The sequence below is a fragment of the Zingiber officinale genome, chromosome 2B (genome assembly GCF_018446385.1).
Source record: "Zingiber officinale cultivar Zhangliang chromosome 2B, Zo_v1.1, whole genome shotgun sequence".
Taxonomy (NCBI): Eukaryota; Viridiplantae; Streptophyta; class Magnoliopsida; order Zingiberales; family Zingiberaceae; genus Zingiber; species Zingiber officinale.
The window spans coordinates 84735203-84806188 of record NC_055989.1 but is presented as its reverse complement, the minus strand read 5'-3'; the positions used below and the strand labels follow the sequence as shown (position 1 = coordinate 84806188).

At 40.6% G+C, this 70986-nt stretch overlaps 5 protein-coding genes and 2 non-coding genes across 9 annotated transcripts; 6 read left to right on the top strand and 1 right to left on the bottom strand.

Moving 5' to 3' along the window:
* The first annotated feature begins 22570 nt into the window (after window positions 1-22570).
* Window positions 22571-32988, top strand: LOC122046149 (flocculation protein FLO11-like). 3 transcript variants are annotated; one of them, XM_042606694.1, is made up of 10 exons: window positions 22571-22988; window positions 23875-23918; window positions 25498-25607; window positions 26466-26640; window positions 26776-27069; window positions 27156-27242; window positions 29970-30102; window positions 30175-30398; window positions 31866-31945; window positions 32025-32988. In XM_042606694.1, the coding sequence occupies exons 1-10, from the start codon at window positions 22742-22744 to the stop codon at window positions 32428-32430; spliced, it is 1800 nt and encodes a 599-aa protein (XP_042462628.1). In that variant the 5' UTR covers window positions 22571-22741; the 3' UTR covers window positions 32431-32988. The 3 variants fall into 3 exon arrangements, with proteins under 3 accessions (XP_042462628.1, XP_042462627.1, XP_042462626.1); XM_042606693.1 differs by having other exon boundaries at window positions 29970-30398; window positions 32025-32474; window positions 32591-32988; XM_042606692.1 differs by having other exon boundaries at window positions 29970-30398.
* A 1526-nt stretch (window positions 32989-34514) lies between these two features.
* LOC122046146 (aldehyde oxidase GLOX-like) lies at window positions 34515-36294 on the top strand. The gene has a single exon (XM_042606688.1). The coding sequence runs from the start codon at window positions 34539-34541 to the stop codon at window positions 36186-36188; it is 1650 nt and encodes a 549-aa protein (XP_042462622.1). The 5' UTR covers window positions 34515-34538; the 3' UTR covers window positions 36189-36294.
* Window positions 36295-36401: 107 nt separating this feature from the next.
* Window positions 36402-38624, top strand: LOC122046148 (GTPase activating protein 1-like). The gene is made up of 3 exons (XM_042606691.1): window positions 36402-36636; window positions 37814-37909; window positions 38056-38624. Exons 1-3 carry the CDS (start codon window positions 36535-36537, stop codon window positions 38344-38346), a joined length of 489 nt encoding a protein of 162 aa, XP_042462625.1. The 5' UTR covers window positions 36402-36534; the 3' UTR covers window positions 38347-38624.
* Window positions 38625-38796: 172 nt separating this feature from the next.
* Window positions 38797-44276, bottom strand: LOC122046147 (protein PTST, chloroplastic-like). Its single transcript, XM_042606690.1, has 9 exons — window positions 44181-44276; window positions 43668-43735; window positions 42736-43051; window positions 42151-42240; window positions 40684-40752; window positions 40305-40410; window positions 39421-39509; window positions 39094-39206; window positions 38797-39012 (listed from the first exon to the last, which is right to left on the bottom strand). The coding sequence occupies exons 2-9, from the start codon at window positions 43694-43696 to the stop codon at window positions 38901-38903; spliced, it is 924 nt and encodes a 307-aa protein (XP_042462624.1). The 5' UTR covers window positions 43697-43735; window positions 44181-44276; the 3' UTR covers window positions 38797-38900.
* A 1416-nt stretch (window positions 44277-45692) lies between these two features.
* Window positions 45693-46399, top strand: LOC122049248 (transcription factor MafA-like). The gene is made up of 2 exons (XM_042610660.1): window positions 45693-45954; window positions 46033-46399. The coding sequence occupies exons 1-2, from the start codon at window positions 45792-45794 to the stop codon at window positions 46266-46268; spliced, it is 399 nt and encodes a 132-aa protein (XP_042466594.1). The 5' UTR covers window positions 45693-45791; the 3' UTR covers window positions 46269-46399.
* A 318-nt stretch (window positions 46400-46717) lies between these two features.
* TRNAF-GAA lies at window positions 46718-46790 on the top strand. Its single transcript has one exon. It is a non-coding gene; the product is annotated as a tRNA-Phe (tRNA).
* Window positions 46791-46887: 97 nt separating this feature from the next.
* Window positions 46888-46960, top strand: TRNAF-GAA. The gene has a single exon. It is a non-coding gene; the product is annotated as a tRNA-Phe (tRNA).
* Window positions 46961-70986: the final 24026 nt, after the last annotated feature.

Here is a 70986-nt window from a genome sequence, read left to right as displayed (position 1 = left end):
TTGATGGCCTGTTGCTTCCGGGCAGTGGCCGACATTATCTTCTTATTGAAGGTGGCAACTTATTTTTTGTACTGAGCCAGCATCACCTCCTGGTCGACAAACTTTTTTTGCTCAACCTCCAGAAGCTTGTTATTTTTCTCCAGGTCGGCCTTCAGCTTCTCAACCTCGGAGATAGATGACTCCTGGGAGGAAGAAGCACCGCTCGAGACCTTGAGTTTCCTAAACTCGTCCTCCATATGGGTCAGCTTGTGGTATATGGTCAGACTCTCCACCCAGTACTACAGGTAAACAAAACAATGTCAGGGTCGAACGGAGGTAAGTCATGAATTTACAATAAAGAAATTACCCCGGTGGCCATTTGGGTATAACTGTTGGCCAAGGCGCCTGGGGGAAGCATTGCCGCACGAGCCCGAGCGTCCTCCCAGACTTTGGCAAGCTGCCCTGGATGAGGATCTGGTGCTCGGGGGTCCAGGACTGGGCGCTCGGCTCGCTGTATTCCTCCGTTGGCAGATGGAGGATAGTCGTGACAAATCGTCGGTCGCTCGGAGCCGAGTGGGAGGAGGTTGCTGGACTAGAAGTCGGTAAGATCCTGGATTGTTGGACTGCTACAGGCTTTGGTGGTAGCATGAAGGCCACGGGTGATGTGTCCATAGCTCCTTGCTGCAGCTCGACCAAGGAGGGTATCCGTTCGGACGATGAGGCCTCCACAGTCGCTGGAAGCGAAGCCAGAATTGAAGTCTCGACCCTCTCGACCGATTGCACGCCAGATGCACATAGCGGAGAGCAAAGACGGTTCCGCTCGACGTCTCTTGCGCATGGTCAGTAGCACATCAGAGGAGGCCGAGCTCGAGGGCTCTTCGACAGGAATAACGGGGCGCTGCTCCATCCGAGCTGGGAGCTTGGGGTGGCCCCACCACTCAGCGCATGGTTGGCCGCTCCTTCACCCGCTTCAACGAGCGTCTCCTCGCTAGCCCCGAGCGGGTCTTCCTAGGTGTCGACCGACGGCAGACCGCGGCTCGCCAATTCCTCGGTAGTAGTCGCCTCAATCGCGCTATCCGAGAGCTTCGCCTTGCCGGACATCCGCGTACGCATCATGATATTGGCTGTAGAATAAAAGGGAAAATTAGTTAGCATTAAAGGAGAACATAAAGAAGTATCTTTCCTAGGCTGGTAGGCAGTCAGATGTGGATCAGACTCAGACCGAAGATGTAAAGAACACCCTCAACCAGTAACTTGTGGATGTTGTACTTCTGACCGGCCAGCATTGCCGCAACATCCAGGTAGTCCGATCGCCTCTTGTAACTCTTCAGTGGAGGTTGGCTGTTGTTATATCCAGGAAGCCCAAGGAGACCGTCCCCACAATGAAGAAGAGCAAGGAGCACATTATGTGCTTCTTGTGCAAGCAAAAAGAACATTATCGAAGTAAATGTCCTAAGGGGAAGAAATCGGTCAAGCCTAAGGGAGGAAGCACAATCGAGGGGGAGCTTCCAAGGTAAAATCCAATGTATCATTTATTGAGCCTATCCCTTTAAATTATGGTGATCCGGCGGTAAGAATAGGGGACCCCCGTTCCGGGGAGTCAACGCCACATGGAAGTCAAAGGGTCAAGTGGTCGATCGGACAAGGGTGGACCGATCGGACGACCGAAAAAGGTTGGACCGACCGACCGGCCGACCGACCGGTGTCTAACTGAAAGCAAAAGGCACCCCGGCGGGAGTCGGGGTTCCGGCGCTCATGTTGAACAGGATCGTATGGCCGAGCGGAAAGCATGCTCGGTCGAAGGCATAAAATAGCAATACTGCTAAGTCTCCACAGAGCACACTACCAGAAATCTCCTAAGTGGACCAGCACATGTGACCGGCCGGACGTGAGGGGATTGCCGACCGGCTAGACACTCGGCAGGAAATAAGAAGAGAAAAGGACAAAGAAACATCTTCTGACAGCGGGTATGTTCGATGAGCAAGCCATACGCAGGATCTTATGACAGAGAGTTCCGCTGTCCCATCAGAGATGTGCTCGGACTGTAGCAGTATGGTGTCAGGTAAGCCTTTCTGACAAGCCCCTACTGAGGTATGGGTTGAGGACACGTAGTCGCCTCGGTATGTGTGCGTGAGCCCCTTCCTAGCTCTATATAAGGAGCCTCACACTTCGCCGGAGGTACGCATTCTTGCATATTCGGAGCCACTTCTTTGCTGCCCACTTGCCTAACTTGAGCGTCGGAGGGTCGTCACCGGGAACCACTTCGCGGCCTGACTTCTTTACAGGTTCGCCGGAGTTCTATACGACCGGCCGGAGATCTACGTCAGCAACTAGGAGAGCGCCACGTGCCCAGCGTCCGTTGATTCAGTGATTCGGACAGGATCAATTTGGCGCCGTATGTGGGAACGCTCCTGCATCCGATCGGAAGCAATGGACGAAGCTGGACGACCGCATATAGTGATGCTCTCCACGGAGGAGCTCGACGCTCTGATCGAGTCAAGGGCAGCTAAGCTTGTGGAACAAAAACAGAAGGCACAAGCCGAGCGGATTGAGCAGCAAGCGACATCAGTATCAGGGGACCGAGCGGAAGCACCTCAGGCCACGGTTCCATTTCATCGGGTCCTATTCCGCACGCCTCCGGAAGCCACAGCAGTTAATCGGGATCGAGGATCTTCATCAGATGAAGTACCAATACGAGACAACAGAAAAGGCAAGGCCCCCCGAGCAGACACATCGCCCGAGCGGATCAACCGACAATTCTCAGAGACCATTCTGCGAGACCCTCTGCCAAAGCACTATGTGCCCCCGGCGATCGGTGAATACAATGGAACCACTGACCCGGACAATCATTTGGGTAAGTTTGACAACACAGCTACCCTTCATCAATACACAGATGGAGTGAAGTGTCGGATTTTCCTCACCACCCTCTCGGGATCGGCTCAACGGTGGTTTCGGAGGTTGCTGGACGGATCCATCACAAGTTTCAAAGACTTCCGCACGGCCTTCCTCCACCACTTTGCAAGCAGTCGGCGCTATCAGAAGACTAGTGTCAGTCTGTTTGCCATCAAACAAGAAGCCCGCGAATCGCTCCGAGCCTATATCCAGCGGTTCAACAGGGTGGCTATGGATATTCCAACGGCCACCTCGGAAACCATGATGAATGCCTTCACCCAAGGCTTGGTGGATGGCGACTTCTTCCGATCGCTCATTCGGAAGCCGCCTCGAGACTACAATCATATGTTGCACCGGGCCAACGAATACATCAATGTGGAGAAAACCCAGGCGGCTCGAAGGAAAGAAGTCCCAACTGTCGAGCGGAAGCCTATCACTCGTCGGGAGCCGCCCAGAGGGCCGCGGGCCGAAGCAATCAGCTCTCACCATGCGAGGTCCCATGTACAAGAGGTAGTTGCCGAGCGGCCCAGACCAAAGAAAAAGGTACGGACCCCTATGTTTTGCTCATTCCACCGGACGGACACGCACAGCACAAGAGATTGCAGGAGTCTTCCCTTGATCGCTCATCCCGTTCCCCGAAGTGGCGGCCGTCGATCGCCATCATCTGACAGGCAACAGAGACCTCACGAAGCCGACCGGACGATATCCGACCGCCGATAAAGACAGACTCTCGAGCAGCATCATACTCCGAGGCGTGAGAATCCCCGGATGTCTAGGGAGCGGCCTAGACCGTCCGCTCGGGAAGAAGAAAATAGAAACAATACTTCCCGAGGCGAAATCAACATTATATCTGGCGGGCCGACCGGAGGTGACTCTAACCGAGCAACGAAAGCGAGCGAAAGGCAGCTCCAGATCCATGCGGTCGGCTGCAGCCAAGACCGGGCGAGCGGACCCGAAATCAGTTTCGGGCCCAAGAACTTGGAGGGAGTCGAAGTGCCGCATGACGACGCTCTCCTCATTAAAGCGGTAATAGCTAACTGCACTATTCACCGCATTTTCATTGATACAGGAAGCTCGGTCAATATTATATTCAAAAAAGTCTCCGACCAACTGTAAATTGATCGAGCCGAGCTGCTGCCCATGACAACCCCCCTTTATGGGTTTACGGGCAACGAAGTTCTGCCGGTCGGACAGATCCGGCTGGCCATTTCGCTGGGAGAGGAGCCGCTCAGAAGGACGCGGACTGCAAACTTCGTCGTGGTAGACTCTCCGTTGGCATACAACGTCATCTTGGGACGACCGGTTCTCAGTGAGTTTCGAGCGGCCGTCTCCACCTTCCACCAGAAAATCAAGTTCCCCGTGGAAGATAAAGTGGGAGAAGTACGAGGAGACCAGCTGGCGGCTCGGCGATGCTACGTCGAGATGGTCCGTGCTGAAACTAATGCCGCTCGGAAGACGCCACAGATCGAGGTGAACGCTATAACCGAAAAACCTCCCTCTTTAGTGTATGAAGAAAAAGAGGAAGTGCAGATTCACCTGACCCGATCGAAGGCCACCACATTCATTGCGGCCGATCTGGAGGCAAGCCAGAAAGAGGAAGTGATCAAATGGCTCCAGAGAAACTGTGATGTCTTCGTCTGGTCGACGCATGAGCTGCCCGGAATTTCGCCGAGTATAGCACAGCACGAGCTCCACATCCGACCGGACGCTCGGCCGGTGAAGCAGAGAAAGAGGGACTTCAGCGCCGAACAAAATGCAATCATCCGAGCGGAGGTCGAGAAGCTCCTGGAGGCCGGTCACATACGCGAAGTCCAATTCCCGAGTTGGCTGGCGAACGTGGTACTAGTCTCCAAGCCGGGCAACAAGTGGAGAGTGTGCATCGATTTCCGGGATCTTAACAAAGCATGTCCGAAGGATTTTTATCCTCTGCCCCGGATCGATCAACTGGTGGATTCCACAGCCGGCTGCGAATTGATATGTATGCTCAACGCTTATCAGGGCTACCATCAAGTGCCGCTCGCCCGAGAGGATCAAGAGAAAGTTAGCTTCGTTACAGCCGATGACACTTACTGCTACAATGTGATGCCGTTCGGACTGAAGAACGCGGGAGCAACTTACCAGCGCTTGATGAACAAAGTGTTCAAGGAGCAGATCGAGCGAAATCTGGAAGTATACGTGGATGATATCCTCATCAAGTCCGTCCGAGCGGCTGATCTCTTTGAAGACATGGAGGAGACTTTCCGAACGCTGCGGAAATATGGAGTTAAGCTAAACCCTCAGAAGTGCCTGTTCGGAGCAAAAGGCGGGCGTTTCTTGGGCTACATAGTGACCGAGCAGGGCATCGAGGCAAATCCTAGCAAGGTGAAAGCATTACAAGATATGTCGCCTCCCAAAAATCTGAGGGAAGTATAGCGCTTGACCGGTCGGATAACAGCATTGTCCAGATTCATCTCGAAGACAGCCGACCGGAGCCTCCCATTTTTCAAAATCTTGCGTAAGGCTACCAAGTTCCATTGGGATGAAGAGTGCGATCGGGCGTTCGAAGAGCTGAAGGCGTACTTGAACCCTCTGTCTGTGCTAGCCAAGCCAGCTGTGGGTGAGCCTATCTGTATTTACTTATCTTCGACCGAGCAAGCAGTAGGCTCGGCATTAGTGAGGGCGAGCGGAGAAGAACCCGTGTATTTCTTAAGTCATATTTTAAAGGACGCAGAATCTCGCTACACCGGGCTCGAGAAGATGGCTTTTGCTCTGGTCCTCGCCGCTCGGAGACTTCGCCCCTATTTCTTGGCGCATACTATCATCGTCCGGACAAATAGCCCTTTAGGAAGAGTGTTGTTAAACCCAGAAGTGTCCGGACGGCTCATCAAATGGACTACAGAGTTGAGCGAATTCGACATTCAGTATCAACCCCGATCGACGATAAAGGCGCAGTCCTTGGCAGATTTTGTCACAGAAGTGCAAAAGCCAGAGCCCGAAGCTATGTGGAAAATATTTGTGGATGGATCGTCCACTCGGTTCGGGAGCGGGATTGGTGTAGTATTGCTATCTCCACAAGAAGAACGGATGTATCTATCCGTTCGGCTGGACTACAGAACCACAAATAACGAAGCGGAGTACGAAGCCCTCATAGCCGGCCTGTAGGCAGCCCGGCGTGTAGGAGCCGGTCGGGTGACAATTCATTCGGACTCCCAGTTGGCCGCTCAGCAACTCTCAGGCACTTTTGAGATTAACAACGCTCGGCTCAAGCTCTACGCTAAAGCCTTTGAAAAGCTCAAGGCCAACTTTAGAGAGGTTATTATCCAAAAGATATCCCGAGCGGAGAATCAGGCAGCAGATGAGTTAGCCAAACTCGCAAGTTCAATATCCCCAGTCGTCATCCAGCAGCCAATTGAACAAGTATCTTTGGTGGCGCACGTCGATCGGATGGAGGACCTCTTGTTTCCGAGCGATTGGAAGACATCCATCATGGAGTTTCTCCGCTTGGGTGCTACACCGTCCGATCGGGATGAAGCTCAGCTTCTGAGGAGGAGAGCCGGTCAGTTCACACTCATTGGAGATCAACTCTACAAGAAGGCTTTCTCCCGCCCGCTTTTGAAATGCGTGAGCTCGGAAGACGCGGCGTACATCCTCCTTGAAGTGCATCAAGGATCGTGCGGAGGGCATCCGGGCGGATGATCGCTGGCTAAGAAGATCCTGCTGGCCGAATACTTTTGGCCGACCCTGCAAGCAGACGCCGCTCGGACCGTCGCGACGTGCCTTTCCTGCCAGAAGTATCATAACTTCTCCCACCGACCGGCGGAGGAAATGAAAGCAGCTACCGTGTCCTGTCCGTTCAACCAATGGAGAATGGATATTGTGGTTCGTTTCCTATGGCGACCGGGCAGCGGAAATTTCTACTAGTGACGGTCGACTATTTTTCCAAATGGGTGGAGGCCGAGCCGCTAGCCAAGATCACCGAGCAGATGGTCAAGAAGTTTATCTGGCAACACATAATCTGTCGGTTCGGCATCCCTCGCCGGCTCGTATCTGATAACGGACGACAGTTTGTAGGGAAGCAGCTCGAAGAATGGTGCGAAAGTTATGACATTGAGCAACACTTTACTTCCGTGGCGTATCGACAAAGCAACGGCCAAGCGGAGGTAGCCAATCGGGAGATTCTTCGGGCTCGGCTCGACCACATGGGAGGAAGCTGGGTGGACGAGCTGTCGGGCGTCTTATGGGCTATCCGCACGACCCCAAAGGAAGGAACGAGCGTCACTCCATTCCATTTGGTGTATGGCGGCGAAGCGGTGATCCCGGTTGAAGTTGGTGTCGAGTCCGTCCGGATCCAGAATTATGATGATGATAACGCCGAGCGGAGGAACATGGAGCTGGATTTGGTCGACGAGGAGCGAGCCAAGGCGTCCGTCCGACTGATGGCGTACCGGCAAAGAATGAAGCAGAACTACAACCGGCGCGTGATCCCTAGAGCATTTCAAGTTGGCGACTTTGTCCGGAAGAAAGTAAAGTTGGTCGGCGACGTCGGCAAACTGGAGGCTCCTTGGGTGGGCCCCTTCAAAGTCATCGAAAGGCTCCGCTCGGGTGCTTATTATTTGGAGGATGAAGACGGACGGCGGCTAGATCGACCATGGAGCGCGAATCATCTCCAGCCGTACCGAGCTGGGTGAGAGGTGCGCTGATGTAATTTTACATATGTTTTGGTCGCCTATGTCCCTGTAATGCAGGAAGCAGAAATGATAAAAGGATGGCAAATAGCTTCGCCGAACAACAGTGTTAAAATTAGCCTCAAAGGTCGTCGAGCTCCGACGTTAAAAATCGAGAGACGAACCGGCGTCTATAAACCCTCCGGCCGGAAGACCGTCGAGCTCCGACGTTAAAAATCGAGAGACGAACCAGCGTCTATAAACCCTCCGGCCGGAAGACCGTCGAGCTCCGACGTTAAAAATCGAGAGACGAACCGGCGTCTATAAACCCTCCGGCCGGAAGACCGTCGAGCTCCGACGTTAAAAATCGAGACTCGACGTCTATAAACCCTCCGGACGGACGTCGAGCTCGACGTTAAAAATCGAGAGACGAACGGTGTCTATAAACCCTTCTGGCGGAAGACCGTCGAGCTCAAGCGTTAAAAATCGAGAGAGACGGCGTCTATAAACCCTCGGCGGAAGACCGTCGAGCTCAGGAAAATCGAGAGGCGAGCCGGCGTTTATAAACCCTCCGGGAAGACCGTCGAGCTCCGACGTTAAAATTGAGAGGCAGATCGGCGTCTATAAACCCTCCGGAAGACCGTCGAGCTCAGCGTTAAAAATCGAGAGGCGAGCCGGCGTCTATAAACTGCCGGGCGGAAGACCGCCGAGCTCCGACGTTAAAATCGAGAGACGAACCGGCGTCTATAAACTGCCGAGCGGAAGACCGTCGAGCTCGGCGTTAAAATCGAGAGACGAGCCGGCGTCTATAAACCTGCCGGCCGGAATACCGTCGAGCTCCGACGTTAAAAATCGAGAGACGAACCGGCGTCTATAAACCTGCCGGCCGGAAGACCGTCGAGCTCCGACGTTAAAAATCGAGAGACGAACCGGCGTCTATAAACCCTCCGGCCGGAAGACCGTCGAGCTCCGACGTTAAAAATCGAGAGACGAACCGGCGTCTATAAATCCTCCGGCCGGACGAATTCAATAAAGAGGTTCGCGCGGGAGTCGTTTAGTCGATCGGCCAAGTACCCGAAAGTACGTCAACATCCAGCGAGCAACCTCTTCTGTCGAAGCAGGACATATCCGGCCGAGCAGAAAAGTTACGCAAAACACTTCGTAAAAATCCCTTTCGAACACACGAGAGGTGTGATAAGGGGCGAGCAGACGACATGCGTATTGATTAGCAAAAGAAAAAGCAAGAAAGGATAGCATTAAGCAAAGTAAGGCCGAGCGGCCGAATTACAAAAGGTGATAATTTTTTGCCGAGCGGCTAGATTACATTTAAGCTCCTATTCTAAATAATCGTAAAGATCCTTCGGGATGTTGTCGAGGAGCGCCACTTGATCTGCGGCCGGGATGAGAGCAGAGTCGGCCAGAAGACCCTTGGACTTCAAGTATGTTATGGTGGCGGTCATAGCAAGGTCAAAGGTCGTGTACATCCGCTCGCAAACTTTTTCCGAAAATTCAGGCGAGCGGATGTAATTCTGTCGCAGGGCGGCTATCCAGCTCGGCTCGGCCTCTTGATATTCTTTAAAGGCCGTCTAGGAGGCAGCGAGAGACTCCTGCAAAGTTTTAAGCTCCTCCTTCTGCTTATCCGCCTCTGCCGAGCGGGCCACCTTCTCGCCGGCCAGTTGATCCGTCAGCTTTTTAACTTTCTGCTCTAAGCCCCGAGCCTCGACATTCTTTTTCTCCAGATCGGAGATAGCCGTGTTCTTTCGCTCAGTCGCCAGACTTATCTTACGATCTAGAGATTTGTTCACTCGCTCGAGCTTGGCCAGATTGTGAGCCTGGTCGGCCGTCTTCTTCTGCTCGGCCGCCAACAAACCTTGTGTCTTCTTCAGCTCCCTCTGTAGATCGGTGTACGAAGGGCCTTGGGAGCCGGACGGACCGCCTGCAGCCTTCAGTAGTCTTAATTCTTCGTCCACCATCGTCAGGCGGTTGGAGACAGCTATCTCCTCTACCCATCTTTGCAGTTGACGAAATCATTAATAAGCCGATCGAAAATATCGCATGAAAGATCTAAAAGAAAATACACTTACCCCGGTGGCCTCTTGCATATGGCTGTTGGCCAGGTTCCTGAGCGGAATTAGAGCAACGCGGGCCCGGGCGTCGACCCACATTTCAGCTAAGGGCCCCTTCAGGGTGATTGTGTACTCAGGAGCTGATGGCCGCTCGGACTCGGGTAAAATCTCCTCGGTGGGGAGATGCAGGGTGACCCTCACAGTGCGGCCGTGACCGGGGGGCGTCCGAGCGGAGGATGGAAGAGGATCGGAGGCAGGCGCCGAAAATTGAGATAAAATGGTTGAACGCTGGACTCGGCGGGAGGCGGGTGGAAGGGCGCTGACGGGAACGGCCTCAAGAGGGTCCGCCGGGGCGTCCAATTGAGATGGGGTCCGGTCGGACGAAATAGCCTCGACCTCCGGAGCCTTGCCGCGAGCGCTTGCAGTGGCCCGGGCGGACGGCTGAACCGCGGACGCGGCTGATCGGAGGGGAGTCTCCACTCGGCGCCTCTTTTGTTGGGGAAGCCGCTCTTCTTTCGGAGCGGAGCCTTCATCCAGAGCGGAAGGCTCTTGGCTAGTAGTTGCGCCAGCCGCTGGCTCTGGGAGAGAAGCCTGAGCGGCCGATTCCCCAGCATTTGTCCCGCTCTCTTCTTCATTAGAGCCGACCGCCTGGATGCCGAGCGTCTCCATTTCTCTGGCAGCCGCGGCCTCGAGCGCCGCCGCCTTCTTCTTCAAGATGCCAGCCATCACCGACTCCATGACAATATTCGCTGCAAAGGAAAAGGGAAAAAATCAGTTAGCAAGCAAGGTAAATGTACAAGTAAAATTCTTACCGAAGCCGCTCGGCAGGGGTGTTCTGATCGGACTCAGCCCGAATATGTACATGACCCCCTCTGGAAGGAATTTGTTGATGTCAATCCGCAGACCGACAAGCATGTTGGCGGCGTGAAGATAATCCGGCGGGGTCTTGAATTTTTTGAGTTCTGGGGAGAGAGGATTTCCGACCTGCCATTGGGTTCGGAAGAGAGCCCGCTCGGGAAGGCGAATGTAAAAATAAAATTCCTTCCAATGCTTATTGGAAGAAAGAAGTTTATTGAAGAAAACCAAGCCGGGCCGAGCCTAGAACATGTAAGTGCCCGGCTCGGACTGTTTAGGGTAATAGAAGTAATAGAAGACCTCCGGTCGGAGGGGAATGTTATGGATTTTAAATAGGACGACTACACCGCATAGAAGGCGGAAAGTGTTGGGAACTAGGCTTCCAAGCGGAACGCCGAAAAATTTGCCGACGTCAATGATGAAGGGATGGATCGGAAATCGCAGACCGGCGGTGAACTGGTCGCGGAAAACACAAAATGCTCCGCGCGGCGATTTGTTTGGCCGAGCGGAGTCTGTTGGTAGGATGATTTCAAGGTCAGAGGGGATATCGAAACTATTAATCAGAACATCAGCGTTGCGCCGATCGAAGCGCGACTCCATGGTAGTGTACCATGGGCCGAGGGTTTGGTCTTCGGGTTGAGAAGATTGGGCCATTGTCTGGGCGGACGAAACCAAAAAACACGAAAGGCAGAGGATGAAAGCAAGAAGACGGCAACGAAACAGTATTCCGAGGACGAAAACTTGGGAAAGGAATGCAAAGAAAACCAGAGATAGAAAAGAAAGAGGGCCTTACAGAGAAGAATAGAGATTGAAGAAGAACAAGGAATCGCTGGAAGAGCAGCAACAGGATCGCCGGAGCACCGAAACACCAAAGGCAGTTGTTGAACTCGCGCAGATGCAATTGCGGCGAGGAGGGGAGAAAGCGAAGGTTTTATAGGGCGGAGCCCGAGCGACCTTCACCGTTGGATCCAGGTCGCGAGAATCGGAGCATTCATTGCGCCGTTCATTTCGAACCGCCTCGATCTCATCACCCGCAGCGCCGCCGCTGTACGCTGACGGCAGGAAGGCCACGTGGCATTCCGCCACAGGAGAGCATTTAATAAGCGTTTTATCGAGGCGCAGAGCGCGTTCTTGGCCTTAATGATAGAGATTGGTGCAGCTTCCAAGGAGATCCGGGGGATAGTGGTGTTGACTGAGGCTGTAGTTACCGCCATATCTGCTGAGCGGAGGATGGTTTCTTGGAAGAGCCGCTCGGCGAAACAATCGTCCAGTCAGTCGGACTAATCGCCTCCTTCGACTAGACTTGAAGGGGAGGCAAGTGATTCGGCGGTAAGAATAGGGGACCCCCGTTCCGGGGAGTCAACGCCACGTGGAAGTCAAAGGGTCAAGTGGTCGACCGGACAAGGGTGGACCGACCGGACGACCGAAAAATGTTGGACCGACCGACCGGCCGGCCGACCAGTGTCTAACTGAAAGCAAAAGGCACCCCGGCGGGAGTCGGGATTCCGGCGCTCATGTTGAACAGGATCATATGGCCGAGCGGATAACACGCTCGGCCGAAGGCATAAAGTAGTAATACTGCTAAGTCTCCACAGAGCACACTACCGGAAATCTCCTAAGTGGACCAGCACATGTGACCGGCCGGACGTGAGGGGATTGCCGACCGGCCAGACACTCGGCAGGAAGTAAGAAGAGAAAAGGACAAAGAAACATCTTCTGACAGCGGGTATGTTCGATGAGCAAGACATACGCAGGATCTTATGACAGAGAGTTCCGCTGTCCCATTAGAGATGTGCTCGGACTGTAGCAGTATGGTGTCAGATAAGCCTTTCTGACAAGCCCCTACTGAGGTATGGGTTGAGGACACGTAGTCGCCTCGGTATGTGTGCGTGAGCCCCTTCCTAGCTCTATATAAGGAGCCTCACACTTCGCCGGAGGTACGCATTCTTGCATATTCGGAGCCACTTCTTTGCTGTCCACTTGCCTGACTTGAGCGTCGGAGGATCGTCGCCAAGAACCCCTTCTCAGCCCGACTTCTTTGCAGGTTCACCGGAGCTCCATATGACCGGCCGGAGATCTACGTCAGCGACTAAGAGAGCGCCACGTGCCTAGCGTCCGTTGATTCAGCGATTCGGACAGGATCATATGGTAAAAAGCATGCTAGTTCTAACTTATATCATTTTAATGCTATTTATCATAAACATAGGAGGCATGATAGAATTAATGAAAATCATGTGACTCTTCATGCTAAGACTACCACACCTAGGATTATAAAGGTAGATAAAAATTTAGGAAATAACTTTAAGGACTGTAGTTATAGGCCTAGAAATAAAAATGCTCAAGGACAAAATGAAAAATCAAAATATAGGGATTTATGGAAAGAAAATCAAGTCTTGAGGTCAAGGCTTGATAAAATGAAAATGATCCTAAAAAGGATGGAATATATCCTAAAAGAGTAAAATGAGCATAACCTAGGTCTATGAGTACAAAAGTCATCCAATGGCCATAGAAGTTTGGGATACAAACCTAATGCTAAGAAGGATGTGACTTCTTACCATAGGATTCCATATAGCTATGAAATCAACTCTAGGATTAAGGGTCAAGTCAAGGATACAAGGGAAGTTATCCCTAAGAGTATTTTTGCAACGACAAATATGACTAAAACTTCTAAGAAGTCTAAGAAAATCACTAAGAAGGTCACAAGGGAAGCAATCCCTATAGTTGATATAGAGGAGGTGACCAAGGCTTCTAAGAAGCCTAGGAAGGTCATTACGAAGGTAACTAGGGAGGTTATCCCTAGTGAGTACCTAGAGCATCCAATGAGCATCAATAGGTTTTGAGTTTCTAGGAGCATTCTCTCTACCCCTTAGATGAGTTAGAGAGTGTCAACTCTAATTGAGAGGGTAGTTAATTCAACCTTGATGAAGTTGATACTCGGAGAGCATTTTCAAGGTTATTATTAATCTTTGAAAATGAATTGGACTATTTATTTACTCTTTATAAGAGTAAAATGTGCCATAATTTGAGATATTTGATGTAATTTTAATTGACACAATAAATTAAGAGTAAAAGAAATGTCAAGTTGGGATTTTGGTATTTTTTTAAGAATTTAAAGGTAAAATTTAGGCCTTAATTTAAAATGATTACTCTTTGAAAGAGTAAAGTTTGTCAAACCTTGAGAATTATACTTGATTTAAATTGACACAAATTAAGAAAAATAAAAGAAATGTCAAAATTGAGAGTTTGACATTTTCTTAAGAAAAAGTGGGCAATCTAGGACTTAATGTTAAGTTAGCTAAAGTTAAGGATACTTAGATAGATAATCTAGGTATATTTTATTTATGCTAATTTGCCATGATTACTTGCTCATCATATGTCATGACATCATATTTTACATTCATGTTTATTATGAAAAACACAAAAACATCATGTCATGTCATACATACATCATATAGTTATAGTAAATTTTCCTTTGAAAATTATTTATTTTTATGTATGTCATAACTCATCATCCATTATTTTTAATTCCTTGCAATTAATGATAATAACATTTACCAACAAGTAACATCCTAGGTGGATGTTCATAATTCAAAATGCCTAGATAGATATGTATAATCCCTAGTTTAGGGTAAAATTAAACTTTACATCTCACAAATAACTATAAGGTGATTTATATGTGTTTTAGTACACATTAGATACAAGTGGAATTTTAGGATGATGAACAAAACTCAAGATGTTGATTTAGTGCATTCTTTTTTAGTTTTAGGTTCATCAAAACACATAGTTATATATTTTCCAATCATTGGGAAAGCTAATGTACAAGTCATGTGCATTGAGCCCAAAGAATATGGTTGGATATTGGTTTTGAAAATGATTTTAAATATACTTTGGAAAACCTTTGTGAAGATTATCTTTTGATAGTAATCATTATTGAAAAGTTAGACACAAATTAAAAGAAAACATTAAAGTTTTTAAGTTTTCAAGTTTGTATCAATTTTTGAAAATATGAAGTATTTTCATAGAAAATTATTTTTCCATGATAATATACACCATAAGTAATGTCTACATGAAATTTCATGATTTTTAAAATTTTATAGAATTTCTAGGGCATTTCTGAATTTCGCTGAAATTGGATTTCAAAATTTCATAAACTCAATCGATCAGTCGATCGATTAGGAAGCCTCAATCGATCAGCCGATCCATTGAGCTGCGAGTCTTCGCAAGCAGAGCCTCGCTGGATTGATCAGCTGATCAATTCAACCTGCCTGGATCAATCAGTGGATCGATTCAGAGGCATTTTCCGTGAATAGAAGCTCGCGGAATCGATCAGGCGATCGATTGAAATGGTTTCAATCGATTGAGACCAACTTTAATTGATTGAGAATGTTGATTTTGGATGGGAAACCCTGATTTCAATATTTTAAACCATTTTGAGTCTAGGTAACCATTCCTACCCCCTTGAAACATATTTATATACATTTAGGGAGAGTTTTCATGATGAAAACAAGGATGAATTGGTTAAGGACAACTACATAGAAGTTTAGGTTGAGTTTTAGCTTCAATGTTGGATTTTTGAACCTCCAAACTTCTAAATTTGGATTTCCTAAATATTTGGGGATTCCAAGTCATTATTGGTGCAATAACAGAAGTTACGAGCATGTCTTTAGGGGGAGTTACTCTTTAAGGACATGAAAATTAATTTTTCATACACTTTGGAAGGTGGTTAACCTTTCTTAACATAAATACTCAAGGTTGAGCATTTAAACACAATGGAGAGTTGATCTCTTCATTGTTTAGTTGTGTATGCTCAAGGGTGACCATTGAAGATAATGAAGGGTACGAGACCTTCATTGTTTGATTGGTTAATGCTTAAGGGTGAGCATTGGAGATAATGAAGGGTATGAGACATTCATCGTGGTGTTGTAAACAACAAGTGTAGTTGTGAACAATGATGAGTAACTCTTCAGGAGGAGAGTTTTTTATGTATGCTAATAGGGGGAGAATGTAGGGTTTAAGTTATGCCTTCATTACCTAAAGAGGAAGTTTGCCCTCTAGGAAAGGGGGAGAATAAAGGAAATCTTCATTCATGTTTTGGCATGAGGAAGAAGTTGAGGCTATGGATTAGCCTAACTTAAAGGTATTGTCAAACATCAAAAAGAGGGGGGGATTGTTGGTGCAATATCCCCTGGGGTCAAGGTTGACCAGGTTGATTAGGCTTGAGTTGGTTCTGTAGGAGATCGGTGACCGACTAGAAGGGGGGTTGGATAGCTAGGTCACCCCCAACTTCGATTCTTCTCTACAAGGTTAGTTACACAAGCATAATATGAAAACTAAAGCAATGAAAATAAACAAGTAAGAGTACAAACGCTAACACGATTCCTTTACTTGGTTCGGAGATTGCTTGCTCCTACTCCATGGCGTGTCCTTGAGGTGGACGAACTCTTGATCCTTCGGTGGATCAATCTCTGACAATCTCCGGCTAGAACTTACTCCTTCTCAGTGGAGTACAACCTCTAATAAGGTTCTCTTCCTCTTACAAGATGAACTTAGGTTTAGGAGGAAGAGAGTAGGCTTGGAAGCTTTGGACAATGACAAGGAGTGATTCAACAATAATCAGTAACCTCCTTCAAGCCCCAAAGCTTCCCTTAAATAAGAGGAAAGAGTTGATCATCATATCAACTCATTCCGGCACCAGTCGACTGGCAAAACCATCAGTCGACTGGTGCTATAGTGTTGGAGGTAGCCAACGGCTACTTTGCAGCACCAACAGTCATTTACCAGTCGAGCACATGTTTTATCAGTCGATTGGTCGCTACCGATTGAGCGAACAGAATGCTTCTGTTCGCTGCCAGTCGACTGCGCAGTCGACTGGTGCAGTCGACTGCTAAAAGTTACAACCGACTGGACTGCACCTTATTACCCACTCACACTTTTCTTCTCCGGAGTCACCCTTGAAGTCCTCTTCCTCGGCCTTCGTCCCTCAGATGCACCCGAGCCCGCGGCTCCTCTCCATGCCATCCTTCACATTGCCTTGAAGTCCGCTTCCCTCGGCTCCACTCCGTTGCTCCTCGTCCGGTGGTCCCTCGGATGTTTTCCATACCATCCTTCACCGACTCAAGGATCCGAGCCCTAGGATGAGCTTACCAAGCTTAACTGCACCAAGATCCTCATGTGTGTTTCACCAAGTCCTGCAAGACTCAAACACGCATATCAAACACATATGAAAGCCTAACTTAAACTCTTTGACACACACATCAAAACAATGATCGTACCGATCAAACCTAGGTCGATTGCATCAACAATCTCTCCCTTTTTGATGTGTGACAATATGTTTAAGTTAGACATTAATAACAACATGAAAATTAGAAGCAATATGTAAACATGAAGCATAATTCCCAAGCTCTCCCTTAACATATGCTCTCAACCTTAATTTTCAAGTTTGCACACAAATAGGTTTCTAACTTAATTTCTCCCCCTTTGACACCATCAAAAATTGTACCAAACATGTACACATACCAAGGTATCAATGTGAGCTTAAAATTAACCAAAACCAGCTCTTGAAGGCGCTGAAAAAGAGCCACCAGTCGACTGCTATCTGTCGCAGTCGACTGGCACAAACCCAAATTGATTTTCAACATTCTAAGGCCAACTTCAGAAATGTATAAAATATTCCAGAAAATTCAAAAAATCATGAAATTTTGAATACATATTTATTATAATATTCTTTAACAAGGAAAAAATATGTTTTCATTAAAATTCATCATATTTTTGAAGTTTTGATAAAAACTCAAACACTTTGAAAAACACTCAAGTTTGTATCAAATTAAACCCTAGTTTTGAATTCATATGTTTTAAAATAACTATCCACTATAAATAAAACATAGAATTATTTTCAAAATATTTGAAATGTCCAACTATGGGAAAGATGTTCATTAATTAAACATTTTCTTTCCCCATAGTTGACCTATGATCACTAAAAATTGATACATTTCATAACTCATCAAAATACCATAAGCATAAGTGAATTATTTGTATCATCCTATCATCTCACATTTATGGTTAGAAAATAGAAAATAATGAAAATCATTGTGAGATAAAGATAACCTCTACTTAGCCCTTTTTATCATGAATTTCTATCAAGGCTAAGTGCTCCCCCTTAAGATCTCAAGTCAACAATTTTTCAAGGATTTGAATTATGATTTCTATGGTTGACTTGACCTGAAATCCTCTAACCCTTGAAGATTGATTTTGGCACCCAATAGAAATTCTTCCTAATTGGGTTAACCAAATATTCCTTGGGGATCCATTTTCTATCTGTGGTCTTGGTTTTTGATTGCCCCATAGCAAGTAGACAATGGTAGGTCTTTTCATTGTTGGGTTCATTGTATCCTAACTCATTTTTCTTAAAACTTGCCCTTTGGCTCCCAATGATCATATTTAGGGTTTTAGAGCTAATTTCAAATTTCCTAAGGGTATTGGTAAGGTATTCTACCTTTTCCCTTAATTTCTTATTTTCTTCTTCTAAACATGAATCATTTGAAGAATTAGAAGAAGCATGCATATTGTTGTCCTTAGAGCACATGGATTCTAATTTTTCTCAAGCATGCTAATATCATATTTCAAAGACTTGTTTTTCCTTTTAGCCTTGAACAAATCATCATTTGTACTTGAAATAATTTTAATTAAAATATGGGGAGGAAGGTTATGTACCTCACTTACCGAGAAGTCCGAATCCGAAGTTTGACCTCCCCCTTCACTTGAGCTCCCCTCTTCATCTTCACTTGAGCTCCTTCCTTCTTCTTGTTCGGATGAGGTGGAGGCTACATCATCAATTCCCATTAGAGCAAAATTGACTACATGGTGCTCTTTTTCCTCCGATGATGATGCATCATCCCATGTAGCCTTTAGATTTTTTTACTTTCTTCCCCTTTTATTTTGTCTTTTTTTCTTCCTTCTTCTTTCCTTCCTTCTTTTTCAAGAGAGGACAATCATCTCTTATGTGTCATTCTCCTTGACAATTGTAGCAAATGATCCTCCTTGTTTTACTTTTGCTTCTTGAGCTTTTTCTAGCATGAGATTTGTTAGTTGAAAACTTTTTAAATGCTCTTCTCATTTTTCTTACCATATACGTCTCTTGGTCGCTATCCATTGAAGCGCTTGATTCTTCGAAATCGGAAGATGATGGAGATGGAGCTTTCTTCTTCTTCCCCTTTCCCTTGTTTGCCACAAGGGCTACTCCTTTTGATCTTTCTCCATCTAGCCCTTCAACTCTTGTTTCGTGAAGCTCCATTGTTGAGAAGAGTTCATCTAGAAAGGATTTCTCTAGGTCCTTTGATATGTAGTATGAATCTACAATGGAGCTCCAAGTTGTGGTTCTTGGGAAAGCATTTAGGGCTTTCATCATCATGTCTCGATTTGAAAGTGTCTCACCTACACTTGTTAGTCCATTAATAATTTCCTTAATTCTAGAATGTAAAATTGATACCTTTTATCCTTTCTCAAGTTTGATATTGTTGAGTTGAGTTCGAATGAGGTCTCTTCTTGCCAATTTTGCTTCCGATGCCCCTTCATGAAGTTCCACTAGCTTTTCCCATAATTTCTTGGCGCTTGAGTAGGTTCCAACCCTTGTTAATTCTTGTTGGGGAAGAACATTGTGTAGATGATGTATGACTTTAGAATTCGCTAAATGTTCTTCCCTTTGCTTCTTGCTCCTCGTTTTTTCAAGTATCTTATTGTCTTGATCCCTAGGCACTTCAAAACCATTTTCCATGATTAGCATTATGTCAAAATCGGTTTCAAAAAATACCTCCATTCTCTTCTTCCACCAAGAGAAGTCTCCTTCGAATTTGGGTGGATAAATGTTTGAGCCGGCCATTTTGATGAAGTGTTCTTCTCGGCGATTAGTCCGTTGAAAGGCGTCCTCGCTCTGATACCACTTGTAGGAGATCGGTGGCCGGCTAGAAGGGGGGTTGGATAGCTAGGTCACCCCCAACTTCGATTCTTCTCTACAAGGTTAGTTACACAAGCGGAATACGAAAACTAAAGCAATGAAAATAAATAAGTAAGAGCACAAACGTTAACACGATTCCTTTACGTGGTTCGGAGATTGCTTGCTCCTACTCCACGGCGTGTCCTTGAGGTGGACGAACTCTTGATCCTTCGGTGGATCAATCCCCGGCAATCTCCGGCTAGAGCTTACTCCTTCTCAGTGGAGTACAACCTCTAACAAGGTTCTCTTCCTCTTACAAGATGAACTTAGGTTTAGGAGGAAGAGAGTAGGCTTGGAAGCTTTGGGCAATGACAAGGAGTGATTCAACAATAATCAGTAACCTCCTTCAAGCCCCAAAGCTTCCCTTAAATAAGAGGAGAGAGTTGATCATCATATCAACTCATTCCGGCACCAGTCGACTGGCAAAACCATCAGTCGACTGGAGCTATAGTGTTGGAGGTAGCCAACGGCTACTTTGCAGCACCAACGGTCTGTCAACGGTCATTTACCAGTCGACTGCATGTTTTATCAGTCAACTGGTTGCTACCGACTAAGCGAACAGAATGCTTCTGTTCACTGCCAGTCGACTGCGCAGTCGACTGGTGCAGTCGACTGCTAAAAGTTACAACCGACTGGACTGCACCTTGTTACCCACTCACACTTTTCCTCTCCGGAGTCACCCTTAAAGTCCTCTTCCTCGGCCTTCGTCCCTCAGATGCACCCGAGCTCGCGGCTCCTCTCCGTGCCATCCTTCACATTGCCTTGAAGTCCGCTTCCCTCGGCTCCACTCCGTTGCTCCTCGTCCGGCGGTCCCTCGGATGTTTTCCACACCATCATTCACCGACTCAAGGATCCGAGCCCTAGGATGAGCTTCCTAAGCTTAACTGCACCAAGCTCCTCATGTGTGTTTCACGAAGTTCTGCAAGACTCAAACACACATATCAAACACATATGAAAGCCTAACTTAAACTCTTTGACACACACATCAAAACAATGATCGTACCGATCAAACCTAGGTCGATTGCATCAACAGGTTCAAGCCTGAGTCTTGATGTTTGAGTTTCGATGTTTGACAATATGTGAAGATTGCAAGTGCAATCGTCCGATTGGGGAGATTGCTGGTGCAATTCCCCTCTGGTCAGGGTTTGACCAGTTTGGTGTGAAAAAGAATCAAGTAGGTCAAAGCTGACCAAATACTTGACTGGAAAAGTCCTAACTGGAGGTTAGGCAGTTGGAAATCCTGGTGAGTGAATGCAGGTGAAAGACCTAGTGAGTAGTGAGTAAAGCTAGATAGTTGGAAAATCCTAGTGGATGAAGCTAGGTGAAAGTCTTGGTAAGTGAAACCAGGCAGTTGAAAGTCCCGGTGAGTGAAGCTGGACAGTGAGGAAAATCCTGGTGAGTGAAGTCAGGTGAAAACCCTAGTGAGTGAAGTTAGGTGAAAGTTCTGGTGAGTGAAGTCAGACAGATGGGAAGTCCTAGTGAGTGAAGCTAGACAGATGAAAGTTTTGGTGAGTGAAGCCAGACACGTGGAAGTCCAGGTGGGTCAAGGTTGACCGGACACCTGTATTGGAAAGTCCAAGTAGGTCAAAGGGTTGACCAGATACTTGGCACAAGAAAATCTAGATGAGTTAAGGGTGAACGGACATCTGGTGGAAGTCCAAGTGGGTAATGGAGGACCGAACACTTGGCACGAGACGGTAAGTCCAAGTAAGTCAAGGTTGACCGGACACTTGGCACGAGGAGAAAAGTCCAAGTGGGTCAAAATGATTGTCCGGTCACTTGGTGAAGGAGTCCTAGCAGGTCAAAGTTGACCGGATGCTAGGTATGAGGTTTCAACAGGTCACGGTTGACCGGATGTTGGGTTTGGGAACTTTGGACTTGATTTAGGCAAGTCAAAGGTGGATCAATCAATCAACCGATTGATTGAACCGTAGTCCAATCGATTAGTTGATCGATTGGATGTGTGCCGCGAAGAAGATTTGGCCCAATCGATCGATTGGGAGCAAATATCACGAGCACAGAACCTCTCCCAATCGATCAACCAATCGATTGGGAGCTGGATTTCTCGCACACAGACGCGAGAAAGGCTGGATCGATTGGTCGATCGATTCAACGATTTCCATAGAGCACAGAGGCGATTTGAATCGATTGACCGATCGATTCAAAGCCTCCCCAACCGATCAATTCTAGAGAGCACAGAGGAGTGTTGTTGCACTTCTAAGTAAGTCAAGAGGTGTATTCAAGCAAGAAGAAAAGCAAGCTAGGGTTTCTGCCGTGTAAATCTTGTAAGATTTGATATTGTATTAACTTGTATTTTGTTGTTCTTATATATCTTTGTGTGTGAGCTTGTACAAGGTTTCTCCGCATTCGGTAGTTATCGTAAAGGAGTATTTTCATAGTGAATGAGTGAGTGAGAGCTGGATCCTTGGATTAGTCACCTCTTCTTGAGGTGGATACCAAGTAAATCCCAGTGTTAACGTTGTGGGTGTGTTTCTTGTTATTTATTCGGCTGCACATCATCAAGAAGCAAACAATCAAGGGTAACGAGCCATTCACCCCCTCCTCCAACACACTTCGACCCTAACATCCATGAGAACCAAAACTCAGCAGGCAAAATTCAGATGAATAAATCGAGACTAAGGTGTGAAAATTGTATTTGACTTTGTTTGACTCAAGAAGTTAAGTCAGTAGAAAGTATTGATATTTGACTTTGAATGTTAGTCCAATGTTTATTTGACATATTTGAATAATACTTTTTTTAAGAAAAGATATTTTATATATATTTAAGAAATAATATGGAGAGATTTTTTTTTAAAAAAAATTAGAAATAAATATATAAAGTGATGGAGTCCATAAAAATGAAAATGACAGACTAGAAGTTTATATATTTATCTCTCGGATTTTTTTTTCCTTTGTAGATTATTATTACTTTTTAAAAAAATAAAAATATTATTATAAAAATTGAAAATCAAAAGGTCATAAAAAAAAAATCAATTAATTTTCATTTAATAAAATATGGGTGTTGGTTGAAATATGAATACATTAAACTGGGGCAATGTTTCGGATCGGGCTGGTGGGCTGAGATGGTGATCCTTAATTCCGGCCCGTTAAGGCTTTGCCTCTCGCCCTAGGTGCGAAATGTGCGCTTTCTTGGTTCTGCTGCCTGCTGCTGGTTGGTCGCGAGGGCAGAGCGTCGAGCGGCGGTCGGAGGGAGGCCGGCGAGGACGAGGGCTTCTTCCTCTGACATTCCATCCCGTTTAATCAAGGGAGGGAAGGGAGGGAGAAGGGCGTCGTCGTAGGGTTCGATCACGGACTCAATGAAGAGGAAGGCAGTAGACGAGGATGATTGCTATGCGGGGACTGGAGGGAAGCTAACACAGAGAGAGATCCGGCCAAGGATTGCGGCCACGCCGTATGATCGCCCCGCGCTTACGAAGCGGAGCAAAGGGTACGATTGGATATCTGCTCGGCCCACTCCCGCGGTATTCTCTGCCAAATTCGCAGCCGCTTCCACCTCCGCCTCTATTCATGATCCTCAGCCTTCGACTTCTGAAGCGCTTCCCCGTATGCTCTCTCTATCTCTATCTATTCCCTCTATCTCTGTCGCTTTGTTAGACTTCCCACATACATCTCGTAGCGCTGCGTGATGCATGTACTTTGGCGTTGTCTTCTTGCAAAAAGTGTATTGACATCGGTTTCTTAGAGTAAAAATGATACTTTTGTCCGCGGTTGGCATGACACTGTTGTTTTAATTAATTTACTTTGTTTTGCAAATTTGATGTATTTATTATGTTATTGACTGTTAAAGAACAACAAATCAAATTTGAATGGACCAGGAAAGACACAAATAACACTGGTTCAGGTAGTTCATTCAAAGAGAATATCAAAATTTCCACTTTATCTGTATACATTAGAATTAGAAGAGATCAAGTCTCCTATTTTTTCTACAAAGCTAATCAAAGAGAGAATAAAATAAACAAAAGAATTCAATATATGAATTTTTCCTCTTGGTCCAAAGTATGGGGTAGCAGTAGACAAGGTGAGATTTTTTCCCCCTCCAATTGGTATATCTGTACTGATTTAAACTCAAAAAATCGAAACAACATGAGTTGGACGCTGCAGAAGCCTAAGAACTAAGAAGCCTAGGTTGTCAATGTGCTCTTAGAATGTTGAAGGCGATTTGTGAAATAGTTGGCATGGTTAAAAATTGCATAGAATGAGCCACAATCATCACGAGGCATGATTGCAGAACAAGGATTAGATATTCAGTGTTTCTTCCAACCTAAGATGGCCATTAAGTGGATTTTGCTTGTTAACCCTGTAAATTTATACAAATCAACTTGCATGGAGAGATGACAAAGAAAATGTATTATAAAAAAGATTCTATGTTTTCATGTTAATTGTTAATCTTTTCAATTGTCTGATCCTTTTATTTTTAAATGTTTTACAGAATCAAGGCAAGAAGATTGTGATAGGCCCTCCTCTTCTCGTGATGTAAGGAGGACTACCACTCTCATTCTCCTTCTATATTGGCTGGCCTTTATACATTCTAGTTGGTTGCTTACTATTTCGATTTGTACTCGTGTTAGCCAGTTGTTGATCATTCAAGCTTTTGAAAAACTGATAGTATTCGTGCAGGAGATGGATACAGAACTTGAACTTGCAAGAGATGTGATTTGTTTATGGGCAAAACTTTGTAGACTATATACATATTTATGTTTAGATATAATGTTTTTAAATAGAAATTGCAAACAGTAAGTTTTTAGAAAAAAAGTTCCTTTCACAGTAAATTGTATTTTTCTCTTAGAATTTTGTTACATAAGCTAGGCTTCTCCCTTGAGTTTCACATGACGTGGGAATCACTTTCCATTTTTCAAAATTTTCTCTAGTTGTGATGGTTCAGTGATTATACATCACAAATATCACTCTTACATGTGGATTATGAGCCACATGAATGGTGGTTAGGCTTGTGCTAGAAATTATTGCAATCAATAAAACATAATGCAAATTTTCACTTTTTCTTCATAGCTTGGGGTTATCATTGCTTGTGTTATTGCTTGTTAATATTATAGAATATGCGCACATATCTTTTTGTTAGAAGAAAGATCCATGTAACCGATCCAATATAGTACAGTTGTTGTACGTCTTGTATAATAGAGCACATTGGACTGCAAAAATGGTCTATTCAGTTTATTGTACCACCATGGTTCGAAATCTTTGTACCATGTCAGGTGAAACGGTGGAAACATATTGTTCTGGTAAATCAATGAAACTCGATACAACTCGGCACCAAGGTTCAAAATCTCAAATTGGGTCGTAGTTTCAGTCTTTTACTAGAAAGATATTGTTCTAGTATCGTATTGATGCACTCTCCGATGCATGGTGTCAATGAGGAGATGAAGCAAATGAAGGAGACATTGTATGTGCTCAATCGTATTGAGTTTCAATAATTTATTGGAATGATATGTTTCGACTGTGTCTTAGGCATCATACAAGATTTAAAACCATGCTCGGCATTGACAATGTCTCTTTCATATGTTTCATCTCCTTTCTTCAACTCCAATCCATTACCAACATCATGCATCGAAACATTGGTACGATACCCAAATATCGTTCAGTCAAAGACTAAAACTTTGGCACACTTTGAGATTTTGAACCTTGTGTATCATAATGTTCAAATTGCAATGTGTCTACTCTTTAGATACGGCCCTGTACAAATCTTATTGGTTGAAAAAAGATCCATGTAACTGATCCAACTTAGTTGAACTTATGGCTGTTGTAGGTCTTGCATAAGAGAATGCAATGGACTGCAAGAATGGTCAATTCAAATATTCAAACAATTCTGTTCCATTTTATTGGGGTCCTCTGTATATTATAATGATATGTTGCAAACTCTGATGGTTGAAATCCCTTGCTGAAATTTGATTTTGAAACATCTTCCAACAAATGTGTGGCTTGGTTTTGTAAATTGTGGCATACCATTTCACCTTGTCCACACACACAACTTTTGGCAAAACTTTCAATCTTAAATATGCATGTGACTAATTGATATTTTTTGGCTGAAAAATACCAGGCTTTTGTTGATCCTTCTAATGATCAGTCCTTTGGTGAAGCAACTAATATGTGTGACAACAGTGGGATTGCTGAAGTCGAACTGTGGCTCAAGCAAAGGACATTTTCTAGGCAAGTATATACTGTTTAAATAAAATCTGACTTTTCTTTCTTTGCTATTCCATTATTTGTTAGTTTTGGAAATGAACCTTTCAAACCAACTGTCATATAATATTTATGTTCCATGAATTAAACATTGATCACAGGGTAGTTAATCATGCTCATGAATCATGATCTATCTGTTTTGTCAATTAACCAAATTACATATCTAAATTCATCCTCTATTTTGATTTTGAGATCATCATACCTGGCATGCCTCTCATAGTGGTCATGGCATTTCCTCTCATAATTGCCAATTAAGAGTATTAACAACAACAAAAGAAAGTTGCAGGAGTACAGAATATGATATATATATATATATATATTTTCTTCTTTTGGGACTAAAGTAAGGTAGATTCTTTTGATTAATATAAGTTGTTGTTTCTTTATGTAAAGAATTGGTTAAATGCTAAATTAAACTAGCCAACAAAATTAAGTTCACTGGGTTATTGAATCAATGCAAGCAAGTTATCTATTGAAGTTGCTAAGCCTCTTAATCTCAACCAATTGTGGGAAGTTTGCACTTTACAAGTTGCAACCAGATCCTCTCTCTCTTAAAATTTTTATCTGCAATTGTATTTGTACTGTCATATACTTGTGAGTTTCTATTGAAGTTGCTATGCTTTTCAATCGATTGTGGGAAGTTTGCACTTTATAGGTTTCAACCAAGTCTCCTCTCTCTCTTACAATTTTTATCTGCAAATGTATTTGTATTGTTATGTCCTTGTAGCTTCTGAGAGAGGGTTGTGGAACAACAAAGACAACCACTAACAATGCTGGTAAACCATTGTTAATCAGGGTGAATTTGCTAATTGTTGTCTTCCTGTCCAGAGAACAGTCCAAGCATTTGAAAGAGTTATTGCAGTCAAGGACAAGAGACTTTTCCCATCAACATGGAGAAACTAATGGCATATTGAACCAACAAGTTCCAATTAAATCACAATCCCTTGTGCTGTCTGGGCAATTGTTAACACCAAAATCTGAGAAATCTTTGAAGACTCTAGTAGTAAGACATTAACTATGACATACCTTTTGGCCAAGATTTGATCTTGCTAACTTATTGACTGTTAATGTTTGTTTATAAGTTCACTGTGTTGATGTGTCGTTCTAACAAAATTACCTATTTGTTCAATTTGAGTAGGTACATGATGGTAGTTCTTCACCCGTTGAAATTGCAAAAGCCTACATGGAAGGACTAGTTACTGAGCCCTACCATGAACCTCCTGAAGGAGTATTAAAAAATAAGGCAGCAGACAATAATGCATTGGCATCGGAATTGGCTTACTCGTCACTGGTGAGAACACCTGTGTGCTGGCCTGGAGCAATTGTGGAGAATAATGGAAACCATCTTACTCCTAAAACTGTTGGACTCAAGGTGGAGCCGTACAGTTCCAGACGAACTCCTTACTCTGTTTCAATTTTCTCAAAATCAAAGGTTTGTGATTTGCATTATCTGTATAATTTTGGTTTTCTTAAGTTGATTGTTAAGGTGGCATCTCTGATCCTTCTCAATGTCAACAGTTTCAAGATGGCAGAGGAAGTCAAAGGACTCGAACTGTTTCATCATTTGGGTGGAAGAAATCTTCTGCTTCTCTTCGTGGCATCACGGTAAGATCGTACTCTGATCCCAAAAGAGGAATTTATAAGATTCTTTTTTTTTCTTTGATAGAAGATATAGCTAGAGAACAAGTGATTTCTCTTTTCTTATTTACATGTGGCTAAGCAGACTTATCTTTCTTGAGCCTACTTTCACTAAGAATTAGGCTATGGAACTATTTCTCTAATGGAACTATTTGATAGAAGCTTAAATTTTAGTGATCAGGCAATGCACGTTAGCAATACTCAAGTTTGCAATTATAGCATTTTTTTTTTATTATTTCATGGGTTGGCATGCAATTTTCAGTTTGCTGACACGAGGTCTGTTGTAACCAGAATAATAAGAAGCTAGTAGACGAGCAATTTGCTTACATGGGAAACTTGAAGCTAATAAAAAAAATATCACAGAGTTAAGACTATGGAACTATTTAATAGAAGCTGAAATTAGAGTTATCAGGGAGGCCTAACAATCTGCCAATAACTTTTTTTGTTATAGACTATGGCAATATATCTTTTTTTTTTGTTATTCAAGGGTGGTATTCAGTTCTCGGTTTGTTGACATCAGTCCTAGAAGTTAGTAGACTAGCAATTTGCTTACATGGGAAACTTTGAAGTTAATAAAAAAAATTCTCTTTTCTCCTGGAAAAGTACTGATAGAAAAATAAACAACTGTATGTTGTGCAATCATTGTAGTAATCTAGAAAGAAATCTTTAATATACAGTGCATTAATTTCTCTTAGTGATTACTAGGGTGAATGATGTCTCAAGGACATTAAAACTGTTCACAGTTGTGCTGTGCTATTTGCATTATAGATGCATGAATAGCATATTTACATTCTCCTAATTTAGTAAGAAAATTAACAATGAAGTATAGGGAGAATGATGATTTGTGCGTGGCCTTACTTGACTTGGAAATTGTTTAACATACTATTTCTAGGAAATTATTGTGCCAAGACATTTATATATATATATATATTAACAAATGAGCTTTTTCAATAGTAGTTTTATGTCAATGGACAATTTTAGTCCTTGTTTTTTTTTCTTAAATAGCATTAGATATTGTCCTAATTAAATGAAAGTTAGCTAGAACAAATTTGTAACAATTTGTCATGTCAATTTTACTATTTTAAGTCTTGCGCCAAGATAATTTAGATTGAATATATAAAATGTATTTCGCACTAGAAAGGATAATAAATGATTTTGATGGACTCAAAATCACAATTAATGGTTTTGGATATCTTGAATCTATAATTCAACAATTTGTAAAGTGATATTGTTCAAGGTTCTAAAATTCGCTAGGCGCTAGTCGGGTGCCAGACTAGCGCCTAGGCGAGGACTAGGCACTAGATGTCCGCTAGGCGGATTTCACGGTATCAACATAAATTACATAATAATTAAAACAAATTATCTTTCAATTTGCATGTATAGGGACTAGGCATCGCTAGGCGGATTCCATGGTATCAATATAAATTACATTAAAATTAAAATAAATTACCTTTCAACTTTAATGAATATTGCAAATATTTAATAAATGACATTTCCAAAGGATGAGATTTTGGCCAACCTCCAATTCAATCTCTTCCAAGTCGCTCAATTGAGGAAAGATCAAACAACAAATTTTTCTTCAAATTGATTTCCCTCTCTGATTGCTCCAAAATGTGGGCTTCTAAATTCGTTCTAATTTTTCCAGCTTTGGTTACTCAATACAATGAAGATGAAGTTTGGTGCTAGCCGTTAGAGAAAACCAACAAATTGATTTTCTTGTTGGACCAAAGTTTAGGGCTTATAAAACTTAAGCTCAACACACACACACACACAAATGCTACATTTCAATTTTTTTTTAATTGGGCTTTTAATTTAAAAGTTCAAACTAAAAACAAATCATAAAAACCCTATACTATTTCCACGGAGTCTAGATGATTCGACCGATTAGTCGGTGCCTAGGGCCGCCTAATCCCTCCAAGGCTTCGGTGCGGCTAGCTGGCGCCTAGGCGGTTAGTTGACACCTTTAAGCATGCTTACAACACCTTGACATATTTTTTCACATTTTCTTTGTAGTCTGACAATTGAATAAAACTCCCCCCATGACCCTCTAATAAAAATCGGCCTAGGTGTGTTTCAGACTACAAAGAAAATGTGTCAGTAACCATGCTTTATGAGCCCGTGTAGTGAATAATTCAGAAACAATAGAGACAAAAAGTTTAGTTGAGATGGGAATGGAATGTTGAGATTGACGTGTGTGATTACTTGGGGGGAAAGGGGTTTACCTCTTCATGAGGTTGTGGCTTATTTAGATGATAAAATAATAGAAAATATGTCAAGGTGTTGTAAGCATGCTTAAAGACAACCAATAGATCTGGATTAGTGGGATCAATTAATTTGAAGGTTTGATGGGATAAAATGAGTAACTTACTCTTTAACAAAATTGAAAGTGATTTAGATAATTGAATTGGCATTCATCAAACCTTTCCTGTTTCAACTATTTGTGGTCAGCCGCATTGATTTTATACCTTCATTGTTTGGATATTTAGTCAAATCCTAATATGAGGCTACTAAGCATATATGTGAGACAACTTAATTGAAGGGTTAACAGTTTTTTTTCTGTATCTGCTGAGATAAATTTTGCTATACTATTGCTTTATCTTGCATTTGCTGAGTTTCTTTGTTTTCTCTTTTCTTTTTATTGGAAATGATGGTTATTTGAATGGGTTATTTTTTTTCATCCTTTTCATTCACCAGGTTCCACCAAAGTATAGTGAATCAACTCCTTCCAAAGAGTTACTTGATTCAAATCTTGTTAATTTTTCCTCTACGCCATCAACAGCACCAACTGACACAAAGAACTTATCATCCACCTGGAAAGCAAGTGATGGTAAAGATTCAATGACACTAAACTCAAATTTCCACATTGCTGGAGGTTCTGAAGATGTACATTTTCCTTCAGTTCCTCCAAAATCCACTCAAATAGCTATGAAAATACTAGATCACCTCAATAGAACCATTCCTTCGCCTAAAGAGAAAATGGTATATAGTCCGGAAATGATTGGAACCAAATCTATCTCAAAATTTGCTAGTGATTGGCATACAAAGACACCTGACGATGGAAAGACAAAAGCCTCGTTATTGAGTAAAGGTGCTACTGAGAAAGATAATTTTCCTGAAGATAAGGTATTTTTGGTTTCTATTCTATCATTTATTTGCTTAATTATTTCTCTTCCCATGCCTGTAGCAGATACTTATTGTAGGCTTGCAAATTTATTTGCTTGTACTAGCTGATCTTCTAATATGAACATTAAATTACTAAATTAAAGTGCTACTATATGAAACATTCATTACACAATCATTTCTTTTTTGTATTTACTTTACATGATTTATTTAGACAAATAAAGTTGATAGAATGGAGAATTGACTTCAATGGAGTAATTGATATGATGCCACTCTTTAGTTTGGGATAGAGCAAGAGATATGATCTCATAAGAAATAATTTGGTAGAATTTAAATACCAGTGGCAATATGACAGAATTTTATATAATCAGGAGTAAGACAATTTAGTTTTAATGGAATGGTGATAAGTTGATAAACATATAGTTTTGATAGGGAATACAGCCCCATCTGGAAGAAATTTGGCAAAAGTGAAGAATATGATTCCAAAGAGTTTTGATTGGGGAGTGTATGCCTGACCCTGAAGGATTCAAGAGAATGACATCGAATGGGATTGGATAGGGATTATTTCCTTGAATTGAAGGAAAATTGACAGGATTTAGGATGTGTAATGAAATTGAAAAATTGTAGTGTGGAAAATATGTTCTAAGTATAAGAAGAGCTCAATTAAAAGAGGAATATAACACCAAACTGGAAAAATGGCTTATGGTTTTCTGGTAATTTTTATGTTATTCGAGTTGTCCCCTCTTCATTTTCCCAATCATGTCAGGTCAAACATTTTAGAGAGAATACCATCCCCATCTCAGGGATTTGAGGAGATACTGAATTTGAGGGAGTTGAATGAACGGCGTCTGCAACCGCACACTTGGAAATTTTGGCTTGGGGTGAGAGTCAATTTGCTTGGATGAAGATACAAGGGGGAGGGGGGAAATGACTCAAAAGATGTACATAGGTGGAGCTCCCTATGTAATTTTGTGAGACTTTTTCTTTCTGCTCCTGACTTTCCATCCAAGTAAACACAGCCTTAATGTTGTGCAGTTTCCTAGGCTCGACATTGAACTTTGTGGGTTTGTGCTGAATCTGAACATGGTTGATTCATGTTGAACTTGATATCCCGAGTTTTGTACTTGGCGGTTGGGAGTTGGCAGCTTTCTGTTTCATGGTCTTTGCATGGTGGCCAATTTGTCAGTTTTTTACCGAGTACATGATAATTATCACCCAAAAGAATGGAAAACAATGTGCTTCCATGGATCTAGAATATCTTCTGGCCAATTAGTTTGCAACCAGACTAACATATAATTCTTTTTAGACAAGAAAAATCTAAAGAAAAGGAATTGTGGCAATTTTGTTTCTTAATATCTATTGTTTTCGTGTGAGTTGGAAATAGCTACAACTCTATGGTAGGAATGTTTTGTGCTTGTTCTATAGCATATTTTGCGCGCTAATAATTCCTAAATTTATTTCATCATGTAGGCTACAGCCATGCCAACAATGAAAGATCATAACGAGGTTTTGCCATCTGTGACTCTGATGGGCAAAGACCAACTGCTGGGGTTAGTCAAAACAACTCCAGTTTCTTGGATATTTCTCTTCTTATGCTTATATAGACCTAATTTCCAGTTTTAATTTCAGGGCCACTGAGAAAAGTCGTGATGCAGTCGTTAAGGTTCTTATTTCCAGCTCCACGCCGCTAAAGGATTTATCTGAAACACCATCTACACCTGCTTTAACTTCATCGCCAGCAGATGTTGCCTTCAAGGTTCCTGTTTCCAGCTCCACCTCTTTAAATGCTTCACCTGAACCCCCAGCAATACCTGGCTCGACTGCACTTGTTCCCACAATCCCCACTTCCATCCCTAATAACATCCCATCATTTAGCTTTCGCTCTCCTAGTCATGACAGTGGTCTCAATTTCTCCTTCGCAACTACTTCCAACCCTACCGTGACTGACACACCAGAACCACAGTTCAAGTTCGGATCTGAAGAACAGCGCAGCTTAACTTTCTGGTTTAGGGGCACAGAAAGTGAACTCTATTAGTGGTCGATAAAATAGCAATCAAGTTATGGGTCTTTTCAGCAAAGGTACATATCTGTCGAGTGCTTTAGTTATTCTGCACAGTATGTAATATACATACGGTGATTTGGTTCCGATCAAACTGATGGAGTCGGTCGACTTAGCGTGCTTGGTTGTCCTGCAGATTGAGACAAACAACAATAATCACTTTCTCAGTTGGATTTGGTTCTGATCAAACTGGAGTCAGTCGACTTAGCTTGCTTGGTTGTTCTGCAGATTGAGAAAAACAACAATAATCACTTTTCTGAGTTGGCTTCAGTTGATAAAGAAAGAATTGTATGCAGTATACTTGAACAGTTATAGAGCAACTTCAGTGTCTACATCTTATGTATAAGTTTAACTAGGGAATGCATTACTGGTATAAACCATCTTCCATGTAATTTTTAAAGCAGCGGATCTTTTTTTTTTTAAGCATTTAATGAGATTAAGTTAGGTTTAATTTGAGTCATATAAATATAATGGTTTCTTGTACAATATTTGTATTTTAGTTTTATTAGAATACAATCTTTAGAGGGCATCAAAGCTATCTTGATCCTTTTCTTCCCCATTGTAATCCTTGTTTATGTGATGCTCTGGCAATGAAAAGTATATGTTCATACATGGATGAGTGAGTCGGTAAGATTCATGGAGTATCGAAGCCGTTGGACTTGAAGCATCAGTGATCGACATCTAGAGATTAGTTTCTGAGTGTGTATAAGTTATGCTTGAAATCTATATGATAGGTTAATCACATGAATTATCAAAAATAAATAAATAAAATCATAAGAAATCATTCAAATAATTTCACCACCACAACATGTTTATCAAATCTAATCTCACCCGGCATTTCCAAAACTTTTGCTACATTTGGTGAACTTGCCTACACTAACCAACCCCTAAACGAATCACCTTAGTTGGTAAATAATTCTTCCTCTTCTTCTCTATTTTGTATTCATCTTTAAAAGTAAACCAATTCTCTGTTCTTTCCACCGACCACGGTGTTCCTTCATCATCTACTAACGCACTGTTTGGGAGGAAGTGAGGGAAGGGTAAAGAAAAGGAAGAGAAATTTAAAATCTTGTTTGGAAAGAAATGAGTTACGGAAAAGAAAAGTAAGGAAGGGTAAACTTTAATCTTTCTTACCCATGAAACGAAAGAATTTTTTACATCTCGATTTGGGGTGTAAGGAAGGGTAAAGGGAATTAAAAAAATATATATTCTAATTTTATCCCTATTTTATTAATTATAAAAATTATTATTTTAGGTATTTTTTATATGACGACGAAAAACACTCACATCACCTGACTAGCACCATCCAACGCTCACACTTCGTCAATGCTGACACCGACTTTAATGTCGACTTCGACGCCGACGCTGACGCCGACTTCGACATCGATACTGACGCCGACACCGATGTAGACGCCGACTTCGACGTCGACGCCAACACTGATGCCAACGGCGATGCCGATGTCGACTTTAACAAATGAGCTACAATTATTTGAATGTATAATTCTTAACCAATAAATGTATGCAAGATGCATTGGATTTTTAAATGCTCAAGTCTTTAATAAAAATGAGGATAATTTTGTAACTTTATATATTTAACCTTCATTACCCTCACTTTTCTCCCAAACACGGTAACACATATTACGTTAATGAACCTTCCTTCCCTCTCAAACAACCTCCATTTCCCTCATTTCCCTTCTGTTAATGAACCTACCTTTCCGTTAATGAATCTTCGCTCACCCCCAAACATAAGGTAAATAGAACAAATCCTGTTTCAATTCTCCGATTCACTATCTCTTCTCTCATATATTTTTGTGATTATGTAATTAAATAAGGAAATCGACAATATTTTCGGTTTCCTTTGTGGTCATGAATCGCTGAATGTATTTTACCATTCATGCAATAAAATCTGCAATAAATTAAATTTCTATAATTTAATGATTTTATATTTAGATTTCTAATTTCAACGATTCATCGAATTCAAATTGAAAACGGCCTGTCGTTGGATTCCTCTGCCTCCTCCTTTAATATAAAAAGGCAGCGAAACAGGGCAAAACAGGGATCGATTTGTTTACTAGAAAGAGAGCATGAGGAGTCCAACCCCACTCCGCTGTGGTTTCTTCTTCTTTCTGCTTGTCCCTTTCCTTTCTCCGGCGGACGGTTGTGGCGGTAGCGGCGACGGCGACTGCGGGCAGTGGAAGGTTCTGCGACCGAACATCGGCGTGTCGGCCATGCACATGCAGCTCCTGCCCAACGACCGCGTCGTCATCTTCGACCGCACCGACTCAGGCCCCTCCAACCTCTCCCTCCCCGGCTGCCGCTTCCTCGACGGCTCCAATAGGAAGGCCCTCCGCCGCGACTGCACCGCCCACTCCGTCGAGTACGACGTCGCCGCCGACTTCTTTCGCCCGCTCACTGTCCTCACCAACACCTGGTGCTCTTCCGGCTCGCTCGCCCCCAACGGCGCCCTCCTCCAGACCGGCGGGTACAATAGCGGCGAGCGCGCCGCCCGCTCCTTCCATCCCTGCGACGACTATACCTGCGACTGGGAGGAGCATCCCAAGGTCCTCGCCGTCCGGAGGTGGTACGCCTCTAACCAAGTCCTCCCCGACGGCCGCTCCATCGTCGTCGGTGGCCGCCGCCAGTTCAACTACGAGTTTTTCCCCAAGCAAAGCAAGTCCGACTCCGCCGCCGTTTACTTCCGGTTCCTAGTCGAGACCAAGGACGCCGTCGAGGACAACCTCTACCCTTTTGTGCATCTTAACATCGACGGAAACCTCTTTGTCTTCGCCAACAACCGCGCTGTTCTCCTCGACTACGTCAAGAACAGAGTAGTCCGGAAGTACCCTCCCATTCCCGGCGGCGAGCCGAGGAACTACCCGAGCTCCGGTTCGTCGGTTCTGCTGCCGTTAGCGCCGACGCCGACGGAGGCGGAGGTCCTCGTGTGCGGCGGAGCGCCGCTGGGAGCGTACCACTACGCCAAGATGAGGCGGAAATTTCGCCGGGCGCTGGACACGTGTGGGCGCATCAAGATCACCGACGAGGCGGCGGAGTGGACCATGGAGGCCATGCCGGGGCCAAGGGTCATGGGCGACATGGTGCTGCTCCCCTCCGGCGATGTTCTGCTAGTTAACGGCGCTGCGGCCGGCACGTCGGGGTGGGAGCTCGCTCGGAGTCCAGTGCTGACGCCCGCTGTGTACCGCCCCGCGTCGCCGGCCGGGGAGAGATTCGAGGAGCAGAGAGCAGCGTCCACGGCGCGTCTCTACCACTCCTCCGCCGTGCTCCTCCGCGACGGCAGCGTGCTCGTCGGCGGGAGCAACCCGCACGTGAACTACAGCTTCTACGGCGTCGAGTTCCCCACCGAGCTCAGCTTGGACGTCTTCTCGCCAGGCTACTTGAGCGATGGGAACGCGGAATTTCGTCCTCGCATCACTCCGCCGGCGTCGTCGCCCGTCCGGCTCAGCTACGGCGAGCGGTTCACGTTGGAGTACGAGGTGGCGACGCCGATCGAAGAAGTAAAGGTGACGATGATGGCGCCAGCGTTCACGACGCACTCATTCTCGATGAACCAGAGGGCTCTCTTCCTGGAGACGGCGGACAAGGAGGGCGGCAACTGTGGCCGGCAGGTGGAAGCGGTGGCGCCGGCGTCGGGGGTGTTGGCGCCGCCGGGATTTTACATGGTGTTTGTTGTCAACGGACACGTGCCGAGCGAAGGAATTTGGGCCCACATTAATTGAAGCTTTTCCGTCTTAAATAGAATTAAATCATTAAATAGAAATCAATGATTTTTCTAATTTTATTAATTGTAGGACGATAATTTGACTTAATATCATTTTGGAAATAATATTTATTTTGAAATTAAAATATATTTCCAAAAATGTTAAAACTTTGGGCCATTTTAGAAAAAAGAGGGGCCTTAGTATTAAAATGCCCTCATTAAATAACGACAGAGTCCGTGCCGGCCTCATACTGCCATTTCTGATACTCTGATCGTGTCTCCGGCTCTCCCGCTTGAAGATTCCACGGCCGGCGGTGGCGATCTGAGTCACCGGAGGAGCTTCCAGTGCGGCCGGAGCTGGCCAAATGCTCGGCCTACTCGTAGTGCGGGTGAATCGAGGCGTCAACCTCGCCATCCGCGACCTACGGAGCAGCGACCCTTATGTCATCCTCAAGATGGAGAAACAGGTTCATCATCCTCTTCTTCTTCTTCTTTGCAAGGTTCCTGAAGACAGTTCCTTGTGCAAGGGCTTTTCATCATTTATTTTTTCTTCGAAATTGGGGGTAATTTTAAAGTTTGGGAGCTGAAAGGTGTCCTTGCCGTTCTAGATCTAGGGCATAGTCAACTCGGTCTTGCATCGACGTGGGATTTAGTGATCTATTCTGCATGTTTTACAAGGCAGATGGCCCAAAGCCCTTGTGCTTTTTCCAAGCTCCATCTGCTCCCTGCTTCGTAGATCATTCGCCGTGTTCTAGTGTGACAACATCTGACGGCTGGAATAAAGTTTCGACAGCTTTATTTTTCCATCTATTAGGTCTTTGACTTCATTCTGTGAATTTCGGTGAAGTTTGGATCTTGATTGCTTCACTGTAAACAATGCACTTCGTAGATCAGTCTCACTATATGACATAGGACCTGGAAATTAAGGAACCTAGTAACTTTGGAGTATGATATGTGTGTAAATCCCAGATCCTTGGTCTTTAAAACATAATAAAAGTTGTATTTTTCGATCTTGTCTTCTTCATTGATTTTTGTCCTTTTCTTGTTTGGGTTCTCTAGGATTCTCACTTGTGCAACATGATCTATAACTTGCTAACAAGTTTGAGATTGCACTTAGGTTCTGTAAACATCTATAGCTAGTATGTATTGATCCTAGAAAGGTTTATTGATGCTTCGTTTGCTGTATTGCTGATATTGATCATGTATAAATTCTCACCTGATAGTGAAAAAGTTCTGCTTGGTTAATGTACTAAGAGAGTGACTAGAAGCTGGACAATGAGTCCTATGTCTATAGAACTTTGCAAGTTACATAGCTAACAAGGTGCACTTTCCTTGCGAGGCTTGAAACTTCTGAAAATATTATTTGGCATTGTATAGCGATTAGCTATTCATTATTAAAAAAACTATGGCATAACCTTCATCAGCTCTCGACTATATAAGGTTAATTAGACTTAATTATACTAGTTTTAATGTCTCCCAAACTTAAGTTTGAGCCGACTGATATCAAATTCTACTTCATGGTTGTTGTTTGCGAAATTGATGGTCCTGATGGATCCATAACTTATATATACTATAGATGCATACATATTCATTAGTGGATACTCAGCAGACTATTCTTACATCGTTGATTTATGACAATTGCAGAAACTGAAGACTCGGGTGATAAAACATAATATTAATCCTGTTTGGAATGAGGATTTGACTCTTTCTGTTGGAGACCCTTGTGCTCCAGTGAGACTCGTATGTTTCTTCGAAACTCATTGCAATTTATCGACTTCTGTATCACTAAGACAAAATGATGTTTTTAAATGCATTTCGAATCATGCTCGCTACCCCGTCTAAACTCCATATAAACACCTTTCCCTGATTTATGGTTACAAATGCAGGAAGTTTATGACAAGGATACCTTCAGTCGGGATGATCCCATGGGCGATGCCGAGTTCGACATAGCCCCACTTGTGGAAGTTGTTAGGATGAACCTACAAAATGTTCCAAATGGCCATGTAATAAAGACACTAGTGCCATGCAGGAACAACTGCCTGGCCGAGGAGAGCCCTATATATTGGTCAGATGGTAAGGTGTACCAAGACATTGTCCTTCGACTTCGAAATGTTGAGTGTGGCGAAATCGAACTCCAGCTTGAATGGGTTAACATCGAAGGTTCTAAGAGTACTTGATATTCACGGGATCCTCATCGTTGGCATTTCTAGGATGAGCTATCTATATAATGTATGTACTAGTAAAATTAGATGATCTGTACTTAATGCACTATAGTTAGGTAGATGAGTAGAGAGTTCTTATGCTGCTGCGTGAGGGTGTGGTCATGTTGATTTGGGTTATAAAATGCCATGTCGGATCATCAATGGTAGAAGGAAATGACTTCCTGTTGTACTATAATGCAACTAGAATGTTGGAATTTGAAACTGCTGCTAAGTTGCAGTCTTGCAGATAAAAAGATGCAGTAGTCAATACAAACTCCATTAACTTTAGCAGCATTTGTTAACTAAGATTCAATGAAACATATGACTTACTAAAGAGAAGCAGTGGCGTAGGAAACTGCATAAAACCGACCAAGAGCAAGAACGAATGTGAGCTAGAAACTCAGTTCAAGCATATATCACAAGAGCTAGTATACAAACCAAACATTGCATTTGCAATTATTATTATTATAATCATTCATGGAAAGAAAAGATAAGGATTTTAAAGAAACTAACTGGCTTTTGTTGTAAGCTCAATTGGCATGCTCCACAACCAGCAAGTTATTTTTCATCAACCCCTCCCCCACAATGGGGAGTTTGGGAGATAGTTGCCACTCTCCATCTACCAAGAACTTGATCTCGTACCTAAAGTCCAAAAAGAAAAATGTGAAGATTATCATCATGCCCGAGAAAAAATGTTCTAAGGGGAAAGATGGAATCATATACCGCCCAGGTCTAAGCTTCAGGGTAGCAGAAAATCTGGCATAATCACCACTATACTCTGGTGACATCTCCTCACCTTCAGTCCAACCATCGAATGAACCCATAACTTGGACACTCTGGAAACAAAAAGTTAGTGACAATGGCGTATAAACTTGCATCCTTACTAATTGGTGTATTAAGTGACAAAATCAAGGACGAGAGAATTTACAAACTTTGTAACTATGGGATACTTGATTCAGAAGTATGTTCGAAACGCAAATCTTTTGTTGATCTCCATGAATGTTAAAATTCTTCGGTACATTATTTCACTAAATGTTCACAGGGGGTTACCTCAGCCATGCCGATCCAGAATAAATCAACCTCCTCAAATTTCAGAGAGTCAACTTCCTTTATCTGCTCCATGACTTTTCCATGTACCACTATTTGCGAAAAAACATAAGAGAACTGAAATTTTATAAAAGAGAAGGAATGAAACAACAAATTGCAGTAAATTTTACGTCAGCATGACACATCGATTGATAAATCTTTTGAATTTTCAGAAGGAATTGTGTCTCATAAGTAGGCTGAAGTGTTTAATAAAACCATTTGTGGTGATTGTCAATTGTTTGTTTAACTAAAAGTCTGAAGCCTCAAACACCAAATTATTGTATGCAGTAGAAATGGTAGCTTCAAATATCCAAATAATTTGATCTGGTCTCGCAAACATGAGATCCAAAAGAGCCATTGCATTATAAAACCATAATTGCACATATTCGTGGAACATCAAAGTACGCCCGAGCACCTAAAAGATACCTTATAAATCTATAAAATTTTCTCATTGGAGTAGTAAATGTTAGATCTATCTGATGGAAATTATGAAATATAGCACGAAACAGGAACATTTATAAATAGGATGAACAAGATTTGACATGATAATGCACAATAAAATTTTCTTTTACACATGCTTTGTTTCATTTTTTTCCCCTCTTCTGCTTGGTTATGTTTTTATTTCTTTGTCAACTGAATTTATACAATAAATATGATGCTAAAACAAAATATTAGTATGCCTTAATGTTAAGGTTTAAGATAAATGAAACTCCATTAGAAAATGACCAAGTTTGGCTAATAATATTGAAAACTCAATTATGATCCAAGAAGATTTTGAAACTCCAAGTACCAATCAAATACTAAATAGAATTAGAATAAAAGCCCATGTGCATACAATATGGGACAACCTTCTAATCTGGCAAGGAGGTGGGATTGGATATACTTTCCATTGATCTTCCTCGAGTCAAGTGGGATACCACTGTTAGCAATCTCTTCTGCTAGGCCAACCAAAGCCTGACCAGGAAAGAATTTAGATCACAAAACATTCTAACATGAGTAAACACAGATGAGTTCATATACGAATCGTTTAGGCACAGAAGATGCAGATTTGTAGCCCAAGACAGCGGATACAATGGTCATATAACAAAATCAATCCCACTTTTTGTAGATTACGCTCTTTTTTATCTTGTTCTTTAGCAAGTTAGTATCACATTTTACAGCTCTTTACCAGGTTACTTTAGCTGTTTAATTATTTGAAGAAGAGATATAAAAAAGATGAAAACTAGCCTGAAGCTCAACTTCCAGAACTGCAAGCTCATTTTTGTATTTGGCTAAGGCATCCTCTTCTACAAGCAACTGCAACACCCATTGCAAAAGTTACAAGTTACCAGAAAAAGATGCTGCAGCAATCTAGCTCCTAATTGAAATCATGAGAACATAGAAAAGATATTTTCAGTAAACAAGGAGTACAACTTAACAAATGAGCTGATCAATTAAATTATTGATTGGCCACTTTAGAATCTGACCCAATTGTTAAAATGACTATTTTTAAACTATAAAATATAACTAATTGAGAAAGGTACATGAATGACATCTTATAATAATGTTCAATCAAGTAATCAACTGTCGAGAAAACAGAACCATGCAAACTAAGAGCAATCAAGATTCAAAGTCATTCAGCACAATCACAAAGTAATAAACACAATACAAATCTACAACTATAAATATATCTTAAGTTCTTGACGCTGGAGAAATAATAACAAAAGGGTTGTTAACTTTTGGTTCATACTGTGAATTGTTTGGTAAACCATGGAAGCAAGCATATTGTATCTGAATCATAAGAATCAATTAAAAAAAGGTTTAGAAATTGGGGTTCTCTTTTCCAAAATCATACAAATAAGTAAAATAATTTTTTTTTATTAAATGGAATCAAATTTTCAGGGTTCCTTTAGGTTCCAATTCATATATGATAGCATATTAATTCAAATCTTAATTGTCTTTCGTTGTAAGATGGGATTGTATGGTTCTAACAAGTATGATGTAAAATGCCTCAGGATATCTGAAAACATTTGCCTCAATATTCCAAGAATGAGATATGGGAAGAACCTTTATGTTAACAGATGTATTTTCATGCATCAACAATTGCGTTATATGCATTAGAGATAAATAATCATATTGACATAACAGAACATGGGCAAGTTCTAGCGGGTCCAAAACCAAGCAACACTCAAAGAGCACACGTCCCAAGGTAAACCATGGATCAAGCTATTATTGTTGATGATGTTCTTATAGTTGATAAACATTAAAGGTTGAAAGGATTTAATAGTTAGAGTCAAGTTTGTAAATAATTGAACATGATTCAGAAACCACAATGAAGCAAAAAAAAAAAAGAAGTTTCCTTAGAAGCTGTCAATCATGAAATGGAAAGCTAATTACCTCTCCTCAACAAATGATTGCAATAAGCCTTGGACTCATTTCACGAACTAAAATCATAATTCAAACTAATTAAACCGTCAACACCTCTTCTTAACAACTGATAGCAATAAGTCCTAGATTGATTTCATGGATGGCATCCATAATTCAGATATTCACCGAGTCAATAACTCAATATTGACCATGACTAGATACTTCACATTTTGCATAATTGTGTAAGGATGAAGCCAACTGAGTAAAATATAAATATACACAAATTCTAAAGTTTCGATAAGTAGATGATTGCACAAAAAAAAAATAGTATGACCAATTCATCTAGACCTGTCTTTTGAGGACTCTGTTGTACTGATTAGCTTCACTGAGTTTCTGCAAAAGCTTTTTTCTTTCAGTGTCAAGTAGCAGTGCTTTCAACTGTCAATCAAAATACAATAAATCATAGTGACTTAACCATGCAGTTCTCAGTAAAGCATGATATATCAGAAAAATAATAGTTGCATGAGTTCAATAAAAGTCATACAAAACTCCACTAAGAAGTAGAATTTGTATGGAATACACAAATTGGTTGTTCAAAGAACAAGATCAACAATGCCAAGCATGATGATGTTGCATGAATTTTAGCAAGAAAAATGAATACATAATCACTCGAGGAGAAGAAATTGGTCAATGATGGAAATTCAAACAGTGGTGCAGCCAAAACTAAAGCCTAGTCTAGGCCAAAATTATAATATTAACAATATATCTGAGGAATTAAGAACAGTGAGGTTTCATTTACAAATCCAAAATGTGCATATATTCTCGAAACTAGAAACAAGTTTTAAATCCTAAACTTATAATGCCAATGAAAATAATCAATATGCATCTTGGAGTCAGAGTTAATAAGATACGGGAAATTGTTTTAATTATCACCTCATCAGATGTCAACTTTGTTGGTGAGCCCATGTCCGATGTATCATCTGGTACAATCTCATTAGCACCATTTGTGTTTTCCTCCTCTGACAATGAGGATGGTTCTTCACCCACACTTGTGGGCATAGCAAAGTTTCTTGAAGATTTATGTCTATAGAGGAATGATTGATAGGGCTGTATCATGCAAAAATATCTAGGGAATTCTTGAGAGCTTTTATAAGAATTGCATGGATATGCCAGCCTCCTGTGCCTCATGCATAATCTGCCTGATTGCTCAATACAATGATATGTGAAATTTTGTGCCAGGTCCAACTTCCTTTAGTGAACAAATATACATGTCAGTCAAAAGCAATGTTCAAGATTAGTGTTCTGGTCCTCCTGGATAGTCTTTCGACAATAAAATCAACCAGAACTGTTGAATTCTACTAAAAAATTGAGTCAGTAAGGTAAATGTGAAAGCTTTTAAAATAAATAGGCTTACTAGCAAACTATGCACTAATATACAGGAAAGTGAAATGGTTTAGATAGATGGATAGTGACCAAACACAATGACAGTCAGGGCCAATTGATCCCACAAACTTAAGAAATTCATGAGTACATATAAGGAACATAGCAAGAAACAGAACTTGAGCAAAATATATTTATGTATTTGGCATTTGGTTGTAAGAAATGATGATTAAAAAAAACATCTATATATACTTTCATAATAGATTAATGTTTATTAACAAGATCAAGAGTTTTAATTCTTTTTTTTTCAAGAAAAAACTTATTGTATGTCTCTTCATAGTCTGTATCCACTTGAGAAAATTTCCCAACTCCACCACTAAATATGAATCATTCACTCATACCTAGAATGTTGTTCGAAGAGTTGCCAGTGTATTAGGAAAGCAACTTTGATATCTTACTCGAGACAGTAAACAAAAAAAAATTACCTTATAAAGTTTGTCTTCGAGCACTCCATGGCAATGAACCTGCTATCCAGTACAACCAACGGCAGCAACTTCATTTATAATATTTCAAAAAAACATATAAAATAGGCACCATTAGAAGAAAAATGGCCAAGCAACAATGATAATCACCAATTATAGTAATAACAACAATAATGGATTAAATTGAACTCTTCTGCGATGTTTCTCATTTACCAATTCTCTCTACGCATCACTAATTTTACCGAAAGATAAAAATCCAAGTTTCAAATGAAAAAAAAACGAACTTTTCTCTTCAGTTCCTCCCGACACCCCCTTTCCTTTCTTGCCACCACCATCACTTGTTACTTGTCTTTCTATTCCTCCCCTTCCATTACTTCCTACTCCAAGAACATTTTACATCCGATAAAAGGCTACCGAGAAGCCGAAGAGAAAGCAGACGAAGCGAAAAGCGAACCGCGAAGCGGGCGAAAACCCTAGCTAGATAAAAATAAACAAAAGTAAACAAACAGTCCTCACGGGGACGTCGGCGATCGCCGGAGGAGCGTTTCCCGATCTGCTGTGATTAGCGCAGCAGCTGCGGACGGGGAGCGAGTGGGTTTGAAGAGGGCTGCTTTTAAGGCAAACACCCGATTGATGCTCTTATATCCGTAAATAAACACATAGCTTCCGACCGTCCACATCAACTCCACTTTTCATCTCAACCGTCCATATTAACGTGCACTTATAGTTGAGTTAAACTCTACCATTATATCTTTAATTACAATTAGAGCTTCATACTATATAATTTTGAAATATATATTGTCCTTAAACTTAAATAAGAAAAGAAAGATAGATTGGACAAGTAATTGCTATTGTAATAAAATAAACAAAGAAGTGAATTTCTGAATGTAGATAGATAAGAGAATGATGGGTAACCGTGAATCCGCATTATTGCACTAAGACAGCAATGTTGCAACTTTCATGTGGCTATTTTTTTCATTTATTGTTTTCTCTATATATATACTTTTAAAAAATCTAAATGTTCAAATTTTATCTGATTAGTGATTAATCACCATCTTTTCTAGTTCATTTATTATTTTCTAGCTTATGCATATAGTAGATTGTGTATCTTTAATATATATATTATATCTAAAATATAGATCCGTTATATTAATAATTTTTCTAATGTCGGTTCCATGGATACAGAAGAAAGTACATATAGATACACAAGTTAACGTCAGATGTATGATAGACTAAATTTCATGTCGTTAATTTCTAAGAATCGATCTCTAATTATTATGTTAAAGATATCATATGTCCATCGTCTATGTTACACCTGGAGACAAATATATTATATCTAAAGATTGAATTGCGAGCATACTTTAACAACCGTCCACCATAGCTTCCGGAGGATTAACTTGATAAATAGCAGATCAAATCTTCTCTCCCCAAATTTTTCTGTCCCCCGTGTCCCTTGCCGATCGGACGGACCAGATTACATCTCAAGGTATCATGACATTTTAAAGATGTGTGCAGTATCCTCGTGATGTGCAAGACATCCTTGAGATGTAATCTGATCCATCCGATCGACAAAGAGACACGGAGACAGAAAAATTTAGGGATAGAAGATTTGATTCGATAAATAGTGGTGTGTTAATTTTGAAAATAGACCGTCTTCTTCAAATTAATTTGTTATTCACATTTAAAAATCCATCTTAAAATTTTTAAACTATAGCATAAATTTAATTTTCGTTAAAAAGTTGAGAAAATAAAAGTCAAAATCTAAATTTTGAGGGTCGAAATGAACAGTTAGAAAATCCACAATAACAATGGGAAATAAAAATAAAAAAATTAAAACATTTCCGCGTGAATCGAACAAGCAACCTTCAAATCTATGTTTTATCCGTTTAATAAATGCAATTGTAATTGATTCTTCCTTAGGGACGAAGTCGATGACGCACGCCATGGCGACGACACGCGTCGCTGACGCGTCTCGCTCACCCGTGCCTTCTTCATAAAGGAAAATTCCCAAACTTTATATTCCACCCCGTCCTTCATCTCCTTCCTCTTCATCCATTTCTCTGTTCACTTCTCTAGTTTCGCTTCATCGTCTTCGAATTAATTCGTATAAAACTTTACAGTCGAATCATGGAAGGCGGACCGAATACCACTGACAAAGGTTTCTTCTCCGACATGATGCGTTACGGTAGGTATCGGCCTCCACCGCCGCCACCGCCGCCATACTACTCCTCTGCTTCCGGAGCTTATCCGCCCTATGGCTACTACCCTCCTCACCCTGCGCCGTCTTACGGTATTAGCTTTCTTAATCACGTAAGAATTTAATTAATCTTGGAGAATCCATTTTTGATGCCGAGTTAATTTATTGAAGGATATGGTGGTTCCTCTTCTATCGGATCAATGGCTGCTGGGGGAGCGGTGGCGGCTGCTGCTGCTTACGGAGTTCATCACCTTCTCTCCCACGACCACCATCATCATCATGGAAGTCATCATCATCATCATGGAAGTCACCACCACCACCACCACCATCCAGGGCACGGCATGTTCCACAGCCACCACCATGGCATGTTGCATCACCACCACGGCCACGGCCACGGCCACGGTTAAAGTTCCAAGCATTGGCACGGCATGTTTCCATAGTATATGTGAATTGCTTCGTCTCTTTTGTTTGCATGTACTGATCTGTTCATGGTTCTATTGCGTGATATGAAACAAAATAACTGCTGCATTCAAATTAATAGCACGTTCTACAAGAACATTAAAATGCATCGTTGTTCTCTACTATTCCAAGGTTTTCCATTTAGATGAACACGCCAAAGCACTCAAGATAACTAAATATTAGATCCTTTTAGGTAGTACTAGTTGTCCAGCTTTGTCCACGAGCGTATCAAACCCATTTATATGTGAATATTTTAAATGAACATGTTTCAGCAGAGTAAATACACATACAATCTTCTAAACTCTGTTTTAGCCGGGCAGAGTCGAGTCGAGTCGAGTCAACTAACTAGAAGAAATATTATATAATTCAAATTATTAATTTCTGATAAAAATCAACAGCGGGGATAGCTCAGTTGGGAGAGCGTCAGACTGAAGATCTGAAGGTCGCGTGTTCGATCCACGCTCACCGCATTTTTGAGGTTTAATACTTTTTCCTTAAGAAGTATATGACTCAAGCAATGGGCCATACAACGATCCGCGGCCTCGCTCACGTGTTCGATCCACGTGAGCGGGGATAGCTCAGTTGGGAGAGCGTCAGACTGAAGATCTGAAGGTCACGTGTTCGATCCACGCTCACCGCATTTTTGAGGTTTAATACTTTTTCCTTAAGAAGTATATGACTCAAGCAATGGGCCATACAACGATCCGCGGCCTCGCTCACGTGGGCTAAGTCTATGACGCACGACATGGGCCCACTGCAACCGCCCGCGGCGCGGTCGCGTCTCCCTCACGTGGGCGGTGGGCCTTCTTCTTCCTGGAAAATTCCTAAGCAAAGGACGCTCTTTATATTCCACCGCCGCCAGCATACACAACCCTGCTGGGGGAGCTTTTGCTGGTGGTGGTGGTGCCTGCTTCCAGAGCTCATCACTTTCTATCTCGCGGCCACCATCATGACGGTAGTCGTCACCACCACCACAGAAAGATCAAGCATGGAAAGCATTGAGTTAGCAATGAATAAGTTTCAACAGAGCAGACTAGCAATTATTCTCCACAATTACGTAATTATACATCCAATCTTCTAAAACCTGTCTTAGTGTGCTGTCGAGTCACAAAGCTAACTCATAGAAAAAAGTTCTTACTCGAAATTATGACGCAATTGTTGGTTTTCATATTGGCCTCTTGTTTTTTGGTCTTTAAGAATTTTCATTTCTCCAAAATTTCTATTGATTATTCCTCCATTTTTAAACATTAACAACTTTTTGTTGAAAATAGGAATGAAATAAAGAGATAGAAAGGAAGAGATTCTATTATGTATGAGTTTTTAATTTTACATTAGAAGTCATTTGATTTTATTGTTGGTTTAAATTATAGCACATCTTGTAAATATATATATGGGGAGAGACTCTTTTACGTGTTAATGCGCAGGGGTGGGTGTAAATCTAGAGTCTCGGTTATACTGAACTAAGATTAACTCGTGTGCGAGCACGTTCTACGCATGTCGAATGCCGGATAGGTCAAGTCAAGATTTGCCTAAAATAATGAATCAATGTTTTCTCATCTGAATATCATTTTACTACTTGCTCAAAAGTGTAATGGAAGTATTAATATAAAATTAATAGCGATTCCATAACGTTTCGACATTAATTGTGACATTCCTCTGAGGTAGCCAAAGAAGCTGTATGACTCAGAAACTTCTTGATGGACTTAGATGTGATTCCTGGTTTGTCCAAAGTTATCATAATTTATTGTGATAACAGTAGTGCAGTAGCAAACTCAAAGGAACCACGAGCTATAAGGCAAGTAAACACATTGAGCGCAAGTACCACCTAATACGAGACATCGTAAAACGAGGAGAGGTTGTTGTCGTCAAGATTACATCATCAGATAACCTAACAGATATATCCTTTCACAAAGGTCCTTCCGGCGAGAGCTTTTGATAGGCATGTTGAGGAGATGAGAATCAGATGTATGGCAGTATTTACGACAACATAGTCTTTTACTATAAATGAGAGATTGTTGGGATGTATACTATAATCCTAACTTTTGTATGAACATCTATTTTGAAATATTTTGAAATGAGAATCACTTTGGTCAAATGTTTACATTTTATATTTATATATATGTCAATGCAGTTGTCCATTTAATTTATATTGTAGATAACATGGTGTGTGGTGCCACACAGAAGATCATGTTATCAGTTCCTTATAAATTATAAATAGTAGCTCACAACCAGGATGGATTGAGACAAACCATTGGAACAGTTGTAGTGTAATTTGGTATTAGTCTGTCTTGACTATAAAATTACACTAGTACACTATGTGTGTATTGAGTAGGATCGTTTGAGGTTGTTTGATTTGTACTGACTACATAAAAGAACAAAACCTCTGTTATTATGGATGTACACCCTCTTAATTCTTATATAATAACAAACACGTATACTTAGTATTTATTTCTTTAACTTATCAATGAGTGAGATTTATTCGTTAAATCAATAGACCCGATGAGTTGGGAGATAGTACTATTTATATAGTGCGTTGTTGATTATAGAAGGAATCTATGCCCTAATTATTTAGGTTGATGATGCCCCCTTGAGGAGCTCATAAGGATTATCATGTAAACCCTGCAAGTGGACTTAGCCCGACATGATAATAAAGTTGAGTGGTACTACTCTTGGAATCAGATGTTAATTAATTTAGTTGTTAGTAACTCATTTAATTAACGGACATACGATATCTTAAACACAGGGAGATTAACATATTCATGATAAGAAGAAGCCCATATTGTAATATGGGATTGGTGCGGTAGTTCAATAATAACCCTTTAGTGGTATGAGTCATTATTGATAGACTTGAGTTAAGTGTTCGGGCCGAACACAGGAAGTCCAAGCCCATCAGGAGGCCTAAACCAATTCCTCCTCTAGGTATCTGTTGTAGCCTCTATATAAAGCCTCGCATCCATCCATCCACAATTTGGTTAATCTCACCTTCCTAGGGCCGACGACAAGGGTTATAAAAGGGAGTAGGTGGCGCCCCCTAAAACCTAATTTTCCCACAATTCTCTTCTTCTCCTTACTAGGGCCGGCACCTCTTCTTTGCTAGGGTTGGCACCTCTTCTCCTACTTGCTAGGGCCGACGCCTCTCCTTCTCCTTGAGTGCGGCGGCTTGGAAAAGAGGAAGAAGAGAAGAAGGAGCCCCATCCTAGAGCCTCTCTTGGTGGCCGACAGTTTGGGAGAAAAGAAGGTAAGAGTGTTTGTTGTCTTGGTAGATCTTCGCTCACACGGCGTCCAAGAAGAGGTGAGGAATACAATAGAAGATCAAGAGATCTTTGGTTATAAAAGAAAGGTACAACTAGTTCTTTGATTCCGCTGTGTAATTAGTTTAGTTTTCTTTGTATCGATCCTGAATACCAACACAAGAGGCCAGCAATCTTGTATTTTGATTAAGGTGTGCTTTGATCCGTCAAGTACTTGCTCGACTGATCAAACATATGTCTGATCAAACATGCGGGTTGTTAGGAAAAGTTCTGTACTTGTACAATTTTTGTACAGGGGAAATTGAAACAGAACGGAATTCCAGTGCCTTCAAGATCGACACCAACACTCATACACTCTCACTTTGATCCCTACGTGTCGGTAACAAAGTTATTTTTTTGTACTTAATTTCTACAAATGGAAAGTGTAGTCTGTTACACTTTTCTGATCTCTTTGAATTCGATCTCCTCTTTCAGAGGTACTGGAAGAGCGAAGTCGAGATCAAATTTACCACATTGAAGGCACCTTTAATAGCTATGGAAGGTGCCTTCCATATCCTTTATAAGGCAATCTCGACCAAGCATCAACCAACAACTACTATACGAGCTACTATGCGTCTATTTGAGGTTTTGATTGCTTCAACTTCTTGCTGCGACTCTGCTGCGAAGCTGCTGTGCCTGACAACTACTCCGAGGACTTTTGATCGCGGTCGGTAGATCGACACCGACACTCGTGCGCTCTCACTTTGATCCCTACATGTCAGTAACAAAGTCATTTTTTGTACTTAATTTCTGCAAACAGAAAGTGTAGTCTGTTATACTTTTCCAATCTCTTTGTACTCGATCTCCTCTTCCAAAAGTATTGGAAGAGGTTTTTTAGTAGATTACCCATCAATAGGTCCGTGGGACCTGGGTCTTAGAGTCGAAGTTGTCGAAGGCTTCGAACCAAGTAAACCTCTTGTGTTTGTATTATTTTTTATTTCTCTATTCTCTTATTCCATTGTGTTCGTACTTTGATTTGAAAACCAAAAAGAACGAGAATTTTAAAACCACGTGATTCACCCCCCTCTCACGTGTGACTCGGTCCAACAGATTGTTGTTTTGAAGCTCTTGGTCGAAGTCTTTTATATAGGTCTATTCCAGGTATCTGGAACCTCTCCGGGCGCTTGGACCGATGCTGACGTGGTGATCTCTAGTCGAAACTTCATCCATGAAGTTTATCCATTTCCAGGCGCCTGTACCCCTTCCAAGCACCTGGACCATTGACATTGTTTTGGCCAGTCGCCGCACTCCAACTTAACTTTGGGATAAGTTTTCGGGTCTGGGCGCCTGGACCAATTTCGGGCGCTCGGACCACCCGAGTGCTTGCGGAACCACCTGGGCGACACTAGTCCGAGCGCTCGGACTCCTCTTTTTCTAGCCTTCTTCCCTGTAAAAAAAAGTTAGTCCTGGGCAACAAAAATAAGTATATCCTATAAAATAAAGTTAGCCCAATTCAGTAAAATAGTAGTAATTAAATTCTGTCTTTTCGAGACCAGGATCTAGTCAAGGTTTCAACTTAGGTTTCCCAAATGGACCTAAGATGAACCAACGCCTACAATTCCCTTAACCGAGAACACGTCCTCATTAGATCTCTTCTCTAGTTGCTTACCTTCACTTACCACTTGCAGTCGCTTGACTTGCCTTTTACCCACCAGGTCTTCCCGCTAATTGTCAGGTCTGTAGACCCAACTAGAGTTTAGCCGATTGTCAGGTCCCGTGGACCCAACCAGACTTTCAGCCAGATATTTGGTCGCGTGGACCTATCTAGACTTCACACTAGCTATCGAGTCCCGCAGACCTAGCTTGATATCAGCCTAGTGTCAGGTCCTTCAGACCAGTTAACTCCTGCACACTCGGTAGAAAGGTTAGATAAACAACACATCTAACTTTAACGTATTTGTCATACACCAAAACTAGATTATTAGTGCAACCTGCACCTATAGTATTCACTCTGGGAGGTGTAGCTATTTTCTAGAAATCTTCTAAGCAAATGGTAATAATCAGATCCACGATGGAATCTGAGTTTGTAGCTCTTGACAAATGTGGTGAAGAGGCTGAATGACTATGACAATTCTTAGAAAATATTTTGAGATAACCGAAATCTGTGTCATCAATTTGCATACATTACAATAATCAATCAGCTATTGGTCAGGCACAGAGCCATCTGTATAATGGTAAGTCTAGAACTCGTAGACATAATACCATTAGACAACTACTCTTAACAGGAGTTATCACTGTTAACTATGTAAAGTCAAAGGATAACCTAGCAAATCCATTAACCAAGGGGTTAAACAGAGAGTCAGTTACAAGCTCATCGTGAGGGATGAGTTTGATGTCATTGTTAGCGATCAGTGCAGAGGACACCCAACCTATGTTGACTAGAGATCCTAAGAACTAGGTTCAAAGGGACAACTAATTTGTACTTGTTGGTACCCCAAGGTTATTTTGATGTGATCAAACAAGTTAAGTCAGGTCTTATTGTGTTTAACCTTGTGTTTAAGTGTGTAGGAGCTTAGGAGCACAAGAAGTCAAACAAAAGATGCAGCTAGCGAGAAGGATGACACGGGAGAGAGCCGACAGGCTCGGTACGTCTGAGGGAGTATGCGGATGGACAAGAAGGAGGCGCGCGGTGTTCCCAAGGGACGAGAAGCCAGAGCGGAAGATTGCTCGAGAAGGTTAGAAGTTGGGTTCGGGTGAGCCCTATTCCGGATGGCCAAAATCACCCAAGCGAGCGGAGCCGGAGCAGAAGATCCGGACCGAGGCGAGCAGAACCGGAATAGACGACCCAGACTGAAAAAGTCAACCAGGTTGACTTTATGGGTCCGGACGCCTGGAACCCTTCCGGGCGCCCAAAACTAAAATATTATCATATTCGACGTGGACTTTGACCGACGTATCGGGGATAGAATTTTATCCTACTCTAGGTGCCTGAAACCCTTTCAGGCGCCCTGACCAAGGCTATAAATATAACCTTAGTCTAGAAGCTAAAAAACAACAAGTAATTCTTGATACAACACTTGTGAGCTTTTCTGTTTTGTCTAGCTTCTTCCTTTCTGAGTTTTCATTGCTGTAAATGTTGGAGTGTATACTAAAAACCTAGCTTTTGTAAATATTTATTTTTGAAATAAAAGAATCGCATTGGTCAATATCTACATTTATTTGTTAAATGTAATTATTCAATTAATTTATATAGTAGACAACATGGTGTGTGGTGTCACACACAGTAGATCATGTTGACAGTTCTTTATAAATTATAAACAGTTGCTCACGACTAAGATGGAAAGGAACAAACCATCGAAATAGTTGTAGTGTAATTAAGTATTAGTTTATCTTGACTAATAAATTACACTGGTACACTCTAAGTGTATTGAGTAGGACTATTTTAGGTAAGTTCTTTTTATACTGACTTAATAAAAGAACTAGACCTTAGTTATTATGGAAGTGTGTGCTCTTAATCCTAATATAATAACAAGCACATATATTTAATATTTATTTATTTGACTTATCAAAGGGTGAGGTTTAGCTCGATAAATCAATATGCCCGATAAGTTGGGAAATGATATTACTTATAGTGTGTGTTGTTGATTATAGAAGGAATCTGTGTCCTAGTCATCTAGGTTGAGAATGTCCTCAAGAGGAGCTCATAAGGATTGTCATGTTAAACCCTGTAGGTGGACTTAGTCCGACATGACAATGAAGTTGAGTGGTACTAATCTTGGAGCTAGATATTAATTGAGTTGTCAGTAACTTACTTAATTAGTGGATATTCGTAATCTTAAACACAGGGAAACTAACACACTCATGATAAGAAGGAGTCCATAATGTAATTTGGGATTGGTGCGGTAGTGCGATAATAACTCTCTAGTGGAATGAGTTATTATCGATGAACTTGAGTTGTGTGTTCGGGGCGAACACGGGATACTCAAGCTCATCGGAAGGCCAAAACCAATTTCTCCTCTAGGTCCCTGTCGTAGCCTCATTATAGGCTCAAGTCCATCCAAATGTAAGGCTATTCTTTGTAATGATCCGACCCTTTGGCCTCTTGGGCGACCCTTGCGGCGGCCCACTGGCGGCCCCTTATGTTGTCGGCCCATTTGGCGACCTCTAATGTCGTCGACCGACGACCCTTTGGTCGTGCCGTTACTCACTAGGACTTTCCACCCCTGGTAGTGGATTTTTGCCTTCCCAAGGATTCGAACTCTAGACCTCCAGGCTAAGTAGTAGAGTTTATGAATCCTAGTAGCCAAGTGAGCGTCGCTCACTTGGCTACCAGGATTCATAAACTCTACTACTTAGCCTGGAGGTCTAAAGTTCGAATCCTGGGGAAGGCAAAAATTCACTGCCAGGGATGGAAAGTCCTAGTGAGTAACGACACGGCCAAGGGCCGCCAGTGGGCCGCCCAAGAGGCCAAAGGGTCGGGTCGTTACATTCTTGGTGTCCAAGAAGTGGGCCGGTCCAATGCTTGGTGACCAAGCAAGGGCCGGCCACATCCTCTTCTATAGGGGCCGACCCTTTGCTTGGTGACCAAGCATGAAGGGGCCGGCCACAATAATTCAAAAAGGGAGGGTTGTTTTGAATTTTTAAAATCTTCTCTTTGTAGAAAACTATAAGTTTTAAAAGAGAGATTTTAATTTTTAAAACTTTCCTTATTTGAATTAGGCCACATGTTTTAATAGAGAGTTTTAAAAGTTTTAAAACTTTTCTTTTTTAACCATCCTCATGGTTTAAGAAAAAAAAGGAAGATAAGTTTTAAAATTAAAATTTTCTATTATCATGTTAAAAAAGGAAATTTTATAAGAGAAGTTTTAAATTTTAAAATATGGTTTTAATTTTTAGAAACTTTCCTTTTTTAACTCCCACTTTAGGAAATTATGAGAGAGCTTGTAAAATTTTATAATGGCTTATAAAATTTTATTTAAAATTTATTTTTTCCTTTTTTTCTCTTGATGAGGTGGCCGACCACCTTGCTTGGTGCCCAAGCAAGGGGCCGGCCACCGGCCATAATTAAAATAAAAAATTCATCACAAAATTAATGTTGGTGATTGATTCAATTAAGAGGAAAGAAAAGAAAAAATAAAAAGGGAAAAGGAAAAACTAGAGGATGATTTTATTTTTTGTTAAAAGTTTTTCCTTATTTGCCTTGAGCAAGTAATATAAAAGAAGGGGTGAGGAGGCCTCATGAGACACAATTATTATTCTCTTGTTTGGAGAACCTCAAGTGGTCGGCCCTCCCTCTCCCTTCTCTTTCCCTTTTGCTCTCTTCTCCTTGGTGGTGGTGGTGGCTGAATTTTAGAAGAAGAGGAAGAAGCTTTTGGGTGGTGTTCATCTTGGAGGATTGTCACCTCACGACGTCCAAGGCGAGGCGAGGAATACGACAGAAGATCTTGAGATCATTAGCTTACAAAGAGAAGGTATAACTAATAGTTTTCTTCCGCATCATACTAGTTATTTTCTTTGTAAGAATTCTAAATACAAGAGGCAATTAAATCTAGTTTATCGAATTTAATTTTCGAGTTTGTGTTTTCTTCTTTTTCGAATTTGTGATTCGATTGTTCTTTTTGGTTAACCTAGAGTTATTTAAGGAAATTAAATATTAGCTTTCCTTAAAAGGCTTTGTTTAGGTGGTGGTGGTTGCTCCCATATCCAAGAAGGCCATGTGCCTCGCCATGCAATCCTGGAAGCCAATTTTGGAAATTAATATTTAATGGAATTAATAACATAGGTGGATTTGAATCAATAGTGTTAAGTTCCGCTTGCGATTCAAATCTAAACCATTAAGAACAGATAAGTTAAATTTGGAATCAATGATATTAAGTTCCGTCTGCGATTCCTAATTTAACTTCTAAAGAACACAATAGGTTATTTAAGGAAAGGTTCGACACTTGTAAAAAAACTTTTTGTATAGTGGAACCGGTACGTTTTCCTAGGACTAACCAACAATTGGTTTCAGAGCTAGGATTTGCATCTGTGTGTTTAGAATTCAAATAGGTTATGCACATGTCATACATAATTTAGGCAGGATAATAGTAGGATGTGCTAACTCTTTGGTTGCAGGCTCCAACTATTATAGCTTAATTGATGTTGTGTGTGATTGGACCCTTGGACATGTCAAGGGCAATATTTTGTGTGTGCATGATTATATGTAACTAATACAACAGGAGCTGTATTAGCCCTAGGATTTTAGAATTTTATTTTCGATCTAGATTACATATACATTCCCTTGTGGAATATAGGATCGATATATGTAAAATTCTATTTTTGTCGCGGATCGGATTCTTGCGAGGCGTGGTACTTTTGGAGCACCAGAGGCGCAGCGGAATTAGAAGCAAGATGGATGTGACGACTCGACCCGATGGCAGTGGCTAAAGATGGCAACAACTAGGGTTGGAGCACATGAAGGACAGTAACAGAAAAAAGCCATAATAGCTGGAAAATAATTTCCATATTTATTGCTTTTATTTACTGTGATGTGTGTGTATGCATGTGATGTATGCTAGGATAGTTTAAAATTCCTCACTTTAAATAACTAAGTGGAAGAGGGATTTTAATAAATCCCATGGTCTCCATTACTGGTTTGTAAGTGATGCAACAAGCTTGCGTGTTGGCTCTGAGTGCCTCCCTCCACAACGGATGTGTTTGTTGCAGATCACTAGATCAAATTTCCTTAATGGATGGTTATAGGAAATTATTTAGAAGCGTGTGATCTTCTCCAACCGAAGGGGCACAATCCTATTTAATGGACTTAGTATCAAGTAATGGTATACACTTAGACGCATTCAATAGTATCCTCCCCAACGGAGTCACTGCCATTGTATTGTGTGACAAAAGTGAAACCAACTATTAATTTTATTTGTCATAAAGTTAGGATGACAAGATAATAAAATTAATGGGTCACACCCTCCTCTTACAAATGTTGAATTTGTATACGTCCACACTAAGTGGCATGCAATATTCACGGTTATTTGAGGTGTTGGTTAATTTAAAATAGTATTGTTTGAGGAATCAATATTATTCTAAATTTAGAGTCTTGACTAAAGTTTATTTTTGTGATTCTTACGATGACTTTCAACCCACTGGCCATTATACTGAAGGAGAACAAACTTACTGGTCCCAGCTATATTGATTGGAAAAGAAACCTGGACATTGTTCTTACTGCTGAAAGCTATAAGTTTGTACTGACTGAGGCTTGCCCTGATGCACTTGACGGTGACTCTACCCCAGAGGAGATTGAGTATCATAAGAAGTGGGTAAAAGCTGATGAGATGGCGTGGTGTTACATGTTGGCATCAATGTCAAATGTATTGCAACATCAGCATCAAGATTTACCAACAGCTTATGATATAATGAACAATCTCAAAAAACTCTTTGGTCACCAGAGTCGGACTGCTAGGTAAGAGGTAATGAGAAAATTAATGACAACCACCATGTCTGAGGGAACACCTGTAAGGGATCATATCCTCAAAATGATGGCCTATCTGAACGAAATACAAGTTCTTGGAGGAGAAATCGAAGGGGAAACCCAGGTTGATATAATTCTCCAAACGCTACCCAGAAATTTTGAGCAGTTCCGCCTGAACTATAACATGAACAAAAGAGAGTATACGTTGGCGGAACTTCTGACAGAACTACAGGCAGTAGAAGATATTTTTCGTCAAAGTTCTCAGATTCACTATGCTGAAAATGGTTCTACTTATAAGTCGAAAGGCAAGAAGAAGAAGAAATAGGTCTTTTCAGTAAAGAAAGTGAATAAACCTCAGGGTATGGGACAAAAGGCTGGAATGAAGAAGCCGAAGGGCAAGTGCTTCATCTGGAAGCAGTCAAGACATTGGAAGGCAGACTGTCCTCGTAGGAATTAGAACAATAAAGGTATATCTCATGCTCTAGTAGTTGAAACATGTTTAGCGGTGTTATCTATCAGCACCTGGTGTGTAGATACGAGAGCCACTGATCATGTCTGCAATTCTTTGCAGGGGTTCCAGGAAACCCGACGACTATTTGATGGAGAGATAACCGTCTACATGGGCAATGTTACTAAGGTGGCGGCTGTTGCAGTGGGAGACATCTACTTATCTTTTGATAGGAATAGAAATTTGGTTTTAAGAAATTGTCTTTATGTACCCAATTTTAGAAAGAATTTAATTTCAGTTTCTAAACTGTATTTGGATGGATATTCAGTTTCCTTTAGTAACAATGTGGTTATAAAGAGAAATAAGGTGATTATCTGTTCTGGTGTATTGGTTGACAATTTATATACTTTAAATCCAATTTCTCCCACAAAGTAAAATATAGAAATTAATAACACATCTTCTAACTCTAATAAGAGAAAAGAACCTTCGGAAATGAACCAAACGTATCTTTGGCATCTAAGGCTTGGTCATATTAACTTAAGTAGGATTCAAAGGCTTGTAGCCGATGGACTCTTGGGTTCATTAGAGTTGGAAAACTTTCTAACATGTGAATCCCGCTTGGAAGGTAAAATGACCAAGAGACCTTTTAAGGCCAAGGGGTATAGAGCCAAAGATGCGTTAGAACTGGTTCATTCTGATTTGTGTGGTCCTATTTCTATCCAGGCAAGAGGTGGTTATGAATACTTCGTCTCTTTTATAGACGATTATTCAAGATACGGATACATTTACATGATGCACCGTAAGTCTGAATGCTTTGACAAGTTCAAAGAATATAGGGCTGATGTAGAGAAACGTCTTGGTAAAAGTTTCAAGACACTACGGTCTGACCGTGGTGGCGAATACCTCTTTGGAGAGTTTAGGAATTACTTATCAGAAGTCGGGATTCAATCCCAATTGTCTGCACCTGGTACACCCCAACAGAATGGTGTGGCAGAATGAAGGAATAAGACTCTTATGGAAATGGTTAGATCGTTGATGAGTTATTCAGAATTACCAAATTCATTTTGGGGATATGCTCTGGAAACAACAGTGTACATTCTAAATACGATACCTTCTAAAATAGTTCCTTCTACTCCTTTAGAATTATAGAATGAGTGTAAGCCTAGTCTGAATCATATCTGGATATGGGGTAGTCCAGCACATGTGCTGAAGGGAGATACTGACAAGTTGGAATCACGTACATAAGTTTGTCTGTTTGTGGGATATCCTAAAGGAACGAAAGGTGGTTTATTTTATAATCCTAAAAATTAGAAGATCATTATTAGCACCAATGCTCATTTTTTAGAAGAAGATTATGTAATGAACCATAAGCCCATGAGTGAAATAGTTCTAGAAGAAATAAGAGAGGGCACGTCTACTTTAATACCAACAGTACAAGATGAAGTATCACAAGAAACTATAAGACGTGTCACACATAATACACAGCCAGAGACAGTGCCTCGTCGTAGTGGGAGGGTTGTGAGGCAACCTGAGAGATTTATGTTTTTGGGAGAGTCTTCGGACTTGATCCCAGGTAAACAAGAACCTGATCCCCGAACATATGACGAAACACTCCAAGATATAGATGCAATATCTTGGCAAAAGGCAATGAATTCCGAAATAAAATCTATGTATTCTAATAAGGTTCGGGAGCTTATAGAACCACCTGATAGTGTAAAAGCCATTGGATGCAAGTGGATCTACAAAAGGAAAAGAGGGATAGATGGGAAGGTAGAAACCTTCAAAGCAAGCCTTGTTGCGAAAGGGTATACTCAGAAAGAGAGAATCGACTATGAGGAGACTTTTTCGCCGGTAGCCATGCTTAAGTCTATCCGGATACTCTTATCCATTGCTGCTCATATGGATTATGAAATTTGGTAAATGGATGTCAAGACAGCTTTCCTTAACGGAAGTCTTGAAGAAAACATCCATATAAAGCAACCAGAAGGGTTCATTAAAAAGGGCAAAGAGCATCTAGTGTGTAAGCTCTATCTGCCCATTTATGGACTGAAGCAAGCTTCAAGATCTTGGAACATCCGGTTTAATGAAGTAATCCAGTCATATGGATTTATTCAGTGTCTGGATGAGTCTTGTGTATACAAGAAGTGTAACGGAAACGTGGTGGTATTTCTTGTACTATACATAGATGATATTTTGTTAATTGGCAACAATGTCAAGGTATTATCAGACGTAAGGGTATGGTTGTCCAAACAGTTTGATATGAAGGACTTAGGAGAATGTGCACACATTCTTGGGATCAAAGTTATAAGGGATCACAAGAAAAGAATGTTGTGCCTATCCCAAGCTTTATATATAGATACAATCCTTGCTCATTTTAGCATGCAAAACTCTAAGAAAGGTTTCTTACCTTTTAGGCATGGAGTAGCCTTATCTAAAGAGATGTCTCCGAAGACATCAAAGGAGATAGAGGACATGAAGGTAGTTCCTTATGCTTCGGCTGTAGGAAACCTTATGTATGCAATGCTGTGTACGAGACCTGATATCTGTTTTACCGTGGGCATGGTTAGTAGATATCAAAGTAACCCTGGACAAGGACATTGGACTGCTGTAAAGCATATATTGAAGTACCTGAGAAGGACTAGAGATTATATGCTAGTCTACCAAGCAAACGATTTGCTCCTTGTAGGTTACACGGATTCGGACTTCCAATCAGATAGGGACAATAGTAAGTCTACGTCAGGCTATGTGTTTACTCTAGGAGGTGGAGCCGTTGCATGGAGGAGTGTTAAGCAGAAATGTGTCTCGGACTCAACCATGGAAGCTGAGTATGTGGCAGCCTCTGAGGCAGCCAAAGAAGCTATATGGCTCAGGAACTTTCTAATTGACTTAGATGTGATTCCTGGTTTGCCCAAAATCATCACAATTTATTGTGATAATGGCGGTGCAGTTGCAAACTCGAAGAAACCACGAGCCCATAAGGCAAGTAAACATATAGAGCGCAAGTACCACCTGATACGAGACATTGTCAAGCAAGGAGAAGTTGTCGTCACCAAGATTACATCAGTGGATAACCTGGCAGATCCTTTCACTAAGGCCCTTCCAGCGAAAGCTTTTGATCGACATGTGGAGGGGATGAGAATCAGATATATAGCAACAGATATGACAGCTTAGTCTTTTAGTATAAGTGGGAGATTGTTGGAGTGTATACTAAAAGCCTAACTTTTGTAAACATTTATTTTTGAAATAAAAGAATCACATTGGTCAATATCTACATTTATTTGTTAAATATAATTGTTCAATTAATTTATATAGTAGACAACATGGTGTGTGGTGTCACACACAGTAGATCATGTTGACAGTTCTTTATAAATTATAAACAGTTGCTCACGACTAAGATGGAAAGGAACAAACCATCGGAATAGTTGTAGTGTAATTAAGTATTAGTTTATCTTGACTAATAAATTACACTGGTACACTCTAAGTATATTGAGTAGGACTATTTTAGGTAAGTTCTTTTTATACTGACTTAATAAAAGAACTAGACCTTAGTTATTATGGAAGTGTGTGCTCTTAATCCTAATATAATAACAAGCACATATATTTAATATTTATTTCTTTGACTTATCAAAGGGTGAGGTTTAGCTCGATAAATCAATATGCTCGATAAGTTGGGAAATGATATTACTTATAGTGTGTGTTGTTGATTATAGAAGGAATCTATGTCCTAGTCATCTAGGTTGAGAATGTCCCCAAGAGGAGCTCATAAGGATTGCCATGTTAAACCCTGCAGGTGGACCTAGTCCGACATGACAATGAAGTTGAGTGGTACTACTCTTGGAGCTAGATATTAATTAAGTGAGTTGTCAGTAACTTATTTAATTAGTGGACATTCGTAATCTTAAACACAGGGAGACTAACACACTCATGATAAGAAGGAGCCCATAATGTAATTTGGGATTGGTGCGGTAGTGCGATAATAACTCTCTAGTGGAATGAGTTATTATCGATGAACTTGAGTTGTATATTCGGGGCGAACACGGGATACTCAAGCTCATCGAAAGGCCAAAACCAATTTCTCTTCTAGGTCCCTGTCATAGCCTCATTATAGCCTCAAGTCCATCCAAATATAAGGCTCTTCTTGGTTTCCAAGAAGTGGGCCGGTCCAATGCTTGGTGACCAAGCAAGGGCCGGTCACATCTTCTTCTATAGGGGCCGGCCCTTTGCTTGGTGACCAAGCATGAAGGGGCTGACCACAATAATTCAAAAAGGGAGGGTTGTTTTGAATTTTTAAAATCTTCTCTTTGTAGAAAACTATAAGTTTTAAAAAAGAGATTTTAATTTTTAAAACTTTCCTTATTTGAATTAGGCCACATGTTTTAATAGAGAGTTTTAAAAGTTTTAAAACTTTTCTTTTTTAACCATCCTCATGGTTTAAGAAAAAAAAGGAAGATAAGTTTTAAAATTAAAATTTTCTATCATCATGTTAAAAAAGGAAATTTTATAAGAGAAGTTTTAAATTTTAAAACATGATTTTAATTTTTAGAAACTTTCCTTTTTTAACTCCCACTTTAGGAAATTATGAGAGAGCTTGTAAAATTTTATAATGGCTTATAAAATTTTATTTAAAATTTATTTTTTCCTTTTTTTCTCTTGATGAGGTGGCCGGCCACCTTGCTTGGTGCCCAAGCAAGGGGCCGGCCATAATTAAAATAAAAAATTCATCACAAAATTAATGTTGGTGATTGATTCAATAAAGAGGAAAGAAAAGAAAAAATAAAAAGGGAAAAGGAAAAGGAAAAACTAGAGGATGATTTTATTTTTTGTCAAAAGTTTTTCCTTATTTGCCTTGGGCAAGTAATATAAAAGAAGGGGTGAGGAGGCCTCATGAGACACAATTCTTATTCTCTTGCTTGGAGAACCTCAAGTGGCCGCCCCTCCCTCTCCTTTCTCTTTCCCTTTTGCTCTCTTCTCCTTGTTGGTGGTGGTGGCTGGATTTTAGAAGAAGAGGAAGAAGCTTTTGGGTTGTGTTCATCTTGGACGATCGTCGCCCACACGACGTCCAAGGCGAGGCGAGGAATACAACAGAAGATCTTGAGGTCATTAGCTTACAAAGAGAGGGTATAACTAGTAGTTTTCTTCCGCATCATATTAGTTATTTTCTTTGTAAGAATTCTAAATACAAGAGACAATTAGATCTAGTTTATCGAATTTATTTTTCAAGTTTGTGTTTTCTTCTTTTTTGAATTTGTGATTCGATTGTTTTTTTTGGTTAACCTAGAGTTATTTAAGGAAATTAAATATTAGCTTTCCTTAAAATGTTTTGTCTAGGCGGTGGTGGTTGCTCCCATATCCAAGAAGGCCATGTGCCTTGCCATGCAGTCCTGAAAGCCAATTTTAGAAATTAATATTTAATGGAATTAATAACATAGGTGGATTTGAATCAATAGTGTTAAGTTCCGCTTGCGATTCAAATCTAAACCATTAAGAACAGATAAGTTAAATTTGGAATCGATGATGTTAAGTTCCGTCTGCGATTCCTAATTTAACTTCTAAAGAACACAATAGGTTATTTAAGCAAAGGTTCAACATTTGTAAAAAAAAATTTTGTACAGTGGAACCGGTACATTTTTCTAGAACTAACCAACAGTAAAGAGGCTTCTCTGCTTGAAGGAGAAATTAGTGCGCATCATTTTCTTGGATTAACAACCTCCCCGGTTGTAACCAAGTAAAACTCTCTGAGTCTCTGTCTTTCAGTTTCTTTTATTTATTGTTTATGCAAGTGTTCTTTTAAGTCCGAGAAGGGTTCATTTGTTTTGACTTTGTGCAGGGCTATTCAACCCCCCTTCTAGTCGGCCAATGGCCCCAATAACTGGTATCAGAGCCAGAACGCTTCAGGAGGACTAACCGTCGATCGAAGCACCGAATCAATGGCCAGACTAAGCATTGAAGCATATACCCACCGAAGTTCGAGGGAGAGTTCGCTAGCTGGAAAAAGTGAATGTAGGTATTTTTTAAAATCAACTTCGAATTACTTTTAATAATGAAGTTCGATTTTGTAGCACCCGAGGGTAAGAAAGAATACCAGTGGACGAAGAAGGAGTAGGTTGACTATGTGGCAAATGACAAAGCAAAGTTTCATCTATTGAGCATCCTTTCGCCACAAGAAGTCAACCGGATCGACACCTACAACTCAGCAAAGGAGCTTTGGGAGAAGTTCCTTGAGCTACACGAAAGGATGTCCGAAGCCAAGCTCGTGAGACGAGACTTACTTCCCAACCAGCTCACCAACCTACGATTTGAAGAAGAAGAAACGATTGCACAACTTCACTCGAGGATTAAGGAGCTCATCACCGGACTTTCGAATCTCGGAGAAAATGTAAGCAACCGAGATTCGCTAAGGTACTCTCTTAATGCATTATCTAGAAATACAAAATGGGCATCACTAGTAGATGTCTTTTATATCTCTAAGGACTTAGAATTTATTACCTTAGAAGAATTATTTTTAACTTTTGAAGTGCATGAGTCGAGATGTGCAGGTACGAAGAAGCCGAAGCACAACATCGCCTTCAAGACAACGAGAGACCAACATGAGTCAGAATCCTCTCTCGACGACGAAGAAATGGTAATGATGGTAAGACTTTTTAAAAAGTTATTTAAATCAAGAAAAACTAACCATCCGCAGGGTAGAAAGAAAAGGACAATTAGATGCTACCACTACAACGAAGAAAGGCACGTTAAGGACAACTGCCCTAAGTTAAGGAACAAGGATAAGGACAAAGGAAAGAAGTTTGTCCAAACGAACAAGTACAAGCCTTAGCTTTAAAGGCGACGTGCGATGAAATGTCATCCGAATCGGAAGTTGAGGCTTTCTTTGGACTTGCATTAATGGCAAGTCATCAAGAAGATGAATACGAAGCAAGCTCGTCAAAATGAGCATTGAAAGCATTGATGAAGGGGGAGCTACATCGGAAGAAAGCAGCAGTTTAGGGGGAGCTACGAACAACGAGATCGACAAGGTAAGTCAGGTACGATCTCTTCCTCCAGATAAAATGTTTAAATTCGTTAAATTATTATCTAAAGATTGTTGCAAATTAGAAAAAGAAATTAAGGAATTAAAAGTAATTCTAGTAAAATCTTGTCCATTAGAAGATTTTGATAAATTAAATCTAGAAAATGACAATTTACAAAAAGAAATAAAAAACTTAAAAAATCATACATGCACATATAGTATAAATATGAGAAGATATAATTTGAACTGATATTTTAGATATTATAAAGGACAAATTAGAAACATTTCAAAGAAATATGTCCTTAAGAAAGTCTTAATTACTCCAATTGGCTGGAACCTATATTGGGTTCTAAAGTCTTGTTTAACTTGAACTTTAATTAGACTTAGCGCTTTCAGCGAGAAAATTAAACGTTTTAATTTCCTTATGAGGCTTTATCTAGAAAGTGGTTGTTTCTCCAATAACCAAGAAGGCCTAGTGCCTCGCCACAGTCCGGAAGTCAAATATTGAAATAAAATATTTAATTGACTAACTGATAAAGCATTAAAATTGAAATTAGATAATGCTTTGAATAGTTACTCAATTATTTTTGGAAAATTCTTAAATTTTTCTATTCAAATTTATTTAACTTAATTTTTTTTAACTTATGTTTTTTTAAGTTATTTTATAAACTTTTGCTTTACCAAAATGTATTTTATATGTTGCACAATTTTTTTTTAACTTAGAAAATTTTTTCTTAGAAATTTTTTTCTTACTTAGATTTTTTTTTACTTAAAGTTTTTTTAGTATCAGATTTACTTTACCAAAATTTCTATAAAATTAGTTTTTGAAAATTTGTTTAACTGAGGAAATTATTGATTGTTTCACAAAAGAAAATCTTAGAAAATGTTTCTAAAATTATTACATTTTTAGTGTTATCAAAATTATTTTCAATATATTCAAAATCTTGATAGAATTTTTAAAATTATTTAAAAATTAGAGTTTTATAAAAGCTACCCTTAGATTTTTTTTGGTACACCATTTTTTATGTGATCAAAGGGGGAGAAGGGAAGATTAAGTCTAGGGGGAGGTTGATTTAATTTTTAATTTTTTTACACTTGAATTGAAAATTTATTGTTTTTTGTTTATATTTGTTTACCCTAACTTAACCTGAGTTGCTCACATCAAAAAGAGGGAGATTGTTGGTACCCCAAGGTTGTTTTGATGTGATCAAACAAGTTAAGTTAGGTCCTGTTGTGTTTAACCTTGTGTCTAAGTTTGCAAGAGCTTAGGAGCACAAGAAGTCGAGCAAAAGACGCAGCTAGCGAGAAGGAAGGCACAGGAGAGAGCCAATGGGCCCGGTGCATTTAAGGGACAAGGTGCTACGGAAGAGTACACGGGAGGACGAGAAGGAGGCGCGCGGTGTTTCCGAGGGACGAGAAGTCGGAGCAGAAGGTTGCTCGAGAAGGCCGGAAGTTGGGTTCGGGTGAGCCCTATTTCGGATGGACGAAATCACCCAAGCGAGCGGAGTTGGAGCAGAAGATCTGGATCGAGGCGAGCAGAACCGGAGCAGAGGGTCCGGACAGAAAAAGTCAACCATGTTGACTTTATGGAACCCTTTCGTGCGCCCGAAACTCAAATATTATCATATTCGACGTGGACTTTGACTGACGCATCGGGGATAGAATTCTATCCTACTCCAGGTGCCTGGAACCCTTTCAAGCGCCCCGACCAAAGCTATAAATACAGCCTTGGTCCAGAAGCTAAAAAACACAAGCAATTCTTGATACAACACTTGTGAACTTTTCTGTTTTGTTTAGCTTCTTCCTTTCTGAGCTTTCATTGCTGTAAAGAGGCTTCTCTACTTGAAGGAGAAATTAGTGCGCATCATTTCCTTGGATTAACAACCTCCCTGGTTGTAACCAAGTAAAACTCTCTGAGTCTTTGTCTTTCAGTTTCTTTTATTTATCGTTTATGCAAGTGTTCTTTTAAGTCAGAGAAGGGTTAGTTTGTTTTGATTTTGTGTAGGTCTATTCAACACCCCTTCTAACCGGCCAACGGTCCCAACAGTACTGACTAGATACACTGTGGGGAATAACCCAATAAAATAGTGACCAAACCAAGGTAAGCCGATGAACTTTTAATGATTAAGAAGAGTAGATGACTATTCTCGAGAGATCACCTATGTGAGAAAGAAATGAGACCACTTCGAAGAGAATTGGAGGTACAATTCTTAGAGCTTCTCAAACAAGCATTTTTTTTTACGTGTTCATGGCCAAGAACGAACACACTCATAAGAACTGAGTTGTTTCAGGGAGAGTCTTGGGTGAGATTTGTCAATGCTTACATAGACGACAGTACAGTTCAAGGACATCATGTCTATTATAAGCCATTAAGTAAACCGATCTTTACAAGGAAAGGTTCAAAGGGTTAAACCTACCTATCCTATACTTGACTCAACTGCTAAATATTATCACATACCCTATTTTCCATTCATGCGGGGGATTATTGGAAATGTGAATGGAATAAAGAGGTGGAGATGAAGAAACTCTATTGTTCATGAGTTTTAAAACAGTCAAACTAGTTTAGTTTATTTTTTATTTTTTAAAATCAATATGAATTTTAGATCAAATTGGTTGATAGGCCTTGGATTTATATGAAATTAGTTCCTATGCGTTCCGTCTATCTCTCTTGATTATATCCATATCCTCAAATATTAATTTGACGTTTGGTATATCAGTCATTTGGATCAAACGACCTCAGATTGACATGAAACTAGTTCCTATGTGTTCATTTATCTCTCTTGATTATATTCATTCTCTCAAACATCAATTTAACTTAATATATTGAGAGTAGTGATTTTTTTGACATAAATTAAAATTTCCAAATATATTTATATTCAAAAAATCATTGTTCTCAATATATTGGGTCAAATTGAAGTTTGAGGGCATGGATATAATTAGGAGAGGTAGACGAACACAAAAGAACTAGTTTCATGTCAATCCGAGATCATTTGTTCTATCAACCGATTTTGGGTAAAAACGGCTGATGGATCAAACAACTTCGGATTGACATGAAACTAGTTTTTCTTTGTGTTCGTCTACCTCTCCTGATTATATTCACGCTCTCAAACTTCAATTTGACTTAACATATTGAGAACAATGATTTTTTGAACACAAATTAAATTTTTCAAACATATTCATGTTTAAAAAATCATTGCTCTCAATATATTGGGTTAAATTGATTTTTGAGGGCATAAATATAATAAGAAGAGGTAGATAAATATATAATAACTTGTTTCATGTATTCGAGATCGTTTGGTCCCGATTTTGAAAATGAATTAAATTTTTTAAATATTTTTGAGTTCAAAAAATTATTACTTCAATATATTGGGTTAAATTGACGTTTGAGGGCATGAATATAATTAGGAGAACTAGTCGAACATGTAGAATCTAATTTCATATCAATCCGATATCATTTGGTCCATCAACCGATTTTGGAAAAAACGACTGATGAATCAAACGAACTTGGATTGACATGAAACTAGTTCCTATGTGTTCGTCTACCTCTCTTGATTATATCCATGCTCTCAAACTTTAATTTAACCTAATATATTGAGAGTAATAATTTGTTGAACATGAAAATATTTGAAACTAGATACCTCGGATTGACACGAACTAGTTTTAAATATTTTTGTGTTTAACAAATTATTGCTCTCAATATATTGGGTTAAATTAAAATTTGAGGGCATGAATATAATTAAGAGAGGTAAACGAACACATAGAAACTAGTTTCATGTTAATTCTAGGTCATTTGATCCATTAGCCGTTTTTGCCCAAAATCAGCTGATGGACCAAATGATCTCGGATTGACATGAAACTAGATTTATGTGTTCGACTAGTTCTCTTGATTATATTTATACTCTCAAATATTAATTTAACTTAATATATTGAGAGCAATAATTTTTTAAACTCAAAAATATTTAAAAAATTTAATTCGTATTCAAAATCGATTGATGGACCAAACGACCTTGGATACATGAAACAAGTTCTTATGTGTTAGTCTACCAATCCTAATTATATTCATGTCCTCAAACATCAATTTAACCCAATATATTGAGAGCAATGATTTTTTGAACACGAATATGTTTGAAAATTTTAATTTATGTTAAAAAAAATCATTGTTTTTCAAGATATTGGGTCAAATTGAAGTTTGAGGGCATGAATATAATCAAGAAAGGTAGATGAATAATATGAACTAATTTCATGTCAATCCAAGGTCATTTGATCCATCAGTTATTTTTGTCCATAATTGGCTGAAGGACCAAATGACCTCGGATTGACATGAAACTAATTCCTATGTGTTCGTCCATCTCTTTTGATTATATCTATACTCTCAAACTTCAATTTGACCCAATATTGTGAGAACAATGATTTTTGAATATGAATATATTTAAAAATTTTAATTCGTGCTCAAAAAATAATTCATTTTAATATATTAGGTCAAATTGATGTTTGAGAGCATAAATATAATCAGGAGAGGTAGACGAATATATAAAAATCTGTTTCATATCAATTCGAGATCGTTTGATTCATCAACCGATTTTTTACAAAAACAACTGATGTACCAAACATCAAATTGATATTTGAGGGTATAAGTCTAATGAAGAGAGAGATAGATGAAAACATACAAACTAGTTTCATATAAATCCGAAGTTATTTAGTGTATCAAACAATTTGCACTAAAATTGATTTTGATTTAAAAAAATAAAAAAGAATAAAGTAAATCAGTTAGAAAAGAATCCATTCAAGTACTAATGTAATTAAAAATCGAATGTTTCAATATAGAATCCAATCGATTCGACTACTCCAACACACCAATCGATTGAAAGAGTAAAATTAGAAATAAATAGATGATTTAATAATTTTAAAATTTTCTGATGTGAAATAAGTATTTTACAAATAAAATACATGATTCAGTAAAAAAAAATTAATTATTTTTTAGTTTAAATCAGAACGGCCCGTCTGTCCCTGTTTACACCGTGTAATCGGGTCAATGGATAACCGACTTATTTATCTGATGACTGATCCAAGCTGGGACCGATTTAGATCTGGTCCGCGGTCGGATCAAAATTCACCGGTTTGCATAATTGGGTCAAATAAAGTGGCGAATTGGGTCCCAGTCAAGTGCATCCAACGTATAGATGGGAAGCAACTTTGTCTTCGAATACTTTTTAATGAATCCAAAGATGCAAAGATAATTTGGCGTCAAATGTCAATGAAGATAGATGGTTAACACCAATATAATTGTATTAGATTAGCTGGATTGGTTGCTGTCTTTCTGGATTTATGTGGATGAATTAGAAAAAGATCGTCAATTAATTAGGTAGAGGATTTAAATATCTGGATTAAAAAATGAAAAAAATAATCTAACATTTTATCACTAGTCTTCTCTGTCTTCTCATATATATATATATATATATATATATATATATATATATATATATATATATATATATATATATATATATATATATATATATATATATTAGTAGAATGGTCACATAATAATTAGGGATGTTAATGAATTAAACGATTTGTGAATTATTTGAAGCTCGATTCGGTAAAAAATTCGTTCGAGTTTGTTCATTTATCTTATCGAGCCGAGCTTGAGCTCGAGCTCAATTTCGAGCTCGATAATTTTATCGAGCCAAGCTCGAGTTTAAGGATATTCGGCTCATGAGCTCACGAATATGTTCATTTATAGGCTCGCGAGCCAAAAAAATGATTCTTAAAGGGAACCTTAAATCGAGCTAAAAAACGAGCTCTAAAACGAGTCTTAAAATAAATTTTAAAATGAGCCAAAAAATGAGTTCTAAAACGAACAAAAAACGAACTCTAAACGAGCCCGAAAACGAGCCCAAGCTCGCTTAACGAGTTAGACTTGTTAACTTTGATAATCGAACTAATAACGAGCCGAGTTCGAATTGTTTGCGAGCTTGATAATTCTAAAACGAGCCGAGCTGAGCCTTGTGATAAAAACTCGATTTGAGCTCGAGCTGAGCTCGAGCCCGAATATAACTTAAACGAGTTAAGCTCGAGCCTAATACTATTCGATTTGATTCGGCTCGTTTACATCCCTAATAACAATTCATAAAGATTATTTTTTATTTAGAGTTAAAAAATACATATCCTTAAGGTGGGTAAGTCTATGACGCATGCCATGACGACTAACACTTGACGCATGCACTCCATTTTTTCCTGGAAATTTCCCTAACCTCGCTTTTATATTCAACTCAATGCTCTCCATTCTGCACCTCCATTTCTCTGTTCAATTCTCTAGTTCGCTTCGTCGTCTTCGCACAAAACTTTGCAGTCGAATCATGGGAAGTGGATCGAATACCATTAACAAAGGTGCCATCTCCAACCTGAAGTGTTACGGTAGGTATCCGCCTCCACCGCCGCTGCCGGCATACCATCCCCATGCTGGGGTAGTGGTGGCGGTTGCTACTGGTTCTGCTCCTGTTGTTGTTACTGTTGCTGT

Bases quoted from the DNA above. Each gene is read 5' to 3' on its own strand.
- LOC122046149 (XM_042606693.1), top strand. From the start codon at position 22,742: ATGAAGAGGAAGGCAGTAGACGAGGATGATTGCTATGCGGGGACTGGA. The intron at 22,989-23,874 runs GTATGCTCTCTC...AATGTTTTACAG, and splicing joins GACTTCTGAAGCGCTTCCCC to AATCAAGGCAAGAAGATTGT. The intron at 27,243-29,969 runs GTAAGATCGTAC...TTCATTCACCAG, and splicing joins CTTCTCTTCGTGGCATCACG to GTTCCACCAAAGTATAGTGA.
- LOC122046146 (XM_042606688.1), top strand. From the start codon at position 34,539: ATGAGGAGTCCAACCCCACTCCGCTGTGGTTTCTTCTTCTTTCTGCTT.
- LOC122046148 (XM_042606691.1), top strand. From the start codon at position 36,535: ATGCTCGGCCTACTCGTAGTGCGGGTGAATCGAGGCGTCAACCTCGCC. The intron at 36,637-37,813 runs GTTCATCATCCT...TGACAATTGCAG, and splicing joins TCCTCAAGATGGAGAAACAG to AAACTGAAGACTCGGGTGAT. The intron at 37,910-38,055 runs GTATGTTTCTTC...TTACAAATGCAG, and splicing joins CTTGTGCTCCAGTGAGACTC to GAAGTTTATGACAAGGATAC.
- LOC122046147 (XM_042606690.1), bottom strand. From the start codon at position 43,696: ATGGAGTGCTCGAAGACAAACTTTATAAG. The intron at 40,411-40,683 runs GCTAGTTTTCAT...TTTCCTGGTCAG, and splicing joins TTCTGGAAGTTGAGCTTCAG to GCTTTGGTTGGCCTAGCAGA. The intron at 39,207-39,420 runs GTAACCCCCTGT...TTTTGTTTCCAG, and splicing joins TCTGGATCGGCATGGCTGAG to AGTGTCCAAGTTATGGGTTC.
- LOC122049248 (XM_042610660.1), top strand. From the start codon at position 45,792: ATGGAAGGCGGACCGAATACCACTGACAAAGGTTTCTTCTCCGACATG. The intron at 45,955-46,032 runs GTATTAGCTTTC...AATTTATTGAAG, and splicing joins TCACCCTGCGCCGTCTTACG to GATATGGTGGTTCCTCTTCT.